The sequence below is a fragment of the Lytechinus variegatus genome, chromosome 1 (genome assembly GCF_018143015.1).
Source record: "Lytechinus variegatus isolate NC3 chromosome 1, Lvar_3.0, whole genome shotgun sequence".
Classification (NCBI taxonomy): domain Eukaryota; kingdom Metazoa; phylum Echinodermata; class Echinoidea; order Temnopleuroida; family Toxopneustidae; genus Lytechinus; species Lytechinus variegatus.
Window position 1 is genome coordinate 68,182,859 of NC_054740.1, and position 69,099 is coordinate 68,251,957.

The following is a 69,099-nucleotide window of genomic DNA, read 5'->3' on the forward strand; positions in this document are numbered from 1 at the left end:
TAATCTCTCCATTGGTTAGATACACCTCAAACTGCTGAAGGGCTAGTACGAGACTCAGGGCCTCTTTTTCAATAGTTGAGTACTTCTTCTGAAATTGATTGAGTTTCTTAGAGAAGTAGCACACTGGTTTTTCGATGCCTTTTTCATCTTCTTGGAGCAATACTGCTCCTACTCCAACATCACATGCATCAATTGCTACTTTGAATGGCTTTGTGAAGTTTGGAGCTGCCAAAATAGGCTCATTCACCAAAATGGCCTTTAATTTCTCAAATGATCTTTGACATTCGTCAGACCAAACATACTTCACTTTTGCCTTCAGCAGGTTTGTCAGAGGACTAACCACTGTACTGTAATTTGGAACAAATTTCCTGTAGAAGCCACTCATACCTAAGAATCTGAGCAATTCTTTCTTAGTTGTGGGAATTGGGAAGTCTAAGATAGCTTGTATCTTGGCTTCTCTTGGTAGCACTTGCCCTTGACCAACCACATGACCAAGATATGTGACTTTTGCCTTGGAAAATTCACTCTTCATCAGATTCACTACTAGATTGGCTTTGTCCAGCCTGTCAAACAGTGCTCGCAAATGATTCAGATGATCATTCCAAGTATCACTGTATACTAGGATGTCGTCAATGTATACGACACAATTGTCAAGTCCGGCAATCACTTCATTTGTCAACCTTTGGAAGGTTGCTGGTGCATTTTTCATTCCAAAAGGCATGACTTTGCATTGAAATAAGCCTTCAGGTGTGACAAAGGCTGATATCTCTTTGGCTCGGTCAGTCAGTGGCACTTGCCAATATCCTTTAAGCAAGTCTATCTTTGTGATATAGGCAGAATTTCCAACTCTATCAATACAATCTTCTAACCTAGGAATTGGATACGAGTCAGTCTTAGTTACTGCATTTACCTTCCGGTAATCAATGCAAAATCTCTGAGAGCCGTCTGGCTTTGGAACCATTACAATGGGAGAACTCCAACTACTCTGACTCGGTTCGATTATGTCATTATCTAACATAAACTGTATTTCATTATTCACCATTTCCAACTTGCTTGGATTGAGCCTATAAGGATTCTGTTTGATAGGTCTTACATCACCTACGTCTACATCATGTACAGTTAAAGGTGTACGACCTGGTTTGTCTTTACATACATTCTCATATTCTCTTAACAGGCCAGATATATCATTTCTCTGATCTTCAGGCAGGTGTTTTAATGCCTCATCCATATTTCTTAACATCTCTGAGTTAGACAACTTTATACCACATGGTTCGTTCTTAGATACATCTGTATAAGACAATTCATTATCTGTCTTTCCATAGCATTCTTCTTCATGTACATCTACATGTTTTTCTTCTTCTTTGACCTGTGTTGTACCTATTGGCTGACTAGCCTCTCGCTCAAAGTATTCTTTGAACATGTTTACATGACAAACTCTTTGAGACTTTCTTCGATCAGGGGTACTGATCACATAGTTGACATCATTCAATTTCTTTTTGACTATGTAGGGACCACTAAACCTAGCTTTCAAGGGCTCACCTTGCAAAGGCAACAACACCAACACTTTGTCTCCAGGCTTGAAACTTCGCTCTTTTGCATTTTTGTCAGCTTGAGCTTTCATTTTTCCCTGCGACTCTTTCAAGTGCTCCTTAGCCACATCACAAGCTTTTGAGAGCCTTTCTCTAAACTTTGACACATAGTCTAGAAGGTTTACATCATCATCCTGAACCATAAACCTCTCTTTGATAAGCTTTAGAGGACCCCTAACCTCATGACCATAGACCAATTCAAATGGACTGAAACCTGTGGACTCATTCGGGGAATCCCTAGTTGCAAACAGTAGGAATGAGATCCCTTTATCCCAGTCATCGGGATAGTCTTCACAATAAGCCCTAATCATGGTCTTCAAAGTCTGATGATAGCGTTCTAACGCTCCTTGGGACTGTGGGTGATAAGCAGAGGACTTGATCTGCTTTATTCCCAACTCCTTCATAACTTGCTGAAATATTCCTGACATGAAATTTGACCCTTGATCAGATTGAATTTCCTTCGGCAGACCGTACCTAGTGAAAAACTGCACTAACGCCTGCACCACTGTCTTTGCAGTGATACTTCTCAAAGGTATCGCCTCTGGAAACCGTGTAGACAAGTCCATAATCGTCAGGAGAAATCTGTGACCCGACCTCGTTCTGGGTAAGGGTCCGACACAATCAACAAGAACCCTAGTAAAAGGTTCATCAAATGCAGGAATGGGTATCAATGGAGCAGGCTTGATAGAAGGCTGTGCCTTACCAATAATCTGACATGTGTGACATGTCTTACAGAAATGCACAACATCTTTGTGCATCTTAGGCCAATAGAAATGCCTCATAATTCTATCTTCTGTCTTCCGAATACCGACATGACCTGCCATAGGTAACTCATGAGCCATTTTCAGAATATCTGTGCGGTAACAAGGAGGAACTACAACCTGGTGAATTATACACCAATCTTCATCAGCTGGTCTCCGGGGAGGTCTCCATTTCCTCATCAAAATGTCATCTTTGACATAAAAGCACTCAGGAACCTTATCAGCCTCAGCCTCAGAACATGCTTTTTGTGACAAGCTTTTTAATTCTGGGTCTGCCTGTTGTGCTTGTACAAGGGAGGATTTACTAAACAAACTATCATTGTTAGCAACAGAGCCTTCAACACTATCCCCATTCAAATCCTTGAAAAAGGTTTCAGCTAACCAGACATCAGTACTCTCCTCTACATCAGCAGATTCCGCATCATCCTTTTCAGCTCTACGAGTCTGAGACCTAGTAACAACACAATCCGGGAAAATCCCTGGAAAATCTTCCTGCAACAATTCAGTTTCAGCTACCTCAACGGGCTTTTCCGAAACCACTGGAGATGCAACAACTTTATCTCCAGCCAAGTCGTTACCTAACAAGAAATCAACACCTTTCATGGGTAATTCTGGAACGACACCAACAGTCACAGGACCACTAACTAGGTCACACTTTAAGTCGACCTTATGCAAAGGAACCGACATGAAATTTGGGCCAATACCTTGAACTAAGACGTTGGCATTCTCTGAACTCTCCGGAGGAAGAGCCGAATACCCTGGCACCATCAGGGACTGTGCAGCCCCTGTATCCCTAAGGATCACCACTGACCTACCAGCAGCACCAGTCGAACAAGGGGATACTTCACCATCATGCAAAAAACTTCTAAAAGTTTCATCAACCTGTTTGACTTTATCAGCAAATACCAGAGAAACACTCTCAACATCTTGATTGGGCTCTGATGGAACAAACTCCATCGAGGGAACACTTGTTTGCTTGACAAAACCCATGTCTTTCTTAGTTTTGGTTGGCATTCCAACCAATTTCCAACATGATTCTTTCAAATGTCCCGATTTATGACAATGAGTACAAATTTTGAAACTACGACTCTCAGACCTTTTGGTTGATTCTGTGCCCCCACTAGCCTGATTCTTGTTAGCGTCTTTATCCTTGCTTGCATATTTTCCCTCACTAGGTTTATTGTGGGATTCAAATGACCCTTTACCTTTCTTTTTCCAATAATTCTTGAAAGGAGGCCTATCTCCACTACCCTTATGTGTGACCTCAAATTCATCAGCTACTATGGCTGCTTTACTGACTTCAGTAACTCTATGGTCATCTAAGTGAGATTTAATGCCAAAAGGAAGACTCTTTTTGAATTCTTCTAGGAGGACAACTTCCCTAAGGTGAACAAAATCTTTGTCAACTTTCAGTGATCTGTACCACTTATCGAACATCATTTCTTGTTCCCTAGCAAATTCAACATACGTCTGGCCTGTTTGTCTTTGCATGTTCCTAAATTTATGTCTGTACGCTTCTGGTACCAACTCATATGCATTGAGAATTGTTTCTTTTACTGTAGCATAGTCACATGATTGCGTTTCAGAGAGCGAAGAATAGACTTTTGCAGCCTTTCCAACAAAAACACTTTGGAGGAGAAGAGTCCAGTATTCCTCGGGCCAATTCAGTCTCTTGGCCACTTTTTCAAATGACACAAAATATGTATCAACTCCCTCTTCATCAAATTTTGGCACAAGGCGAATGTTCTTCGCCACATCAAAGCCTTGGGAGATTTATCTTTAACAGAGTTAGTATTAGTATTTGCATGAGTTAACTCCATTTCTTTCAATTTCAACTGGTACTCCAATCTCATTCTCTCCTTTTCAATGTTTATTTTCTCCATTTCAAGGTTTTCTTTGATTCTTTCCTTCTCAAGGTTTTCTTTAATTCTTTCCTTTTCCAATTCAATGTTTGCCAGTTGGATCTGAGCATCCTCTGACATATTGATAGAAGTTTCAGGCTCCTCTGTAAGCTTCATGTGACTAGCTAACAAGTCAATTATCTCTGCCTTCTTTAAACCTGGGGCTAGAGATACACCCAAATGATCACAAACTGTTATCAAATCATCCTTCTTCAGTGACTTCAAATGATCATATGACAATTCTGTCATTGCAAGAAATTCTTCAACATCAAATGTAGCCATAGTGAATATACACAAATACAACCAAGTAATAACACAGTACAGTATATTCTAGAACTTTCCAAAAATTTCCAGAATGTTTTCAATTCAAATTGAGATTTGTTTCAAACTGACTTTCGTCTCAAATTGGCTTTCGTTTCCTGAAAAACTGGTTTTAATTTCAAATTGGCTTTAAATTTGGTTTTCGTTTCAAATTGCCTTGGCTTGTACAAATTTGGTTTTCGTTTCCCGGACAACTGGTTTTAGTTTCAAACTGGCTTGTACAAATTTGGTTTTCGTTTCCCGGACAAGCCCCCAAAATTATTTGTTACGATACTGCAACAAATAACAAGTAAAAATTTTATTTAAATTTCCTTTTTTTTATTACAGGAAATAATTATACATAAATAAAACAAATAATGATCTTACATAAATCTCTTGAAGTGTCCGATGTAAAATCCCGAAGTGATGATGCTATATCCAAGTAATAATCCAAATGATAAAATCCCAGTTGACTGGCGAAAATTCACAATGATGGCGATGATGAAACTGATGTTGAAGTCCGATGAATAATAAGTCACTGCAACGAGTTGAAATGTCCGTGAAGACGATGTTGATGATGATTAACAGTCAATTTCAGCAATCCATGGGTTGAAGCGTGTTCATTGAACAGGTTGATGATGTTGATGATCTCGATGAGAACTGATAATTTCTCAAAATAACTGCAAACAGTTCATTGATGCATAAACTGCTCTGATCTGATCTGGTGAAGTGATCTCATATGATGTGATGTGATCTCCTGCTCTCATATGATGTGATGGTGTGATGATGTGATGATCATCTTGAAAAATCTGCAGCTTTATACTAATTACAAGTGTTCTAGATCATTCTCAAATTTCGACTAATCTACAAGCTTCTAGAATTGTCTTCCAAAGAACTTTCTCCTTTCAGGAGCAGTCAAAATCCAGAACACTCTTGAATGACCTCATTGAAATCAACAGTGTAAACAAAATACCTAAGCCTATTCATTTCCACTACCAATACAATTCTATTGTTTGGCTTTTCCTTATTCAACAATAAAACTCCTTGGCCTTTAAATAGGCAAGGCCTGCATAATAAAAAGACATCCTGGAATGTTCTTTACAATTCTTGGCTATCCTTAAAGGGAAATAACTAATAGATGAATGTAATCGCTTTTACAATTCTTCTACAATTATTCTTATATGTAACATTTTACACAATAAGTACATAATATTTTTTTTTTCTGATGAAGATTTGGATTGTTGGTTTTTGTTCTTTTTTTAGTCTGGTGTCGCTTGATCTCAACCAATAAATACAGGTATGCGAGATTTTTTATATCTACATGTGCATGTGTCGAATGTTTTTGCCTGAGCAGTAAGAAGATAGGTCAGCACCCACAAGCTACAGTGATTTCTTGTAAGATGTACAAAATGAGACGTTTCAAGCCACATGTCACACCTTTGTCGCACTCGAGTTCCAGGTTGTGAACTGGTTGGCGATACGGTGTTCAGATGCCGTCGATACTGTTCCTGCAACCAGTGTCAAAGTCGTTGATTTACCATTGCTACGATGGCCCTTTCCTTGCTTTGTCAGTTTGTCACCCCGTGTCCTGCAGCACAATACGCTGGCCCAGAGGTGATAGACCCTTTTGTTGGCCATGAACGCAAGAAAAATGTAGACGCCCTGGAGAGAATTTAGGATGATGAAGATGTACCATAGGGCTGGCACTCCTACAAAAGCGGCTACGAACCCGAAAAGCCAGGTGAAACCTAATAGTGTTGATATCTACACGCATAAAAGATGGGAAGAGAGAGAGAGCCATGTAGTAATTTTGAAAAAAAAAACACGAGTTGACCAATAGTCTTATTTCAGCTACATATTTACGTATAAACAAACCTGACCCCATTGCATATTACAACTTTGTCATTACAATGCTTTGGGATTTATTTTAGCGATGAAGTGCAGTCAGTGACTATCATGCGCATTTACCATGGTAAGATTCCAGAACAGAAAATAAAAGTGTTGATACTTACCTTCCAATATATTTGTAGCTCCTTTCCCCTTTCCTTCAAGGTGGTAGAATGCCGGATAGCACGATTTCGAATCTTGGTCACATGCCTTATTCCGCGCACTGTGTGTCCAAATAATATAATGTTTACTAATAAGAAAATCGCGAGTGGCCCACCAAATGCTATTAGATTCACAGTCCTGTCACCAATCCAACATAGAGTTTCACTGCCGTAATGAAAGTCTATCTCTTCCCCTATTGTGAAATGAATCCCAAGACAACTGGCAACGATGGCACCGGCTAGGGAAAGGGCGAATGTCGTGTATTTCAAAAGAGAGACGAGACTATCTGAGGACACGCTGAAGTTGTTCAAGCTGCCGAAAGTTCTATCCAGTTCGATCGCTAGAACTGTTGTCATGGCAAAAACAAAGAGCCACAGGAAATGACCGACGACTGCTACTATCATGCAGGCGTAGTCGTTTCGTGTTGCAAGGCCATTCAATAATTGTAGGAGTTGAGCTGCAAATAGAGCTACACAGAGTATCATGATAAGTTTGTTGCTGACACACTGTCGGAGGACAGGGAAGGCACTGTACGTCAGGAAGGTCGCGATTAGTGCAACAAGTGACAGACACACACCAACATAGCTAAGAATAACCTGCGACCGATCGTACCGGAAAAAGTATTTCACAACGGTTTCGTTCACTGTTGCGTTTTGACCCGATCCCTCTGGCACACATACCTGGATGTTGCCATCTGCTGCCACCATGTATTCATCTGGACCAAGTATTTCCCCGGTCGCTGCATGTCTTAGAAAATTAGCCTTTCCTTCCACTGTGGTGAAATACGATACATTTCGAGATATTAGCGGACAGGAAAGAAAGTGCCCTCGGTCGCAGATGTGAACAACTTCTTGCTTATGGAATGTGCGAATGGTCGAAGGATATTGGCTGTCGTAAGTCGCAATTAGCTCCGTCTCATATGGGTGGTAGAGGTTGCCCGTCTCGTTGTCGTAAACAAATGATGTACCATTATGATTTTGAAACTGATAATAAGAAAGTTCCTTACGACCGCGATCACAATTGGGGAGCCCTTCTATCGCGACACATCTGCGTGAAATTTCTACATCTTTAATATCACAACCCATCGCTGGCTGATAAACGTACAGAAGCGACTTGTCGATGGCGTATTCAAGCTCTTCATAATCAAGGACTGTTGTGTCAAATGTGTATTCCATGGATGTGTAAGCCCGTCCCTCATGCATAACTTCCTTGCAGTTAGTGTTATTATCTACTTGTTTAGTGACATTATCCTGTGGAATCTGATGTCTAATAGTGAATGATTCATTGGGCAAGTTCAGGCTTACAGCTATGCAATTCGAAAGCTGACCCAATTTATGAATTTCCAGTTTCAGGCACGTGTCATTGCTCTCTGTCGCTATTACCACAGTCATGGATAACTCCAAATTGGCATTATTGTTACCACAGGTTAGATTGACCGACGGTGCATCCTTGACACACTTACCATTAGTGAGTGTATATCCATCAGCACATGTTACTGCCACACATCCATCAGATGTCAGATCGTAGACTTCACCAACGTTACACGCCACCTGCCTTTCCACAACCATGTTCTCAGAATAGAAGATGGACACACCACTCTTACCAGAAAAATCAACAATCACGGAGATCGGTGTCAGGGACATGCCGATATCATTGTCGCTGGGTTCCATAGATTCGTCTATAAAGCCAAAACTGCCAATGCTGCTAGACGCGACGACAGGTGTCAAAGACTCCCCCGGAGAGGAGCATAATCTCTCCACGTATTCTTTTTGTTCAACAGTTGTCCAATTCTTACTGATTGCGCCCTCATTGCAAAGTTTGCAGTATGGATTCTTGTATCGACCTGTCGATTCTTCCGTAAAGATGCCAGTAAAGGACATACATCCCTCTAGAAGAGTCCGTGGAGAATCAGGCGGACAACCTGCTACATAATCATAGTTCAGACAGGGGCGAAGACTACTTTGTGGCACACCTGAAGGAGGCGAAAAACGTGGTTCGCAATTTGCATAATTGATCAGTTCGTGAATTGTTATGTTTTCGGACTCGGCAAATGACGCATGCTGCTTCGAGCAACTGAATTCAAACTTCCAACCAGTGAGACCGCCGTTATAGAACTCGACACCATTGCAGACAGCGCAAAATATATTTCTGTACGTAACACCACCATGGACCACTGGCAAGAGCCCCAAATCGATGTTTGTTGAAGGCTCATATGACGTGCACTTCTTGCGCAAAACATCATCATTCCACGTTCCAGGGCATGACTGGATCATCCAAAAAGCATCTGATGAATCTGCGTTTGGAGAGATGCACTCAATGTTCACCTCTCCTATAGCACCCATTGATTCACGGAAACCCCTTGTGCTCTCTGTAGAGTTCGTCCCAGAGCAGACCATTTTGTAGTCTCCGCAGCAGTCGTTGTAGAACTCACACGCCTGGTCACAATGACAAGGAGTTGGATCACCGGGCACGTCTCCACATTTTACCTTGCCACACGATGCCGAGGTGCAGGTCTTAAATGTATTTTCCCTTATTGTGACATTGACAGTCGTTGCTGTGAAAGAAAAAATAAAAATATAGATCTACGTGAAAAGAACCTTTGGTTGATGCGTGTCACTTCTTCCAATCTCGTGTTGTTATTGTGTGTTTGCCATTTTTTATGACATGGTTACTTTATGGCAAATACCAGTGCCTGATCGTCTTTGGCCGTAATTACGAAATACATGAAGGAGAGTGAGCAATAGATAGGGAGATCGAGCTAAAGGAGTGAGGGGAGATGAACATACGGGAGGGTGTACACCCGGGGGGGGGGGCACTTCCATTCACGAGTGGATACCATGCGCGACCACGGGGTCTCGAAAAGCACCCTAAACACGTAATTTCCATATTATGAAAATGCACCCCTTGGCGTGTGAAACCCTAACCTTAACAAGTATTGGAAACAAAACGATACTCTTGACAAATATAATGAACTCCTAAACAAGTACAGGAATGTTTTATTTTTACGGGTCCTTCGGTCGTCGGCTTTACCTTATTTGGTTAAGTACGACCCCACCGTCTACACCTCGCGCAAATCAGACTCTAAACACGAAGTGTTAGGGCAAAAAGGACATCCTTTATAAAACATTTAAATTTTGTTTTATCATCCCCGCAAATTCGACCCTAAACACGTAATTTTCCTAGCGAAATAGATACCCTTTTTTCATTATTTTTGTGTTTTTGACACCCTTATCACGTTACGTACGTAACATGCCCTATCGTGAAAAGGACATCCTTTTTACGTGTTTTTTTGGTCGCGCATGGTATCCACTCGTCAATGTAAGTGGCCCCCCCGGGGGTGTACATAAAGAATCAAGGATGACATGAAATATAATGTTCATATATCTACAGTCAAACATGAATAAATATTGCAGGTCTTATTCATGTTTTCAAGCAATCAATGGGGTTGGTAGAAGATTTGCTTTTCTTTTGATTTCTTTGTCATTCCGTTCGTTTACCAAAATATACAAATAGCCCATTATCCAAAACAGCAGCGAAATCATGATAATATACATAGTCACCGATAAAGGTGGGAAACGTACCTGATGCATATATCGACAGCAGCTGCTGAAGGATAACGATATGCAACAGTAGCGCCATGAAGAGGAAATAAGCGTCGACCTCTAATACACCGTCGTTTTGAAATAACAAATAACTGCGTGAAAAGGAAGAAGAGAATCATAATATAATCGAACTAGCACCCTTGTCCTGTCATACGGTAACCATAAATTGACAACTCCTAACATGCCTAAATCAATTGGTGACCACTTTTCCGAGTGTAAACATCGAAAGTAAAACAAAATATTCAAACCAAGGTAAATTTATCATGTTCAACTGGATGTAAGTGTTCAGTTTCGATTTTCAATAATATACGAAGTGTAATGTTAATAGTATCATTAAGTCACTGTTTGAGTACTGGGGCATTGTTCACATAATAAGATATCTAAGATAGGTTCTATTTCATCACGACAGTACAGAGCACGTAGGACACGAGTACCACAAAAATATCTTTTGATTATGTTGTACATATATATTTCATATATCTATGACTTCATGCCCCGGGTTCATATTCCGCAGGCTTTTCGGCTATAGCAAAAACATCGTATCTAAATGGATTCAAATTAAGAATGCTTAAGTCTTCGTACGAGACGCACGCAGGCTATGGCAAATCGTTTTCTTAATCCAATTTCTTATGTCAAAAATTTCATTTGTTAACAACGCAAATATTCATTTATACAAATAATTTGAATTCTCAATATCTTGTATGTTAACAAAATGCAATCTCGATATTTTAGGAATGAAGTGTTTGATAACAAGAAATTGGTTTAAAGGAGGAAACGACTGGTCATGAGGACAGTCAGTCGGCGTCGCATGCTGGCTAAACTGTCCAGGTGTGATCGCCCTACATCACGACGATTTTCATCATATTTTCATATTGTATTGCTATATTCCGAAATATACATTAGCATTTACCACTACTCCGCTGTACTACCTTCGATAAAAATTGTGCTTTATTTGCCTTGGTCGAGAATGTTAATGTCAAAGTCCCCGTTAGATTACACAAAGGCGTGTTTACATTTACTTTAATAAAAGTGATCAAAGAATAATATTCGCAAATGTTACTGGGTTATATAAATGGATTGTTTATGTCACCAATACAAGCATAACTTATCGCATATGAGCCATGGTTCTCGACGACAACTGTAGGCAAGTCACGTTGCCTTTAAAACAAAACTTAGAATAAAGAAATATAGTACATAGTCCCGACCCCCCCCCCCCCCCCTCCTGCTCCCTCATTGTGAAATCCTTATGAAGTTACCTAGTTTCATTAAGTGTGTAAAAAAACCGTTGATGATCGTAATAGTAACAATTATGATGACAAATGTGATAAAAATGACGATAGGTATTACCAGTGCCTTTGCCCTGTAGATGTTTAGTGACACAATTTTTGTGTTACTACTTTATCATTGTACACAATCATGGATGTTAACGAGGGTGGGATAGGCAAAGGAAGTTGATAAGTAGATAGATTTCCTTGTAGAAATATTTTTGACAAGCTAAAATAACCAATCACCGACTTTTCATCCTCCCTTCAAAAAGAGGGACATCTAGCTCTTTTAATATTCAGAGGGAAGTCTATGAAAAAAATCTGAAGGAGGAGGGGTTTTGGGTCATATTTTGAAATGATACCTATAGCTATACTAATTTATTGAATTTCTGATATTAAAATGATACATACACGTCATATGAGAGTTTTTATTTCATATAAAATGGTTTATAATGATAAAAAAAAGCAATGCTAGGCAGGATGTGGAATCACACAAGTTGCATATCACAATGAACACACACATAAAGCTATATACTCCCAACTCTGTAAATACTTTTAATCATCTGAATTACAGCAATATTACACCCTATTCATACTGCATAGTGAAGAGTTCCATGCTGCAAAACTATGAAAGCGAAAATAAATACACATAACGTACGTCCCGTGCTCGATCAAAGATTTGGAACAATATATTTGGGGGGAAAAATGATGTACTCACCCTGCTTTGTTCTCTCACGGGTATAACAAAACCAGGTTTATGGACAACTACTTCAAAATTTTGCCTGCATGTGAAAATATCAGCAGGAAACAAAATCTGGAACGTGAATTTAGCTTAACGTTGGAGCGGATCACTTGTGATCTTTGGTTGAACAATAGTGAGATAAATACCTCCGTTCCAACGTCCGGTATATACAGTATAGTGCCGGAGGTACATGCCGATATTAATCTTGCTCATAGAGAGTTGCCATTTGCTAAATTACAGGAAACTTGTGTTAATGGCGTACCCACTGGCGTGCAGATGGGGAGGTGGCTTTGAGGCCTTATGAAGCACCCCCATTATTTTCAAGACCAAGATAAAAATATATTAAAAGAAAGAAATGGAAAGGAAAAGAAAAGAAGTAAAATATAATATTATTTTCCGAATATGATGTCGAGACCTATGACAAAATGAGTTTTTTGTATTGATAGGGTCAAAAAAATCTTCACTCGTAGCTTTTTTTAATAGTAATTTTTTGTCCTATATATTCCATACCCGCCCCCTCAAAATGTCGGCTTATCATGACGCTTCTGGGAGCATGGCAAACCTCGTCAGCAGGGGCAAAGAAATGACAACCTCCCCCCAAAAAAATCAACAGTCTTGACAAATTCTGCAAGGGACACCTTACCCTCTATTCCTCTATACCTAATTGTAGGGTGGTATAGGATGGAATGTCGGATCTATGGGGTGATGTCAAATTCATTATGAGCTTTGAATCTTTCGTTCAAAATTCAATGTGCAAGGAATCAGGTTAAAACACGGTCAGCGTATCCAGCTTTAGGATGAAATAAACTGCCGATAACGGTATGTTTGGTGTTGGACGGTGACGACGACGACGACGATGATAAAAAAGACGAATAGCTTTATTTCGAATAGGTTTTTTCCTACCATAGACTTCAAAGGAAGTATGAATGCATGTAAGCAGGAAACCAGAGTACCTGATGCTTACGTTCCTCTCCGAGGGTCTGGCACATCTTCATGTAAACCAAATGAGAATGGAATATTTCAGTTTCCAGGGAGTCTTTATCCTCATCTATACTTTCCCCTTTTTGTGCTCGCTTCAATCGCTTCAATTGCTACTTAACTTACATTTTAGTGACCATTGTTAAATGTATTGTATTGTATAACGAGTTTTATTCTTTAGGTTGCCTCTTTTTCTCTTTCCAGTTTCCACCTCTTGCGTTCGCTTTTCTTTTGAATTATCTCCATTTCTTACCCTTTTCTCACCCCCTTCCTCTCTTCTCTCCTCTTTTTCCCTAATCTTTCACTCCCCCTATTTTCATCTGTATTAATCTGTATTGTATCTGAATATTTATTGATAATAATTTTATATCTGTTATGTTTCTATTTGTACATGTAAACAATCACCCATTTTAGTCTTTGATTGCTGGTAATTGTACTTTGATAGTTTTTATTCCAATAAAATCCAGTATATATATAAATATATAAAATGAATAAATGTTTGGTGAATATGTAAATTGAATAGATTTATGCGCATGACGATATTTTATTGGTTACTCTGGCGATAATCTTATAGCAATGTTATCGCTGCCAATATATATTGAAAGGCATGTTTTGAAATAGCACACCAACCAACAAGAACCAAGACCAGGAAAATTGCTCCAAGTTTGTATTCAGACACACCTTGGCAGTCGCTATTGGCAGAACACCTGTATGTTCTCATTGATATGCACATAACCATGTGGCGGTGACAGTCATTACATCAAAGGAAAGGCTCGCGTTAATCATCCATCTCTTTGTACATGTTGTAGGTCCATGATCAGGGATACGGCATGGAAATACCAACCCTTTCAACCTTGCATTGATTAACATATGAAGACTTTGGTTACATAAGGGGTTAGGTCCACTTTGGACCATTCCAAGAAAAAAATAAGTTTTTTTTAATTCTCATTTATTGCAATATTCTTGTGAGAAACTAAATTGTCACGATGTACTATACTCTATAATGAAGTGTACATAAAATTGGGTCATCATTGTGGCCCTAACCCCTTTTGCAACCAAACTGAAATGGACCTAACCCAATGTGGAAAAAAGGGATTTTTTAATTCACTTTTTAATGGGAATATTGACTTGTCTTTGGTATCATCTTACAGAGCTACTAAAAATCCATACATTGAGACATAACCTAACCCGTTTTGCAACTGAGATCTTCTTATAACCTATACATACCCAAGGACTAATTAAAGTGATTATGCCCAGCGACAAAAGGAAGGACTCATCCCACTTTCATCTCAGTCTTACTCGCAAAAACTTGAAAAAATAAAATTGTGTAAAGGTACAATTATTGATTAGAGGTGTAATAGGTACAATTATTGAAGATATTTTCGTTCATACGCAAGCCTGAGAAAATTAAAGATGTGACGCCTTTGAATATTTGCCCTAAAAATTTTGATTTTTTTTCCATACTCACGTTAGATTCACTTAATTCAGTGAATTTTGGCTTGATTTTGTGGGTGCGCTGAGTACGGCATTGCGTGTATTTGTTTTGGATTCATTATTTGCCTGACATGTCATACGGTGTATTGTGTGTCTAAGTTGGACTGACAAGCAAGATGGTGGTTTCATTACAGAAATTTCATATTTGGTTGTGAAGAAAGATCGACCCTTCTCAAAAATTGCATCATAGAATGAATTGACCTGAAAAGGCGGAATAATGAGAAAAATTGCTACTTGTTTTGTTATATGTTATCATTTTTGTTTACATTATGACAGGAAACATTGTAACTTAAGATATATCATGAGCTTTTCTAAGATTGTGTGAATGCCATGTATACAAACAGTTCTTAAGAAGTGCAGTGAGGTTCAACTTAACAATGTGAATGGGGGGATGCGAATGATACGACGCTGTTTGCATGTTTAAAGGTCAAGTCCACCTCAAAAAAATGTTGATTTGAATCAATAGAGAAAAATCAGACAAGCACAATGCTGAAGATTTCATCACAATCGGATGTATTAAAAATAAGAAAGTTATGACATTTCAAATTTTCGCTTATTTTAACAAAATAGTTATATGAACGAGCCAGTTACATCCAAATGAGAGAGTTGATGATGTCACTCACTCACTATTTCTTTTGTTTTTTATTGTTTGAATTATACAATATTTCAGTTTTTACGAATTTGACGATTAGGACCTCCTTGCCTGAAGCACAAAATGTTGAAATAATGGAATTCCACGTGTTCATGGAGGAATGAAACTTCATTTCACATGACAATGACGAGAAAATCAAAATATTTCATATTTCAAACAATAAAAAACAAAAGAAATAGTGAGTGAATGACATCATCGACTCTCTCATTTGGATGTAGCTGGCTCGTTCATATAACTGTTTTTTGAGATGAAGCGAAACTTTGAAATGTCATAACTTTCTTATTTTACATCCGATTTTGATGAAATTTTCAGTGTTATGCTTGTTGAATTTTTCTCTTTTTATTCAAATCAAGTTTTTGTTGGGGTGGACTTGTCCTTTAAGTATGAAAGGGGAAGTTCTCTCAGAGAAAAAGTTTATATAAAAAAAGGAGAAAAAATGATTAAAAAAACTCTGAAGAAGGTTTAGGGAAAATCGACCAAGGATTAAAGAGCCTAGTTATCATAAGTTTATTCTTATTTGTGACGTCAAATGTAAGCAGCTTTTCTACGTGTTATAAATTTATAAAGATCAGTATGTCATTTTCTAAAAAAAAATGCAAATTGTATATACCTTCGGGAGACTCCGCTCCTGGAAAAAATAAAAAGTCATTAGGAGCCATTAAACATTGATTCATGCATTTTATACGGGATTTTATATTACATGCATGATGAGGCAGCTGCTCGAATATGACGTTACTGATCACAATCTTAAAACTCAAATAATGAAGTGCCCCTTTAACACTCGGTGAAACCATGAGTAAGCAAATCGATCCAGACATGCTTTGACCCACGGGGGGAAAGTCCATCGTGAGCATTGCAAAGTTCGGATGTGTGGTACTGGTACTGATCGGGCTGATCGTCAAACCGTATTATCTGACCATATTAGAAGCTCACTCAAGCTTTGAGAGGACAGGCAAATGGACCGAGTTCGTATACCGGCAAAGCGGTGTACACACAACAGCCAAGATTATCCAAAATGGAGTTAAATGTCGCGGCCAGCATACTTTTCTATGTATTTCTTGTGGTAGCATGTACAGTTGGAACTGCCTTCGTGGTGTTTACGTTGTTTTTGTATCGATTTAACAGGAAATATGGACATATGCCTTGCCCAAGACCGACAGGGTATGATTTAATTGATTATTTCATAGTTATACGTGTGAGTGCGTCGTACCATGGACCTTAGCTTCTATACTATGGTCGTATTAGGCGAACGGTTGTGTTAAATTGTATGATGTAGGGAAGTGTTATAATATTATGACCGTTCTATTAGCGTTGCCATACAGTTTGCACTCATCACCAGTACCATGGTCAACTACGACAAAGAAATGTACAGGCGCATGCAAAAGCCCCCCCGGGGCAAAAGCATACTGGAATGAATATTGTCGTCTTCAGACAATTGGGCCCATGAAAATGTTTGTTAGGATCAAGGAGGTATCTCCTTTGTATGATCTGATGCTGGATACGCGCCTACAAACGACTATAAAATATGTAATATGTATGTAATATATATATATATAGTAAATAGTGGTAGTAAAATACGAGCTGTGATTGGCTGGATTTGTACCACGTGACCTCCCTTCAAAAAGTTATATTGTACATATGTACAATATAACTTTCGATTTTTGGATGGCAAAATCCATTATGGGGGGCTTAGATTGAGGGATCTATTTACTATAATAAATAGTGAACGTTCTATCATACAATATTACTGGACTATATGAACTCCAAATATAAAATTATCCCTCGTGCAAGCCTATTTCACCTCGGCCTTCGGCCTCGGTGAAATAAACCTGCACTCGGGATAATTTTATATTTGTCGTACATATAATCCAGTATATTGTACAACAGATTGTACACTATTTATATAATATATTACATTTGCAATAGGGTTCATACTTGTATTGATATACATATGTGTGAATATGTAATTGTGCTATTGATTAATTTTATATATTACTGATTCAAATAATTGTAACAAATTGTACGTGGACAGTCCCGCGCGTTGCGGAAATCAGTTCTGAAACTGACAATGCTACCCTGTGTATATAAAACTACAAATAAATGAAATGAAATAAAATGAGAAATTTATTACCCATCAGTCTTGAGTTGTAGAACATTTTCAAGGAGTTTATAACATATTGTTGCGAAATCTTTAAGGGTGTTGGAAATTAATAAACCACTGTAATGTAAACTCTCACCGAACTCACTGATTTTACCAACTGTTTACTTTTCCCCTCTCAGTGACTCTGTATAAATGTTCTCACTTCAGTTCTTAATTTCCTTCTCTCAGAATGTAAATTAACTATCAATACATGCGTCTTTATTATCTCACAGGTGCGGAATTGCAAATTGAAATAAGCAGAGCTGACTTTAATGTTAGATTGTCCACAGAATAGATACATTCAAACTACACTCGGCTGAAATTGACTCCAATTGACATGCCCCCAAAAACTATTCTCAAATGCGAATTTCCACCCCTTTTATATACCTTTATACATCTGTTAATAGCTCTATTGCTAAACCGAGCAAAGCATCCTTGAGCTACATGTAGTTTCTACCCTTCTCCCAAGAAAAACCCCGAGAACAACATTGTCCCCCGCATTGTCCTTGGCCTAGATCACTTATTCACTGCAACCATCCTGCCTGTGGGGAATCTACAGGTAGGACTATGGTATGCCAATGCTGTACATAGCACACACTTTAAAAAAATTCCTAAAATCTCACTTTAGTGACCAAAATTACTAATTTTCATACAGTTGCAATTTATTTTTCATTAGTAACTTGGGAATAATTTTTTATTCACTAGAGCGCTCAAAAACTTGAATTTTGGGCATATATTTTTGTACGCCCTTTATTGGTGGAAAGTAATATGGCAAGAAAATTTTCATTTTTCAATCTCTATTTTTAATTCAGAAAAAATAAGTTAAAAATTTAAATTCACATGAGTAGTAGACCGGCCAAAACGATTTTTTATACTTTGGACGGCAAAATTTGTTAAAGCTTGCTAATGCTTGGCATCCCAGCTAATAGTCTTGCAAAAATACCCAGGAATAGCGTACGGGCGGATGCCAAGCGCAATTTTGCGTGAAAGTGTCATTTTTAGCGTAAAATCTGAAGGACTGTCGAAAATCACGCATTTTAAAATTTTGACGGATTATCATCATATTTTTTATTATCTTTGATATAAATTATTTCTATTCAGAATTTCAAATTATAAGTCTACTAAATATGCATTTCAAATTTGAATATTACACACACACATATGGCACAGGGAAACATAAAACCGCGATTTCCTCGAAATAAAAGTTTGTGAAAACTGTCAATAGTTTGAAGTTTTTTTACGCAACATAAATTCATCGATTTAAATGCGTTTATCCATCGGATGTATAGTAAATGTCCTAGTGCCACAAATATTAAAAGAATTTTCAAGTAAGATGGTAGATATCTCATTTTATGTTATCCGAAAGGAGACAATGTGCATTTTACCAGGTGCGCATTTTGAAAGAAAAATTGAAAATACCGTACATTATGTACATAATTACATGTATAAGTACATACTAAATCGAGTTTTTATTTACATGTATAAGTCCATAATAAAGCGAGTTTTTAATTGGATAGCACAATTTGTCAATTCCTTGCATCCCAGCTAAAAGTCTTGCGGAAATACTGAGGAATAGCGTACGGGCGGATGCCAAGTGCACTTTTGCGTGAAAGTATCATTTTTAGCGTAAAATCTGAAAGACTGTTGAAAATCACGCATTTCGATATTTTGACGGATTATCATCATATTTTTTATTATCTTTGATATGAAATTGTTTTTATTCAGAGTTTCAAATTATAAGTCTACTAAATATGCATTTCAAATTTGAATATTACACACACATATATGGCAATATGAAATATAAAATCGTGATTTACTCAAAATAAAGGTTTTTAAAAATTATTAATGGTATAATGTTTGTGTTCCGCATCTCAATTTCGTCAAGATTTAGTGCTATTACCGAATAAATACTTAATAATTGTTGTCATGTCACATATAGTGAAAACAAATACTGAAATAAGATGCAAGATATATATCATTTTATGTTATATATGCGAAATATAACAATGCACATTATTTTATCAGACGCGCATTTCTGATAAAAAAATAAACAGCGCACAATATTACATCGATATTGCACATATCTTATATCAGTGCGATACTCGTCATATTATATAGGATTATGTTTGCTTTTGTAGAGTTCGATCTTCTTGCTATTTCCACGAATGAATTGGTGCTGAACTTAAATTTACCTGTGGCGATATTCAGAAATAGGTCTGATATTTAATTTGCCGTTACCATGGTAGCATTAATTTTACAGGAATATCTACATGTATATCCAAAATCATAGAAAACATACATGTATGAATAAAGCGATTAAATTAGCATTTTTAAACCACTCTGTCAATCTACATTTTACTTCAGTTATTTGATTATCAAAGTATATTAAAAAAAATGGCCGTTGCACGGCAGTACCTATTTTTTTGTCTCGCCGGCATAGCAGAGCAGGACTAAAGGAGCCACTTCTCCGGTGGAGGTGACGGTAGTTTTGATATAACAGCGTCATATCAACCTTGAAATCTTAACCAAAGTTACATTTTTCAAAATTTCATTATAACTTTGAACGTATAGAAAAAAATTAATGACACTTTAATTTTAATGACACTTTAATATTCATGTATTACTGATCGTCTTGCACAAGTTTTAGATCACATGATTAAGGTCAAAGGTCATTTAGAGTCACTGAACTTTGGCCATATGGGGGTATTTTTTTAAATGTCATCATAACTTGATTTTTATTGATCCAGTTAAAGATTACACTTGAACATAAGGGTATTAAAGTATCATCGATCATTTTGCACATATTTCAGTTCACATGATCAAGGTCATACGTTATTTTGGTTCGATGAGCTATGGATGGCGTTTTTTTATTATTAATTTCAGTTGTTTCCAATGTCCTGCTATGTTAAATTATGAATAATAAATGTTATTTGGTCTTTTGCATTGCAAATTATAATTTTCATTCAATTCATTTTACTTCATCAAAGTTTTTGCATTTGCTATTATCACAGGTCCATGTTGTTATATATTCTGGTCTAAGACGGGGGCCGGACAGCCCGACCCTGGGCAGCCCTGGACATACCAATGCCCTTTTGGGAAATGCAGTTGTACGACAATCTATATATTACAATATATGCGCTGGACGCTGGTCATTAGCCTTTAGATTTGTTTGTCATAATGGTCGTGCGACGGCATTTCCCAAAATGGCAATACACTGTGGTGAAATGAGCTTTAAGATTTGAAATGTGAACTTTAAAGGACAAGTCCACCCCAACATAAAATTGATTTGATTGAAAAGAGAAAAAAATCCAATAAGCATTACACTGAAAATTGACAGAGTGGTTTAAAAATGCTAATTCAATCGCTTTATTCATACATGTATGTTTTCTATGATTTTGGATATACATGTAGATATTCCTGTAAAATTAATGCTACCATGGTAACGGCAAATTAAATATCAGACCTATTTCTGAATATCGCCACAGGTAGATTTAAGTTCAGCACCAATTCATTCGTGGAAATATCAAGAAGATCGAACTCTACAAAAGCAAACATAATCCTATATAATATCATGACGAGTATCGCACTGATATAAGATAATGTGCAATATCGATGTAATATTCGCTGTTTATTTTTTTTATCAGAAATGCGCGTCTGATAAAATAATGTGCATTGTTATATTTCACATATATAACATAAAATGATATATATCTTGCATCTTATTTCAGTATTTGTTTTCACTATATGTCAGGGTGACCAGATTTCACAAAATGAAATACGGGACAATCGACAAAAAAGATCAGCAAAGAAGGCTATACACAGTGTTAACCTGTGAAAAATTATATAAAGAATTGAAAGGGTGGGTGAACGAAAGAATGAAGGAGAGAAAGAAAAGATGAAAGAAAAGCGATGAATTGAGAAGAAAGAAAGAAAAAAATAAGGGGAAAATGAAGGATAAAATGAAAAAAAGAATAAAAGAAAGTTAGAATAAAAGAAAGAATAAAAGAGAGAAAAATGTTTCCGTCATTCATTGAATTGAATACAAAAAGAAAGAAAAAGAAAGGAATGGAAGAATACAATGTGTGAAAGACAACATAGAGTATTAGAGAAGAGAAATAAAAAAAAGTAAGAAAATGAGAAGGAAAGAAAGAATGAAGGAAAGAAAAATGTTTCCTTCATTCTTTGAAAGAAAGAAAGAAGCAAAGAAAGAAAGAAGGAAAGCAGTAAGGGAGGAGGGAAGGAATTTAAGGGAGGGAGGGAGATAAAGAATAAGGGAAAGAATTCTGAATGAAAGAAAGGAGGAAAGAGAGGGAGGAAGAATTAAAGTGAGGAGGGAATGAAAACATAATGAAAACATAATGGAAGAGAAAGAATTTAAAGAAAAAGGAGAAGGGAGGGGGGAGAAAAAAGTTTTAAGAAAGAAAGAATATAAAAAAGGAAATTTGATGAAGAAGACGGATAAGAAAAAGGAGGAGAGAAAGAAAAAAGAACAGAGAGAGAGAGAAAGGATCAGGAAAGACAAATAGGAAATAAAGATAGATGGAACAAAAACGGGCAAGCAGGAAGGATAGGATGAAGAAAGAAGAGGAAAAAAAGTTCAAACTTCAAGCAAAAAAATCTAATCATCTAACAAAAATCATAATGATATTTGGTGTTTTTCAAATATATTTTTAAAATAAAAAAAAACTGTTTTAGAAATGAATAAAATTTCAAAGTGTTTTTTTTTACTTAAAAATTAGATGAAACGTCGCGGCATCATACACAAGACTCAAAACGAAAGCTGAAACACTAAGATCTAGTAATGAAAACTCGATAACTTGTTCCTCCGAGATTACATCTCCAAATCAGTAATCTGAGAACCCATAATATAGTCATACAAATTTCCCGCCGATTTTGTGATTATTTTGGCATGTTTGGTGGAGAGAATCTGCAGATCCTACATGCCTGGCTAGTAGCCTGCCACACAATGGCAGGAGGCCAGTTCGTTTGCGATGTATTACTATTGGGTTAGCAAGAAAATCACCGCAGAACTTAAAGTTATTTATCGATTTTATTGTTGTCTCTGCTTCGTCATCTGTTGGTTATTTTGATGAAAATTCGTCACTTTCAAATACATTTTGTTCAATATTCTGAAATACGGGACAAATATGCGTCCCGGGAAGGGTTTTTCGGGACGCCGGGACAAAGAAGCAATATACGGGACAATCCCGGGATATACGGGACGTCTGGTCACCCTGCTATATGTGACATGACAACAATTATTAAGTATTTATTCGGTAATAGCACTAAATCTTGACGAAATTGAGATGCGGAACACAAACATTATACCATTAATAATTTTTAAAAACCTTTATTTTGAGTAAATCACGATTTTATATTTCATATTGCCATATATGTGTGTGTAATATTCAAATTTGAAATGCATATTTAGTAGACTTATAATTTGAAACTCTGAATAAAAACAATTCCATATCAAAGATAATAAAAAATATGATGATAATCCGTCAAAATATCGAAATGCGTGATTTTCAACAGTCTTTCAGATTTTACGCTAAAAATGATACTTTCACGCAAAAGTGCACTTGGCATCCGCCCGCATGCTATTCCTCAGTATTTCCGCAAGACTTTTAGCTGGGATGTAAGGAATTGACAAATTGTGCTATCCAATTAAAAACTCGCTTTATTATGGACTTATACATGTAAATAAAAACTCGATTTAGTATGTACTTATACATGTAATTATGTACATAATGTACGGTATTTTCAATTTTTCTTTCAAAATGCGCACCTGGTAAAATGCACATTGTCTCCTTTCGGATAACATAAAATGAGATATCTACCATCTTACTTGAAAATTCTTTTAATATTTGTGGCACTAGGACATTTACTATACATTCGATGGATAAACGCATTTAAATCGAAGAATTTATGTTGCGTAAAAAAACTTCAAACTATTGATAGTTTTCACAAACTTTTATTTCGAGGAAATCGCGGTTTTATGTTTCCCTGTGCCATATGTGTGTGTGTAATATTCAATTTGAAATGCATATTTAGTAGACTTATAATTTGAAATTCTGAATAAAAATAATTTCATATCAAAGATAATAAAAAATATGATGATATTCCGTCAAAATATCAAAATGCGTGATTTTCGACAGTCTTTCAGATTTTACGCTAAAAATGACATTTTCACGCAAAATTGCGCTTGGCATCCGCCCATACGCTATTCCTGGGTATTTTTGCAAGACTATTAGCTGGGATGCCAAGCATTAACAAATTTTGCCGTCGAATCCTTATCTAGAGCACTTTTTGAGGTTTGGCCGGTCTACTATGAGTGCCAAGTTATATGATGAATAGGTGTAATGGAAACTGATAGTGTAAGAAAATCAAGCATTAGTCCCACAGAAAAAGAGAAAATAAGCCAAACATTGCCACCCTTATTTGCCACACATGGAGATTTAACTGAGAACAAGGTTATATCATAACAAGGTTATATCATAACATTGTTCATTGAATGAGTGGCCAAGTGCAGATTCTGTCGACGAGCGGAGCGAGACCCTGGACTTATGCAAAACAGATCTGTCCTCAGCGTGAGGTCAGGCGAGGTCGCACGCGACTGAGATCTGTCATCGCTGGGCGAGGCCGCACGCGACTGAGAGACTGTCCTTGTCGTTACGTAAGCGAATCTAGGACAGTCCTCTTGAGAACGAGGTCCAGGTATGGTCTGACCTCAGCTGGGAATGCTGGAAGGTCGCTCAGGCAGACCGAGACGTAGGACATCCCGCAAACTATGCCAAGGACAATATACATGTACAAGCTCGATGAGGCTTTGCTCTTACCAGAGAAGTGTTCTCTTGAATACTGAGAATATTAATAGTATACTGCAAATACAAAATAGTGACAATATTAATAAGTTGTATTACCATGTATCCTTATAGTATCATTCTAAGCTAATAGATAGATAGAAAACAAAATGTTGTACATTAAGGTCTTGCCCGCGCCCTATCAAATATCCTTGCGCCGCCATTTGTAATTTTTACGATTAAACTGGTTTCTCTCAAGGAAGATACGACTGATTCGAATATTTTTTTGTTCTGTCTCTAGCTTCTTCACTGGTCACTTGTCTCATTTCAATGCTGTTGCGAAGAAACTGGATTTCCCGCCCCTGTTGCTGATGTACCAATGGTAAGTTTAAAGATAACTTTATTTAATAGCATTAAGGCACTATCCCGACATAAAGATTCGTCAAAGTCACTTAAAACATGTTTCAATCAACACTTAAAATTTTGCATCTCAAGTGAAAATTAAAATCTCTCTTAAAATCTTAATTCAGAAGATGTTCCAGTTTGAATTAGATTTAAGTTTCATACCCATCCATCCAAGCACTACACTAATATGAATTAAAAGAGAAAGAAAATAGAAACAAAACACAAAATTAAACAAAACATTATATGGAAAAAAGTGACATAACCTCGCTTTTTTTAAAGGCATGTTCTTTTCGTTATGGGGACAAAGTAAATAAACAGTTATTTACTTATATTGTTTCTGTTTTAAACAAGGACGAGAGAACTCGGACCAGTCTTCTATCTGCGATTTGTTTTACAACCGATGGTGGTATGCAGCGACTCTAAAGCGGTGAAGGTAAATTATTGACTGACGCTATTTTATCATTTATTATTATGACCATGGGATAGCTGAAAAGAAGGTTTAATTCTTGTACTGGTATGCCCAGGATAGGTTTACAAAGATTTAACACCTATTTCCACTCCGTCATTCATCGTCATTGCTCATAATTTTAGTGAATCAATTAGTCATTAGTCATACATGTATCAACATCATCATCATCAGCTTATTCTGTTTGTGTTTGTGTCTAAATCAAAATATTTTGAGGGGTTTCGATGAGATTTCTCGACAAGCTTTAACTTTGTGGTATCGTTGATCTTCTTTACAACAGGAGGTTTGCCTTGATAGCCGCCATCTTAAGCCACAAAGCATGTACGTAGGATTCTATTCCGTGTTTGGCGAGAGATTCATGGGCAACGGACTGGTCTCACAAACGGATCACGAGAAATGGCACACAAGGCGAGCTCTTCTAAACCCAGCATTCAATCGAAAGTGAGTATATCCCAGAAATCACGGCGTAATTTTAAAATGACAGCCCCCCCTAAAAAAAAAATTAAATGAATAATTAAATAACATTGAAAACCAATACACTTAAAACATAATTAGGCTCAATATTTCTAAATTCATAAAGCTGATTGACGAAATTGTATGCATATTATTCGCCATGTAACACTGGGCGGAAAAAATAGGGTAGTTTTCATGTTTCAGGTGATGGATGAGAATCCGTTATGAGATGTTTCAATGGTTAATTCATTTTCATATTGAGCCAATCAATGTACAGTTTGATGGTCAGATGTGAAATCTCCAACGTATTTTGTGTGTAATGGTAATATAAATTAGACCTATAATTCAATCCTCATTTTACTGCTAGTTAATATACGTGTCTAATCATGGGACATATGTGCAATAGTGACATCCAAATATCGAAGAGGTACTCCATGCTAAACTTCTAAAACCTATATGATTTGAACAGATACATGTACATGTAAGAGTCCGAAAATCATCCAAGCAAAACGCCGCGAAATTTCATCACAAATCTACCAGGGATAGCAAAGTTATAAGTATGACATTTCAAACTTTTGCATTGTTTTTGCGAATCATTTTATTAGCGAGCTGATGATGTCGTTTCTTTATTCTATTCCTTTGTGTTATATGTAGATTACACATTCACTGTTTACGATAATCATTGCTGAAATCGATTTCTATTACAAGGAAAAATGTTTTTGTTATTGAAATATCAAATAATATAAGTGAGAGTGGGGACATGATATAATCGGCATGAGGAAATGCATATACCAATTTTCTCAAAATATCACCAAACTCCAATACCTAGTTACTATAATCCAATACCATATTTTCATCAGGCTTTGATGATTTTTTTTTCTTGTTTTATTCTTTGAATTTAACTCATGATTATTTAATATGTATAGCTGTCTTCAAGACTTGTGTACGCACTTGAAGATCTGTGTCCTTCAACCAGTGAGCATATGCAGCCAGCAGGGTTGATTTTACGATGGGGTAGTGGCTGCGATAGTGTAAAAATATTTTAAGGAAATACTCGGTAGGGTAGTTTTCCTGGGGAGCGTTTCATGAAAGGACTTGTCAGGCGTTTCATCCGACAAGTCCTGTTTTATCAGACAGTTACTATAGTAACAGTGCTTCTAAACCAATCAGAATCCAGGAAAGTTGTCAGATCTGACAACTTGTCGGACGAAAATATTGATGAAACGCCCCCCTGTTTGAATTTAAATGAAGGGTCTGGTGTCACACAAAGAGGTGACCATCGCCTTGTTTAATCTTATATCAGGTATCTCATGCAAATGATGGATCTCTTCAACGACAGTGCGACCCGCTTGCGGGATCACCTTGTCCCTCTAGCAGACGGCAAAACTCTCGTAAAAATGCTAGACCATTTCAACGATGTCACCTTGGATGTCATTGCTAAGGTAACTCCTCCCTCTCTCTTCATTTTGTTGGCATGAGGACTTTCTTTAATGAGAACTATGATGGCAACATTGATTATCCGGAGTGTCTGTTGAGTATTAAAGTCCTGCTGACTTAATTAGATGAGAAATACGTGCCACGCTATTAATGACCCTTTCTAAAGATATCCAAAAACACAGGGCAAGGTTTTCTGGACACACACGGGGAAGCAGTTTTCAAACTCTTCAGTTTAATATTCGTAACCATTTCGTCGCTAAAGTGCAAATAATTATAGGCCTATAGACCCAAATCAGATGGTTGGCCTCAAATGCAGCCAAAATAACCGTACGATATCCAAAGGAACAATACTGAATAGGCCTACCTCCGTCACATTAACCACTGTCTTTAATGGTAAATTTTGTCGACTTATCAGCAATTCATTAAAAAAAATGTTCACTATACTTCTCCATATTCTGCAACGAAGGTAGGATTTGACATGGATATAAACGCTGTTGAGAGACCTGACTGCCCGTTCCCGTCGGCGGTGGCGCTCGCTCTTGAAGGAATGGATGTTATATTCAAGCAACCTATGATGATGGTTAGTGTGCTGAATTTCAACGTTTCTTTACAAAATGTGTGGGGACGTCGTGGCTAGTGGTTAAGACTCTCGTCCTTCAATCAAAACTAGTTTAGCCGGGGTAATGTAGGAGCACCTCGAGCACCTAGCAAGGTGGATACGTGCGCTAAGCGAATCCTATATCATTATTATTATGAAAATAAAAATTCACCTTCTTTACATCAGTTCATAATGTTTATCCACACGAAATTCTCTCTTTGCGAAGTGATAGATTGGGAAGAGTGCACATCAAAATCTGTCGCGTTGACTTTGTGCACCGTCATTTTATTTCAGTGTTATTTTTTTTCTAGTAGTTCAGCTCTTGTGGGAATTATTTCAGCACTTTTGATTTGTACTTTTACATTATTTTGTGTCGATTGCAATCCTAATACCCTCGGGTTTCATTTTAATACAAACATGGTTTGATCCTCTCGGGACACCAAGGCCCTAGTCTGCTGGGCAAACCCTTCACTCAAGTTAAGGGTCTGAATGTGCAGCCTACTCATGCCTTGTGTACTGAAGGCCCTTTCGCTCAGGTATTGGCACAGCAAGTTTTGTATGTGCTAGTCTTTGCGTGGAGGCACACTCGTTGATCAAAGTTCCAATCAGGGTCTGTGCCTGCAGACTACCAAGACCCCGGCTTATAGGGTGTCTCAGCTTAATCATGTTGACATATCTGAAGAAAATAGAAATATGATATTGGCCCTTTTCCATTTTTGAAACATTATGTTTATCTTTTCAGTAAAATAAGATCTCTATCTTCGTCTAGCTAAAAAAAGAATTATTTCTTCCAGGTGGATCCTCGCAGTAAGGCTCGTAAATACCGCCGATCGGTGCGCGACGCCATTAAACTGGTACGAAAATTTGGCAAGGATTGCATTGAACAGAGAAGAGCGGCAAAGAAGAGAGGTGAAGAGTTGCCTAAGGACATCCTGACATGTATCCTGGAAGTCGAAGACGATCTCTGCAATGGACAAAACATCGACACAGCAGACATGATTGATGAGTTTGGGACATTCTTCGTAGCAGGTTAGCTCGTACAACTTTTGTCTCCTTGTAAGATATTTTCTCTCAGAAACATGAAGGAATAATAAATTTTCGGTTTTCTCCTTTTCAGTATCCTCATCGTCTTGGAATACTTTTTTTTATATCTGTTATCTTTAATAATTTCAATTAATATTAGTATTGTTTTTTTGTCGTTAATATTATCATTACTCAAATTTCAAGACCTTGTTTAAGATCAATATTTTCATAATTCTTAAGTAGTTGTAATATAGTATGAATAATTATTTTATTGGTGACCAACTCACGCGAGAGGTTCTTTCCATGATCAAATGGTGAGTACTACTGTAATATGTAGGCATATATGCCTATTTCTTTGTTATATAATGAAATGCGCTACTGTACTATAATTTATTATTATCATTATTGTATTAATATTATTAGTATTATTATTATAATTACCGGTATAGTTATCATCAGCTTTGTTGTAAACTTATCATTATCATCACCATCATTACCATCACATTGTCATCATCATCACCATCATCACCATCTCATCACCACCACCACCACCATCACCACCACCATTATCATCATCATCATCATCATCATCATCATCATCATTATCATCATCATCATTATCATCATCATCATTATCACCATCATCATCACCATCATAATTATCACCTTCTTTATCATCACCATCACCATCATCATCATCATCATCACCACCATCATCAACATCACATCATCATCATCATATCATCATTAGCCTCAGAAGCAGCATCATCATCGTCGTTATTACTGTTGATATTATTATAAGTATCATTATCGATATCATTATTATTATGGGCATGATCATTATCCATCCACCATTACTGTTGTACCTATGCCATAATTCAGCACGGTCATATATCATATTGATCTTTATGATTACTCTGAAGGTCAAGAAACCACGAGCAACCTCCTCGCCTTTACCTTACTCGAATCTGGAAGACATGAAGACGTGGCAAAGAGGTAAGTTTTAGTTCAAGATCGGCAACCTATTTCTTTTAAGAATATTATTAAAATGTAATTGTGAAATCAAAAGTATACGCTGCGGTGTTGATTCAAAATGAATGATAACACAGTCATAAACTACTCAATACATTTATAGCACAATAACTATGTCACCAAGTAGATAAACGAGTACTTTAATTTCCTCTCAAACCATTCTCTGTGCAAAGTTAGCTATTTATAACATACGGTGAATCGGAGACCACAGTTCGCTTTAACAGTTCCTTTTAACACACAACATATTATAGGAAGGTAGCAACTTAGCTTATAGTAGCCATAATGATTGTTTCACAATTCGATGACCTTGGTTAAATTGCCACTTGGACAGACCATGGTCCATGAACAGACTCGGTATGTTACCAGGTCCCTCGGATAGGACCTTGATCCTTCGGTCCCCTGGTTGCTTATATACAAGCAATCACGCTTATAAACAAATTACCAACACCCTCTCGAGTTCTGAAGCAAACCACCAATCACTCTCGTTCGAAGAAAGCCTTTAAGTAAGATAGTCAGAACATGTAGTTTGAAAGTACATTGCAATTATTTAATTCCTGATACTCATTCTTCCATTTTTCATTAAGCCATAAATAGTTTGGCTCTCGGACTAAAAGAAGGAAACCATAATATCAAGTATGACGACTGTTAAAGCAAGTTTATTATTAAACTGTTGTTTCTACTAAAGTGCGCAATTCATACAGTACATCATTTTCCTTTTAATTTTTTTTGTATTAAAGTTTTTTGCAACATATACCTCACATTGGCACTGAATAAGTATGTATGTGTGTGTTTGTGTGTGTGGGTGCCGTGGCCGAGCGGTCTAAAGGCCTGGTCACACCGCCCGAGCGTTGTTGGAACGGTCGTGGAGCGGTTGGGAAAGAGGGTCGAATTTCGCTCACAAAATTGGGGAAAAAATCGAAAATGGTGAACGGTAGCGAGCGGTGATGATTTTTTTCTCTCCGCTTTACGACCGCTCCAGCAACGCTCGGGCGGTGTGACCAGGCCTTAAGGCGCCTCACAGGACATTTGGAAATCAGGGATTCGATCCCCTGCTACGTCACCTATGCCATAAGCAAGGCATTTCTTCGACAGTGCTCATTTATCCTGTATTTAGATAAATGTAAATGCTATGTACATTCTTAAAATAGGTATGTGCTAGTTATTTATTTTTACTTTTATTTTTTTTAATGAGAGAGTGTGTGTGTGTTGTGGTGGTGTGTGCACTCATTTGGGAGGGTTTATGTGAAATAAAGAGTATGATTAAATTTAATTTAGTGCGTGTTTAAGCCTTCTTTAGTCTTTTCTATACATATTTATCAAATGTGTTTTTTTTTCAAATAAAACTGGACATGTAATCATTATGCAAGGGGGGAAAACATGTCTTTATTCTCACATAATTTTAGAATGCTTAATTATTACTTGGTAACATCAGTGGCATTACCATATCCGTTTGCATACATCCATGTTTTTCTGTGAAATAAAATATTGAAACGTAAACTTGAATTTCAGCTTTGTAAGTCAGGTGCATTCCAGTTGCTTCTAACGCTAACAGGTGAATTGTGTATATATTTGTTTCCTAATATATACATAATTAAACTTCCAAACGAACTATGCTACTCGTTTGGGAGTATATCATTTGTCCTTAAATTAATGGTCAGATATTTGGTTAGTTTATTCCAGAAATATTCTTGCCCCCTCACATCCTCGGTCCAGTGAATGTAAGGTCTACCGTCTCGGAGATACAATCTAACCAAGAAGGGCATTTCATCATCATGGATGTCTTCAAGGAAGACAACCATCACGAATTCTGTCAGAGTATCGCTCACGTGATCCATGGCCGTACGAAACTTGAGAACAAACCAGCGGTCCTTCACAGCAGCTTTACTGAGTACGATAATGGTCTTGTAACTGTGGGTCACCACGTAATCGACCGCATCTAAGTAATGCATGCCTAGTACGAGATCCTCATCACCGAAGACGTTCCTCCGAAACTGTGGAAGGTGTTCTACCAGAGCAGGTCGGAAGTGCTCGCGAACCCATACTTCGTCGTCGTCGTAAAATATGATGTTCAGATCAAACTCATAGTCGTCGTGTTCTCTGGCATCTTGCATCTCTCTGTATCCAACAGCGGCTAATTTTAGCAGAAATATTTTGTATTTCAAGTACCATCGGTTGTGATAAGTGATTATGGAAATAACGATAAAGCAAACAATAGTCAGTGAAATCAAGGAAATGAGCCCAATATTGCCTGTACAAAATTGATTCGGATCAAAATCAAGCAGATGTTTCAGACGCAGAGGTTCAATGGATGCTATCGTGCAGATGGTGTTGTCTTTGTTGTCCAAGTCAATGTTCTCATTTAACAAATCTATAAGCCATTGAATGTCACAGTTACAAGCTATTGGGTTATTTGATAGATCCAGTAGTGAAATAGAGGACGCAATTGGCTTGAAAGCGCTTTGATTCAGACTTGTTAACTTGTTGTCAGCCAGTGAAAGTTTGGTGAGTTTTGCGTTTTTCAAGAATATCAATCTTTCCAAGTAGGAAATTTGGTTTCCCCCCAAGTTTATTGATCCCAATTGAGGCAAAATCCATAAGAGTCTTCCATCAAGACTTTTGATGTTGTTTCCTTTCAAACTTAATGTCTGGAGAGATTCCAAACCAGTGAAGAAGTGAGGGTGTACATTTTCAATTTTGCAGTCATCTATGATGAGCTCCTGTAAAGCAAAGAGTTGACGAAATATTCCAGGTGGTAGAGTATTATCGAAGAACTTAGTTCCGTCGAAATAATTTCCGCTGAGGTCAAGACGATGGAGATTCAACAATCCATCGAAAAGAGAGGCATTCGTCGCGTTGCTAAACAGGTGAACAACGAAAATGCTAGACTTCCTTAAGCTGAAATCAACAAGAGATTGTAGATACCGAAACGGTGATCTTGATGGTGTCCAATTTGGTGACTCTAGAATAAAATTCAGGGATAGTATTCTTAGCGTTGGGATGTTAAGTTGTAAATCATAAACGTTGGTTCCTGACAGATCAATATACTGAATACTGCTGAGACCTGAAAATGCATTCAACTCTAAGAAAGAGAGTTCTTTGTTTGAATTCATGTCTAAGGAGATCAAGCTCTCTAAACCACGAAAAGTAGATGAGAGTATTTTGGTTAAACTGTTTTCTCGTAAGTTCAGTTGTGTTAAGTTAACTAATGTCCAGGTCTGGTTGTCAGGATTTATTTCTGTTATATCGTTGTTGCTGATATTCAATACGTCCAGTGATTCCATGCCATTAAAAATTTCTGGAGGAATTATATCAATGGGAAGGCTGTTATAACTGAAAGTAAACTGTTTGAGTTTTGTCAAATTCGCAAAGACTAAAGGAGGGAGGTACGTAAGTTCATTCCCGTAGAAGTTCAAGACAGAGAGGGATGAATTACACAACGGGTCAAACAGACCTTCAGGAAACGCACCAGAGTACCCTCTCACGATCGTGAGCTCCTGGAGGTTTGATTTTGAGATGCCGAGTGTGGTGTTAATTAATACCTCCTCACTCAAGGGATAGAAACCCAGCTTTAGTGAGCGAATGTTCAACGATGCAAAGTCGTCAGGATCTACAAATTGGATTGGGTTATCTGTAAGATCTAGGAAGTCACTGTGGCAAACAAACGTGAACCATCCCTTTGCAATACGCTGTATTTGATTTCCATCCATGTATACTTTGTCGACCTTACCACAAGAACTTATATTAATAAAGGAAAGTTTGTCTTTGATAGAAGTAAGCGGTGGAGATTTTGACTGGACTGTAGGGTGTCATTAGGGAGTGTCATTAAGTTTGCTTCCTCCAAATACAGAGTGATCAGTTGTGGAGACATCTTGAAGACATCTTTTACTGGAAGCACAAGACGAGGGTTGCAGGACAGGTTCAGGATCTTTAAGCCATGGAGGGGATGAAAAGAGGTAGATTCTATGACTCCTAGATCATTGTTAGAAATATACAAACTGGTGATCAGAGGGTATACATCGAACGAAGAGTTCAAAAGCATTTTGATTCGGTTATTTGACAAATCCAGCAAAACGATGTCCTTAGAAAGATCCTGAGGAACTTCTTTCAAGTCTCTATGTGAGCAATCTACCATCCTGAAGTCCATATCATGATTGCACCCATGGGTGGATTTGCTTGTGAGCAGTGTTGAAGATGTCGTTGCTTCAAATCCAACATGTGCATCGACATGTCTAACGAATAAAGAGGAAAATCCTAGAAGCAGGAAGTGTAGGATATGACTGACTTCCATAATGTCAAGATACCATGCAACTCCTGAATCTTGATAAAGTAGTACCCCTTTTCGGATCGCACGTAACCTTCCTCACAAATACAAAGTAGCAGCAGAAGATCTAAGTAAAGCTGTAATAGCAATAGCTACACATCGATTTGCGAAACAGTTATTGATGGAACCGTGCGTGACTATTCTAATACTTTCCTTTTGATAAATAAGCCCAATTAGTTTCAGTATACAACGTACTACAGATTTATGGTAATTTATTTTACAAATACTGTACAAATGGCAGCGGTGATGAGAAATAATGTCCCAGCCACTGCCCGGAGCTAGTGTATGGAGAGGGAGTGGATCAATCGACTGGGAAACGGGGAGGCGTTTTCTGTAAAATATCCGTGCTTGCAAATGCGATATTCTGCAAACTAAATACGAAGGTACGATTAGATGACTGTGTCGTCTAGTGTACAGTGACACCCTACATCGTGGTGCATGAGAAGAAATTCTCATGAATGAACGATTGTATGTGTGGGAGAGGATTTAGCTACTGGTGAAGGAAAAGTGTTTTCTTTTTCACTATTATAATGAAACTTAGGATTTTCAACCAACAAAACGGTAACCTAGGATTTTCAACCAACAAAACGGTATGAAATCTGACCCTGAAATGTGATGATGTTCAGCGCCAATGTTTGCATTGCAAATTGATACCAATTTAAATCTAATAAGATACGCTGAAAATCCATAAACGATTAAGAATGACATGTTTCTACCATTTTCTTTTTGGACAGGCTAAAAGCTGAAGTTGATGAAGTCCTGGGGAATAAACCGAATATTGAGTACTCAGACCTCCCCAAGCTGGAGTATATGTCTCGGGTAGGTTTACATTAATTTATCTAAAATAAGACATGTATCTAAAACTAGTCAAATATCTGGTGAATAGTCATTAGACCCTAGCATCAGCTTACATACCAAACACTGTAGCAGTCACTGCATGCGTTTTGGCCTTTCGAATTAAAATTTGGCATCTTTTCAGCCGATTAAGTGTTTTCTATTAATTTTGGATCTCTAGTCCTCTATCGGCTATGTTTTCACTTCTATTTAAAACGGTTCCTTTTCCTTTTTCCCAGATCTAGTGATATGATATTATATTGCTACTGACAAAGATCCTGACATTTTTAGCCCATTTTAAGTATTCAAAGATAACTTCAAAACGGTTTTCTTTAAAAAAAATTCATAAATATATATGTAGATATTTTTATCGGCACCCCTCTTGAAGGATGTAAAATCGGGTTAATTTATCCAATAAAACATCCTTCAGTCATGTCAGTGTTCATATCATACCTATTTTGGGCACAGACGATTTCATTAAAAGCACACTATGAATTATAGTAACATCCAAGCTGTCAGAACATATGACTTTCATTTACCAATTTGTTTTGGGTGATTTTTAAATTATTGCTTTAATATTTTATGTGAAATTATAATGAGTTTTTGTCTGATTTTTAATAAAATTGTATGAAAAAGTGAATATATGTATATGTATATATAAATTATATGTATATATAGCCTATATAAGGCCTATATATATTTTTCATTACTTATAGGTGTTTAAAGAAACGATGCGACTTAACCCTCCTGTGAGTGGAGTAATACGTGGTCTAGCTTGTGACGTCAATTCTTCGGGTTACGTCATACCAAAAGGATCAAATATATTTGTAAGTAAGGGCGTTTTGTTTTTATTTTTCTTCGCCCGTCGGTTACGCACCGTATGCAGTATTGTCTATGGGCGGTGAAAGGGAAGGGCGGGGCAGAAAGTTCCTCGAGTTTATGAGGAAATGTTTTCAGAAAAAAAAAAAATGATTAAATAAAAATCATTTATTTCTTTTAATTGTTCAATGACTGAGTATTATTTCATTCGCACTACTTAGAGAGGGATCTTATTATAAGGTAGTGGGATAATTCAATTATTACCACTAAGGAAGGTGGGTGCAGGAAGCACCCATTGTTACGCGCCTGTGTGTATTAAATCAAGTGTAGGAAATAAGGTCTTAATACTAAGGTTATTCCTTTTTTTTATGGCATTCTTACTTAATTGATTGGCCTATGGAATACGGGGCCTATATTAGTATTATTTGTACCCCAGTATCGTGATTTGTCCATTTGTATATGCACTGAGCTAGATTGAAAATATATAGACGATGACAGGATAGAAGTCAAAATTAATAAATACTGTATACTTAGATAAAATAGAAGTGTTAGTGCATGTTTTTTTTTAAATGTAGTTTAAATCATTGTTGTTGTTTTTGTTATCGTTATTTTTATTGATATTATGCAATATATTATTGCCATCCTCCGGAAATATTTCAAATACTTCATCATCAAGCTTTACCTCATTGTTATTTTGTTTGTTTACAAACTTTAAAAGCAGCATTTATTGATTGGTTTGAAAATGTTTGATATTTTTCCTCTGTTTTTATGGATGATGTTGTTTTCAGCCTGGTGTACCCCTATTATTCTTCGCTCGGATTCATCGTATGTCAGGTTGAAAACAACATCCATTATACAGAGGAATAATATCAAACTCTGGCGAATTTGGTCTTTGACATGTTTGAAGTCGCGCGAGACTTGAAGAAGAAGAAGATCGCGGTGCGAACTTGTCGCGATTTATTGTTAATGGTGTAGAGAGGGGGGGGGGGGGGGGGCAGACCCGGACTGGATGAGGTTAACTCGTATGTTTGAATACCATTTTTCAAGTCCTAATAATAATTTGTATTATTTATCAATTTCATAAAAAAAAACATAATCCCCACGCACTATATTTTAATAATAGTTTCGATTTTTTTTAACCAGACCATGTCTTACATTATCCCTGTCTTTTGTGATACAGTTTCCACATACATTCAGCCGTTTTAAGTTTATAAATTTGTAATCTTTTTATTTCTATGAATTGAATTATTCAGGTAAACAGAGGTGAAATGAACGATTTTTTTCACCATTTATACAGTTCCCTCTCATTCGTTATCTCGTCAATTATTTATTTTACACTTTTTAACTGATGCAGTTTGGAACATATCTAACCTCACGGCAGGAAGAATACTTTGACGACCCACTTCTATTCAACCCGGATCGATTTATTCCCACTGATGACCTGTAAGTATTTCGAAAGACTTAGAAGCAACTATGCAGCATTTTTATAGTGCTCCTAAGTGATCGTCTGATGCCTTATTGTCTGTCTGACTTTGGAATATTTTGACGTTGTCAAGTGTGCTTATTTGACCCAACGTACCTACAAGATTCGATGTTATTCGTAAAAATAGATATGTGATGGATAATTGTCGTTTGCTAAACTAAACGTAAGTTTAGACACTCTATATCATCTTCATCTCCATCATCATCATCATCATTACCATTATTATCACCATCAACATCATTACCATCATCGTTATCATCATTATCATCATCATGATCATGATGATCATCATCATCACCCTCATCATCCTCATCATTATCATCATCATCATCAGCATCATTTATTACGTTACCGGTATCAACGTCATGACTCAATGTAATTTATTTCTTCTCCCCCCCCCCCTCTTTTTTTTGCAGCCCACGGCACCTTTATGCATATTTCCCTTTCGCCATTGGTCAACGGAATTGTATTGGACAGCAGTTAGCTCTGGTATGCTATTTCTGCACAGTATCTCTTATAAAATCTGAATGCATATACATGTATGTCTGTATATGAAATTAAACCAGAAAACAGCGTTTCTTTGCATGCATTGTATATGTATTTTCCCGGGGTATTTTCACCAATATTAAGGATTAATATAAAATGTGGCTAAAATAATGCTAAGAAATATATAAAAATGCTGATACTGCAGCTAAAACCACTTCTGAAAAATACAATGGTCTCTGTTTAATAAGAAGTTTACTAATCAACCACATCATATGAAAAAAAATGATACACACCTTTGTACATAACAGACTCCCTAAAATGCACGAAAACTATTGATATCATTCTTCCTCCTCTTTCTTCTCTTTTGAAACTTATACCAGCAAAAGTTTTTTTTTTCGCTGATGCTATTTTTTTTTTCTTATATTGATTGCCTTTTATATCGTCTAGATCGAATCCAAGGTGATCTTGGCGAAACTGCTGCAGAGCTTCGATTTCAGATTGGAGCAGTCCCAACGTCACGTCCTTCTTTCGAACGTCACCAATAAACCGTTTGACAGATGTAAGAACTACATTAGCCTCCGAGCCTGACAAACTGCATTTATCAACGTTTATAGCACCAAGTGACGCGTTAATGTTCTGATCATATATTTTTTTTCCTTATTCTATTTTTGTATTTCTTTTTATTTTTATTCATGTCATTTTTTTTATTTTTAGGTGTATTCAATTATTTCTTTTCATTTAATCATTTTATAATGTATTATTCATATCATTGTATATATTTATATTTAAAATCCAGGCTTATTCTTTATACTTAAACCGCCCTCACGCGACGAACCACGAATACCCCAGTAAAGATCCAAACTACTTCTTAAAAGCTAATCATATTCTGCAATAATATCTACAAGATTACTACGGATATAGATAAGCATATTATGATCTTTAGTACAACACAAATGGAAAACTCGTTAATAACACATAGCGATAACGGCCTTGTTGGGGTTGGCTTGAAGTGACCGAGTCACAATTGTTTGACCACTGTATTTTACCGATTATAAATATCTTCATTTATTTTTACCGTTAACTTCATGACCTGGAAACTGGGCGTTGTGGCGTGCGCCTGTAATCCAAGCTGTGGGGAAGTAACAAATTGGTGCAGAGGTTCGAGCCCTGATCACGTCTTTCGGATGGTGACGTTAAAGGTCGGTCCCAGACGTAAATAATCATACCTGATTGATACACGTTTGTCAAAAACTCAAAATACACAATATCATGACCTGGATGGAGTTGGGGAGGTTTGGGGAGGAAGACCTGTGGGTTATGATTATTAATTTAGCCTTTTCCATACACAGGCAGCCTCTCCAACTCTCATCCAGGGCCCCGTCTTACAAAGAGTTACGATTGATCCCCGGGATTGTTCCAATCAATCGTAACTCTGGAAATCCATCAGTGTCATCATTTTTTTTCTACAGAAAAATAGCAAAATGTCCTTTGTGAAAAAAGACACCAAATTGTCAAGAAATTAATGATTTTATGGCTATACATTCATATATATATATTTTTTTTAACAAACATGCAATTTATTTGTTGACTTTGCTAGCTTTCCATAGTTGCGATTGATTGGATCAATCGCAACTGTTTGTAAGACGGGCCCTAGGTCTTATTTTTTTCTATCATGTAAAATTGTGAATGATCTTCTCTCCGATTTGTTTGCATCCTCTATGTTTTTGAAATGCCAAATAAAATAATAATAATTATCATGATTATTAAATTTGTTTATACTATTTATTATATGATGATAATCATAATGTCGTCTTCTTATCTGGGAGGTGCCGTGGCCGAGTGGTCTAAGGCGTTTGGCTATACATGGAAAGTCCGCGGTTCGATCCCCGGCCGCGACACCTATATGCCCGTGAGCAAGGCATTTAATCTACAATGCTCTTTTATCCTGCTTTCAAATAAATGGAAATGCTATATGCATTATTGGTAACTAGGTGTGCACTTTAAAAAAAAAATCTACATTCCTGAGCCCCGTCTTACAAAGAGTTGCGATTGATCCAATCATCGTCAGCTATATGGAAATCCATCTATGTCATATTTATTTCTTCAGAAAATTTGCACTTTGTACTTTGTGAGCAAAGAGAAGCACACTGAATTGTCAAGAAATCGATGAATGTATGAATATACATCTTATCTAATTAATATTTTGAATAAACATGCGTTTTAGATGTTGACGTTGCTGGCTTTCCATAGTTGTTGTTGATCGGATCAATCGCAACTCCTCGTAAGACGGGGCCCCGGTGAAGGCCGATATGGCCAAAAGCTTGCTTGTTAAAAGCAACATCAATGTCGAGCTACGTCTCGCTCATTATTCTTCCATGTATAAGTAAATTATATATTGTATTTGCATTTATTGTTATATCACTGTAATTAGTATTGATTTGTTTATTTTATATGAAATTGGAAGTAACCTGTGTGACATCAATCGGAAGAAAATAAATGTTCGATTGAATTGGATCGAATGTATGATTCATGAATGAATTATGTATATTTAATCAATTAATTTCTTGGAGGGGGTCAAACGATTATTAACGGGCAACAAGTTTGCCCCCGTAACCTTGATATGACCAGAAATCATTTGAAATATGAGTAATGGATAGTCATTTTCTAATCCAAGCCCATCCAAGCCGAGCTTACAAACACGTCTACACCACAGAAACAACATGTATAATTTAAACTAAAAGCATCGTTGATTGGACCATGGACCTATTAGGTCCATGATTGGACCAATCATAAAGCTTTATCTATCAACTGGATAACAACCATATCTCTTTTTTCCTAGAATAATTCGAAAAATGGTGAAACCAAACTGGTGACGCAATCAGGTGATGAACGTTTTCGAAATGTCTTTCTATTTTTAGTCATAAATCATTGAAGAATGATTTATAATTGCTTTTTAATAAATTGTTTGGCATGCAATCATGTCAGTTATAAGGTGGTACCTCAATTGATGTTTTATTGCAGTGTATATATTTCCTCGAAAAAATAAATAATTTGAAATTATGACGTCGGTGAAGTGCACTTTACATTGAAATGAACCTGGAATGAACCTTTTTATTTCCAAAGAACAATCAATTAGACTTGTCACGATCGTTAATTCAATAAGCATACCTTCGTGTCTATGCATGCTCAGCCTATATAACGAGCGGTGGGAGGGGTAGGGTTAAACAAAGAACGAAAATTGATAAAATTGCTTTCATGACTGTCATCGACTTGTCAAAGCACTCGACACCATAGACCATTTTAGAACAGAAACTTTATCACTGTGGTAAATCGGGAACACCCATTCAGTGGATTGAGAGCTATTCTAACTATAAAATTTGTCTTTCTTGATTCAATAATTCAGTAGTACGTGTTACCATTAAAGGGGTACTAGGGGCTTAAAATATTTATATCTTAAATACATAGAATACATTTCACACAGCAAGGTGCTGAAAATTTCATCAAAATCTGATAGTGAAGTTATTGAATTTTAAAGCACGTGGTTAAGCACGTCGTCATGAATATTCTTGAGGTGGGCTGATGATGTCGATCCCCTATTTTCTTTACTTATGTTATTACATAAAATCCTAATCATGATAATTGTTTCATTTTTTTTCATACATGTATAAATCGTATGTCTCCCTTATAATGAAATAAGTTGCAGCAATGAATATCGTATACAAAATCAGTTGTCAATCCAATATTCAGTTCTTGGAGGAAAGTTTTAATAAACCAAATTTCATATAATAAAATACTATGTGTGGATATGACATCATCAGTTTGACCATTGAATATTCATGAAGACATAACTAGAACTGTTGTAGCGGAATAATGCAAATCTTTAAAATTCCATAATTTTGTTATTCCTTGTCCGATTTCGATCAAATTTTCAGTGTTTTGCTCGTCTGATTTTTCTTATCTGCTCAAATCATATTGGAGTACCCCTTTAACCAAAAGATGAAAAATAGGAGTTATAAAACCCCCAAATATGAAATAAACGAGATATAATGGATATACTAAAGAAATTAGAAACATATTTACCCAAAATACTCACAGGGGGGAAAACAAACAAAAACCATAATTTACTGTAAAAAAAAATAATAAAATCAAACATAAAAGTTTAAAAGTTTGTTCAAGCTGATTGAATACTCGTTTACACTTCTTGTAAATACTCTGTAATTCGCTATAGAAGTCATATTATTTAGTAAATAATTCTTTATTGTTAGTATTTTATGAGTCAATAATCTTTGATATTGACTGGCTATGCGGTGGTCATCAATTATATTGCATGCAACAAAATCATGTTGGCCCGAGTCTTTAAGACGAAGGCAATATGGTTCTTGGTTCTTTTCATGGCAATATATTTGATGTTCCCCAATAAAAGAGCCAGTCAATATTTTCATCTTCATACAAATCTGGAGAAAAATCATGAAAATTGATATATTTATCTGAAGAATATGGTTCAATCGCGTCTCGTCCGCCAGGATATAACGTTGTCTTTATCATGACGTATATTGTTGTTGTGTAGTTCATTATGAAGCGCATCTCTTCCAACCTCAAACTCCCGGATGTTCCGGAAGTGAGACTAAGGAAAATAAAAAGGTACATTTTGTGTCGTCAATAAATAAGGAAAATATAAATGATGCACCGATCCCTTCCCGATATTCAGAAAATATAGGGCAACTTTTGTAATTGACCAACTTTAGATATCTGATACGTGTGATGACAAATATAACTGAACAATTGAGTATAATAGTAAGACTCAAAAAATGATAAGGGAAAGTAATTACTGAAAGGGAGTGGAATATGTTATCATATGTATAATTATCAAATAATACAAGGAGAATCTAAAAAATGAAGCGCGAATTTAGTTCTTACAGAGCTTGTATATTGACTGCACTTCGGAGTGTTGATTCACTAATTCAAATATAGGACTTTCCTGATCAATAGTGATGTCACCACAAATCCCAGTTCCATAATTGTACCAATATGAGAGAGGGATTAACCAACATGGTACTCAAATCCAGATAGGCCCAATATTTGTTGCAAAATGTGATCGTATATGATTCATAATTTGTCTAGAATTAATATCAGAAATCATTAATAAAATTATAACACCCGCACACAATGGTACATGGCATTTTTCTTGTATTTAAGGAATAATGATGAAGGAGTTTTGCAGATGTATACCATTCTAAAAAATATTGGGTGAAATGCTCCATGAGGTAATTATTTGTCCATCCAACATTGGGCATTTCTTTTGGGCGTTTTTATTCATGAAGAATGATGAAAAATTTGCCCAATATAATTGCTGCTAATTTTTTAAATCTTACTGGGCAATATGTTTCCCCATTAGGTAAAATACTGCCCCGAACTATCTCGAGGGTAATTATTAATTAAATCAAATTTTACCCAATATTTTTCTTAGTGTATGGGTAAAATCATTTCAAAATCCTATTTGCTATTATGCATGACCATGTATTTAGGATATGAGGATCAGGGGGCAAAAAGACGGATTAATTGTGTAAGTGGTTACCTTTGGAACAAGTAGGCTTGTGTCGAAACAGACAAATCGAGACACTGGTATGGTTGTTCTAGGGTCAATCGAAGGCAGTGGCGTAACTACGGGGTGCTCGTGCCCCCCCCCTCGACTGGCCAACATTCCGATCTAAAGAATTGACATTTTTAAAGGGGAAGTTCACCCTGACAAAAAGTTCATTGTAAAAATAGCAGAAAAAATAATAAAATATATTGCCGAAGGTTTGAGAAAAATTCATCATATAATTAAAAAGTTATTAGAATTTCTATTATTTGATTTGTGACGTCATATGCGAGCAGCATTCCTACATAGCAAATGGTAAAAAATCAATGAAATGTCATTTTCTCAGAAAATTGAAAATGGTTTTCACTTAACCTTTTGTATACCAATAGACAAATCATTTCACACCCGATCTTGAATAGAAAACAATAGTAAGTCATCAGGAACCATCAAAAATTTGAAATTCATGCATTTTATATTACATTACAAATGGGGCAGCTGCTCGTTTATGACGTCACAAATCCAAAACTTTGAACTCTAATAACTTTCTTACTCTTTGACGGATTTCCCTCAAACCTTCACCAATATTTTTTACTCTTTTTTCTGCTATTTTTACAACAAAGTTTTCTTCAGGGTGAACTTCCCCTTTAAGCGCTTTTTTAATTAAAGGAGAATGAAACCTTTGGATCAAGATACCCTGTGTGAAAACAGAATATCAAAGAAACAGATCAACGAAAGTTTGAGAAAAATCTGACAAATAATGAGAAAATTATGAGCATACGAATATTGCGTTCACTAATGCTATGGAGATCCTCCCATTGGCAATGCGACAAGGATGTGTGATGTCACATGTGGACAACTTTCCCTTTGATGGACTATGAAATACCCCCAAAATGTCTCTTTTTGCTTTTTCTAATGTTGATACAGACTCTTTATTCATGATGTATTCTTCAAAAATCTGTCATGCCATCCTATAGAAAGAACACATGATCTATTGATAGATATGATAAAAGAGGCAGTTTGGGTGAAATAAATACTATGGTAATGGGGAATTTTGTGCACAAGTGACATCACACATCTTTGTCACATTGCCAATATGAGGATCTCCATAGCATTAGTGAACGCAATATTCGTATGCTCATAATTTCTCATTATTTGTCCGATTTTTCTCAAACTTTCGTTGATCTGTTTCTTTGGTTTTCTGTTTTCACACAGGGTATCTTGATCCAAAGGTTTCATTCTCCTTTGATTAAAAAAGCGCTTAGAAATGTCAATTCTTCAGATCGGAATGTTGGCCAGTCGAGGGGGGGGGGGGGCACGAGCACCCCGTAGTTACGCCACTGCCCTCGATTGACCCTAGAACAACCATACCAGTGCCTCGATGAATATTTCACCTGTAGCGTGCGAAATAATGCACGATTGTATTTAAACCGCGCGTTACAAACGAAATCGACACTGCATCTCTGATTTTACGCAACGCCAAAACTATAACCCAACAGGTTAAAAAAAAGAAATCCTAGAAATTCTTGACATATGAATGCCATTGTTATTTTTTCTCTAACAAAACTATTTGAGCGGAAAGGTTGATTGTTGTTTTTACACTTGTATTACAGCACGCAAGCGGGTAAGTGTACGGAGATCTTTCTTCGCATTGACCTGTTTGGCCTAACTTGTCGAATACAAATTTCCAAGCTGCTGGATTGATCCAAAATGGAGCTCCATGCCGTATTGAGAATAAGTTTCTATACACTCTTCGTCGTAATCTCTACAGTTGGTACTGCCTTCGTTGTGTTTGCGGGACTCTTGTACCGCTTCAACAGGAAATATGGACATTTGCCTTGCCCAAGACCGTCAAGGTAAGGGCCCTGATTCAATCATATTATTGAACAAAAGTGATTGATTATAATCATCAAATTCATAGTTTTAGTGCATATGCAATTACTTGGCCGGGCTTACTTTAAAGTGACTCATAACTCTTAAATACTCGAGTCATATATGATCATGGAGCTAACCGCAGCTCCATTGTCCATGCATTCTCTGTTAGCTCCATGGTCCATGCTATGATCTGACAGACATATGAATATGTAAATATGTCAAGACCAATAGGAATATAATATATAGTCGTATCTCACCGCCATTGTATGTACACAACACTCATAAATACATCAACCTCTAGCATGTCTAGGCTAGACTCTAGGGCCTGTAATCCGTTCAGTAGTCGCACTGTTTGTTTTGAAATATGACATGCAAAAATGTATGTAGGATCGTACTAACACGAGAAGAATCGCTGTAAACTTCATTAAATTCGATGTAAAGTCAGAAAGTGATATTGTAAAATTCACTTTAAAAACGGTAATCGCTTCCTGCCCGGTATGCAAATGAAGACATTGGTCTCCCACTCACTTATGTAGGCCTATTTTATCATGTGATAAATAATATAAGATAATTTCCTCACCATTTTAATTCATTGTATAATGCGAGTGAAATGATTGACTCATTTGCAGATACATGCTTATAACCGTTTTGTGAAAACAAGCGATATTTGAACAGGCCATTTGTCGCTCTCTTTTATATCCAGTTTTGGTTAAGTTGTGCGTTTTCTTTCTTTAAAATCTTTTTATTCAATCATATTTTCGTTGGGATGAGTTCCCCTTTGAAAATAAGTACTTTTAAAAACATAGCCTGTTTTCATTATTTTGTAAGCTCCTCCTTCGTTTACTCATCCACCTTCCTTTATTTCCCGTTCTCTTCGCCATTTATTTTATCGTCTCTCTCCGTCTTCCCCACATTCTGTAACTTCTCCTTCTTTGTATCATTCTTATGAACATTATTATTAAATTATTCTGATTTTGCATTTACCATCATTATTCATAGCAATCAAAACTTCCATTATTGTTGTTTTTGTTAATATTACAGTCATTTATATCATAATATTTTCACAACACGCTTTACGCGTGACGCTTATATGCATAATTAGCATTGACAGTACTATACAAATTATAGGTAGTATCAATGTCAAATGCTAATAATGCATATCTTGTATTTTATTTCATATATTGAAATATTTCAAAATTTCCCTGCATTGTTCTATGTTAGATTAGGGAAAAGTGTCCGGAGGTGTCTCATCAATGATTTCTAAGTAGATGTAATAAGCTACTGAAATTAATTCATCTGATTGGCCGAGACAATTCTTTTGGATAGAAATTATACTGACATACACACCCTGGATTTCCTGGGCTTCTTAGTTATACGCAATAATCATGCTAAACTACATAACTCGTCTCTTTACCTCTTTATCATATTGAAATCAGATCAAATATTGGAAAAGTTATAGCTCTTTTCTGTACATTCTTTCCCATTTATAGTTTCGTCACTGGTAATTTGTCTCACGTTAACGCTATTAGAAAGAAATTGGAATTTTCTCTGCTGGCACTCTTGTACCAATGGTAAGTTGATATTTGAAATCTCAATCTCAATAATGGTACATGATGAATCGAAATTGCAATCCTGACCTGGTAATAAAGTGTTTCTTTGATAAATTTCAGTCTTTATTTGGAACCTGTCAGAACATTTGATTATTTACATAGTATAGCCTGTTAATAGTCTAGTATTGTTAAATCCCACGTCATAATAATAATATACATCCTTATCTTTTTACTTCGTGACTATGATGAGTCTTCGGACTTTTTTCGTGTATCCATTTCTCAAAATAAAGCCATTACTGAATTGAATAAAATTCAATTGAATTGGATAATGACAGGTGATGGCATAAAGGCTGCCCTCTGTTGATTATTCGGGTGATTTGGCTGGTACCATAGATTCTAAGATGGCAAATTCAAAGATGATTATAAGAGATGGTAAAATCCTTATATGATGCATTAATGTGTGGTTTAATTTAGTTGGTCATTTAGATGACGTTGGATATACAAGGTTAGAGAAAGGATAATAGTGAGTGACCTCCCCAAAATAGTGAACAATGAAAAAAGTTTCATTAAAATTTGATGTAAATAAGTAAAGTTAGGCTCGTGACATTTAAAATTTCGTTTATTTCTCTAGAAATACAAAAGAAAACAGTAAAATGCACATAAGTTTCGTTTTGATAAATACCCCGTGGAAGAACAGTTCTATTTTTGTATTTATCACTTAAATGGGCTATCCTGCATTGTAAATATTGTTATGATTTTCATGTATTTTATTATGACTTTTTATATTGAAAAAAAAAATCAGTATGCAAGTGAACGTGCCGATGATGTCTTCGCTGTGACTTTTATTCTTACAGAAAACAAGGCAAATGGAAAGAAGAAATAAGGACACGCAAAAAGGGAAGGAAGAAAGAAAGGCATTTATAATAATAATTCAATAAGAAGAAAAGAAAGAGAGAACAAGATGAACATTAGTGTACTTTATTTTCACTATCAACATTTTCATTTTTTTCTAAGGTCGAGGGAACTTGGACCAGTCTATTGTATCCGATTTATCTTACGACCATTGGTAATATGCTCCAGTCCTAAAACGGTGAAGGTAAGTGAGGCAGATATGTCTTTTATAATCATTTTATTTTCCATGTTTATACCCCTCACTCTCGAGTTAAGACTGCGCGCAATATACATTTTTCTTTGCAGGGTTTTAGTTTTGAACAAAATCGACAACAATTATTTTCAAATTTACTACATTTGTGGGAAGTCATTATTACATTTCTGGGTGATTCAAAATCATTACATTTTTTAGGGGGGGGGGATAAAGAGCGCTATTACGTTTGTGGGTCAAATTATTCCACTTGTTGGTGTTGGGGGTAAAGTATTTATTTGTATCATTTTAAAAATACATTTATGAGCGTTTTGTACATTTGATGGTGTAACAGGGCAACATGAGGATTACATCAGTTCCCTATCTTTCATAATAAACATGAATGAAGTAAATGTTATGACAGCGATGCAGATTCTATTTTGCAGGGGTGGGAGAGCAAACGAGCTAGGACGAGAACACATTCCCTGGCAGGTAATTTGAAAATTGACTATGGAGTCGAGTCTCTTTTAAATTTTTTATGATGTGACTTGTCTATTTCCTTTCTTATCAGGAGGTTTGCCTTGACAGCCGGCATCTCAAACCTCATCTTACCTATGATTTCTTCTACTCTGTCTTTGGCGAGAGATTTATGGGCAACGGACTGGTTTCACAAACTGATCACGAGAAATGGCATAGTCGTCGAGCTTTGCTGAACCCCGCCTTTAATCGCAAGTGAGTATATCAAACATTCAAGCGATTGTTTACATTACAAACCAGTCTTGAACTTGTTAACCACCCCTGGTTGTCATTGCAAAGTAATTGGACTCTCGCTCTCTGACTGCGCTCAACACTTAGGCACTTCTAACACTTCTATTGTGTTAGAATTTAGAGTCGTTGCGCGTGTAACTTGCCATAGATCGCATTATGAGTTTGATCTGTGAGAAATTGACTAAAATGATCTTACATCAGCTGTGGCAGTATAGTATCCCGCTACCCTCCTTGTCAAACAGCCACAAAAACGAGCCATAAAATGGCGTATGCGAAAAGACGCTAACAATGAAATCCACTCATTCTATCAAAAGGGGAAAAATCACCTTTGCAATAAGTTGGCCCTATTGAGCAGCTCTCCATATATAATATAAAATAATTTAAAACACGATTTTTTTTAAATAAAGAAGGGGTACGAAATGATGTTGATGTACTTATCTCGCAAAAGAAATCTCTTTCATTTTTAGAAAAAGAAACTAGGCCTACATATACCAAACGTATGTAGATGAAAAACATATCTGGGTTAAAATATGTAAGGATACATCTTAATCTCTGAGAATTAACAACTTATTCATTGTAGCTGTTCGACTCCTTGATGGTGGAAATCAGATCAGGTGCAGGCATAGATGATGCAGCTATAGCTGCAATAAATTTTTACCTCATGGCTCCCCATATAAATTTACCCGAAACATACGCGCCACTTACACGGTCTGTTATAGGTCGTCATTATGGTTGGCCGATCCCGCCAAAACGAATGCCAAAACCATACGCGTGCAGGTCAGAACGTACGCATGGTTTTTTCATAACGTACGCGTGGATCTGTCATAACGTACGTATGGTCTTGTACGTATGGACATTTTCTATTATACTTCTATGACATTCTTAACGTACGTATAGTTTTGGCATAACGTACGCGTGGTTCTGTCATTACATACGCGTGGTTCCCGGAAAAATAATTAACTCATAGACCAAACCACGCGTACGTAATGACAGAACTACGCGTACGTTATGCCAAAACTATACGTACGTTAAGAATGTCATAGAAATGTCCATACGTACGTTCTTTCAAGACCATACGTACGTTATGACAGATCCACGCGTACGTTATGAAAGAACCATGCGTATACGCGTGTGGTTTTGGCATGCATTTTGGCGGAAACGGCAAACCATACGTCATCGACGTGTGGGATGTGTGAGTGTGTGCGTTGGGGTGAGTGGGTGAGGCATGTGTGTGGCGTGTTTTATGACACCCAGATTGATTCTTGTCATTTGATTGGTTTGACATCGACCATTCAGCACATTTTGCGATGACGTAATTCATTGTGCAATTGTCGATCCATTCGATTTTGTCCATTGCACGCGCGCGCCGAGACTGCAGGCACCGTAAGTAAAACCACTTGTGTTTGCAACTCGCATGTTGCATGTAATGACGCGACATTAAAAGACCGAGCTCGCACTGCATGAGCATATTTTACATCAAAATTCATAAATTTTATATGAAAAAAAAAATATTTGTAGGTGTCACTAAATATTGAATGTTCTTTTCATTCGTGCAATGGACAGAATAATTCATTTGGTGAAAGATGGCATGAATGATCCATTTACTCGGCTACGCCTCGTTGAATGGATCATTTCATCTTTCACCTCATGAAGTATTCTGTCCATTGCACTCATAAACATTCATTATTTGTGTAATATTTCATGCTTAAGGACGTCCGTCAGTTATGATCGTGCGCATCTCTATCTGCACATAACGCTGTTATCTCGTGGGGTATATATATATATATATATATATATATATATATAATATCTTTATATGCATATTTCTCGAGACCTTATATTGGGTGTACTTCAAAGCCCGATAACAAAAATCAAGCACATGAACCAATGATAATTTTGAAGTAAGTAAAGTGTCTCTGCGTCAAATTTGGTGAAAATGACATTGATTTCATTTTAACTGTGGAACGTCCTTAGGTAGTAATAAAGCGTGTTGTGGCGTTTGTTAAAGAATAATTGCTCCGTATTTTATTGTCTAAATCAGGTATCTGATGCAAATGATGGATCTTTTCAACGACAGTGCGACACGTTTGCGTGATCACCTAGTCCCCCTTGCTGACGGCAAAACTCTAATTAGAATGCTAGATCATTTCAACAATGTCACCTTGGATGTTATTGCTAAGGTAGCACTCCGCTCTTTTTCACCCTCTCCCTTTTTTTTCACAAACCTCTCTTATAGCAACACTTCTTGATCCCATTTCATCAACAATTGATTCAAATATCTTTCATCGTATTATCAAAATCGTTAACTTGGCACATTTGAATTATTGGCATTGTACAAGCTTGATGATTATAAATGAATATATATATATATATGATTTTCAATAGGCATATTGTTTATCATGGGGTAAAGCGAATGAAGGAAAAAAATTAACGAAAACAGATTGTTGTTAAAAAACCCAAACAAATAGTTAAAAAATCAGGGTGGAAGTTTGAGGAAAATTCATCAAAGATTGAAAAATGTAGTTAACAGTATTTGATTTTTTTCAATCTGTGATGTCTCATATCACAAGTAATATAAAATTAACAAATTTTCATATTTCAATGGTTCATGGTGACTGTAATTGTTTTTCTTTCAAGAGAGGGTGTATAAGGAACTGCAATGAAAACCATTTTATTTATTTTTGTAATGGGGGGGGGGGAGGATGACATTTCACTGATTTTAATCGCACAATAAATAGGGAAACTACTCGCATACGACGTCATAAATTAAAACAAAATAATCTAACAACTTTCAATATTGGACGAATATTTATCAATATTTTCTCAATATGTTTAATTACTGTCCCTGCTTTTATTACAATAAACTTTTTGTCAAGGTGAACTTCCCCTTTAATTCAGGGCACTCCGCTATGAACATGATGAACTGCCATCCAAACCGGTGATCTAGTACGTTCCCTATCAAATTATGTACCACTCAGGTCGGATTTAACATGGATACAAACGCAGTGGAGACGCCAGATTGCCCATTTCCATCGGCCGTGTCACTCGCTCTTGAAGCGATGGATGTTATATTTAAAAACCCACTGATCATGGTTGGTAATAAATTTCACAATTTTATTCATTTGTAGTATTTTTATGTGAAGCGTGTTTATTTGTTATGTACGTTCACTTCATTTGTTTTCTTTTAAAGAGAATCAGGACCTCTCAGAAGAACATCCTAGTTGTCTCGCCTGCATAGCACAGCGAGACTATAGGCGCCGCTTTTCCGACAGCGACAGCGGCGTCGTCAAAATTGAAATCTTAACCAAGAATAAATTTTTGAAATGTCATAACTTAGAAAGTATATGGTCCTACTTCATGAAACTTGGACATTAGGGTATTCAACATCTTGCCTGAGTTTCAAGTCACATGATCAAGGTCAAAGGTCATTAAGGGTCAATGAACTTAGACCATGTTGGGGAATCAATATCTTAAACAAGGTTAACTTTTTGAAATGTCATCATAACTTAGAAAGTATATAGACCTAGTTAATGAAACTCGGGCATTAGGGTAATCAAGTATCTCTGAAAATCATGTTCAAGTTTAAGTCACATGACTAAGGTCAAAGGTCATTTAGGGTCAACGAACTTTGGTAATGTTGGGGGTGTTTGTTGGATTGTCATCATAACTTATATAGTTGGATATAGTTCATGAAATATAGACATGAGAGCAATCAAGTATGAGTGATTTTTTTGCACACGTCTTAGGTCACATGATCATGGTAAAAAGCCATAATGGGTCAATTGACATATTATTTTATTGTCATATGAATGTTTTCTTTTATGAATAATTATTCAATAGCTGTTTTCAAAGCCAGCACAGCTGCTATATCAAATCGCATAATGCCGGCGAGACTACCAGAGGCGTTCCACTTGTTTTAATTTAAGGAGGGCCTATAACTATCTAAATACAGATAACTAATAAATAGTACTAATAATAACAAAAAATAATCTATTCCTTTAATGGACAAGTCGAATTTGTTTTAGAATGGATGGGCATTGTCATTTCCTCTGGGTTTTTTTTTTCAGAGATAAAAATCTCTGAACGAGAGTGGGTACATGCAGATTCACTCCTAGGTTTATGAGCCAAACTTTTCTGACAAAGGTTTGCCTAACCTTTGACTGTTTTTAATCTTTTGAGTGGCTTTATTAAACGGCCCATCATGGTTCGTCTTGGCATACTTATTGTCCCAGTGCAGGTATTTCCCCAATTATAATCTTTATATACATTTACTGTTCATTGAAAACAATCATAAAAAAAATCAAACTTTAATTTTTAGGTGGATGCTCGCAGCAAGGCTCGTGATTATCGCCGCTCGGTGCGCAGCGCCATTAAACTGGTACGAAGATATGGCCAGGAATGTATTGAAAAGAGAAGAGAGGCAAAGAAGAGAGGCGAAGAGTTGCCGAAGGACATCCTGACATGTATTCTGAAATTGGAAGATGATCTTGGGAATGGTCAGAATATTGAAATTGCAGAACTGCTCGACGAGCTTGGAACGTTTTTTGTGGCAGGTTAGCTTTAAGCCTTCCCCTCAAATTATTTTTCTTTACATTTTTCCTGAAAACCCGTCTCGAGACGTTGATAAGTGCATTATAATCAAGACTGAATCCCCCTCAATCTGGGTGATCCAATTCATTGTCTTGATGCAATAGATTAAAAAATGTCATATTACCAGAAGACCAGAAGAATCACTTTATGTTTACCGCGTTCTAAAATACCAAAAGTTACATTAATGTACATCAAAGGGTGGAAAAAAGCACCGTTCTTTCTGAAATAATGATAATTATTATTACTATTATTATCATCATTTATTTTATCTGTGTTGTTGCTGTGTTGTTACCATAATATTCATCATTTGTATGGTTGATATTTGTTTATTTTTTTTTCACAAATCAAGGTCAAGAAACAACGAGCAATCTTCTAGCATTTACCATACTTGAGCTCGGGAGACATGAAGGAGTGGCTAAGAGGTTAAACATCTGCTTTTATTTTTTGTCGTATTTGAAACATGCATGTGCCTAATTTTCAATGTTACTCGAATGTCTTAGAAATGAAATGATAATTTATGTTTGGGTGTAAAAAAAAAGACTTTTTAAAAAGATCTTATGCTGTTCTTTTTTTATATCATGCAAATCTGGTCTAATATCTTTCAAGTATTGATAAATGGTCATCATCAAATGTGACTGAAACGTCTGAGAGAAAATCGGCAGGTCATCACTCGTTGACGTTATCTAGTAGAAAGTCCTTCTATTCGTACACTCAGTTCTGTTGCATTATAATGGAATTTTGAAAGGATGAAAATATTCATGTTTTATTTTCAGTTGAATTGACATTGCCATTTTGATTTATCCTATTTATTTTTCTTTGACTTGGAACAGGTTAAAAGAAGAAGTGGATGAAGTCATTGGGAATAAACCAGTTATTGACTACTCAGACCTCCCCAAATTGGAATATATGTCTCGGGTATGTAACAACGGTATCATTCATGCAGGCTAGGCCTTCAGTATTCAGAGTGAAGGTCATTTTTGTCCCGATAAATTTGACAAGCAAAATACAAAAAAATGGTGGAGGCGGTTTCACAACGAAATAAGGTCATTTGGGTTCCATTTCTTCATTTCGTCACTCCTACAAGAATTTCAGGGGTGCTGCCTATGGAGAATATTACGCGCAGTGCCCCAGCACCCCTGCGCTTTCCAGGGGCATGGTTCAATCTCAGCTTTCTTCCAACACACATGTTAGATGGTGGTCCAGTGGTTAAAGCATTGGACTCATAACCGCAAGGTTGTGAGTTCGAATCCCACTTTACCATTGTTTTCACATTGATAAAATTTGCCCGAGAGTAATACCCGTCGTCTATAAGGTCAGCCGCTATATGATTAACCTAGACGTTAAAATGTTTCCGAGATAATTGATTATAATACTATAGGCCTATTGGTGCTTACCAGTAAGAATGCTGTCCAGCCGGGTTCCTACGGGAGTTACCATGAATAGAAAACCGATGTCCTTGGAATTTATTTACACCTCATCTGTGGATAACGTAAATAACATAACATAGATTTAGGGAACTATGCTTGATATGGAGTTGAGCGTACTTTTTTTTCAACGCCTTTAATGTTTAAGACTCCAATCTGATTAACATCATGGGGCCAGTCTAATGGTTTCTTCATGTTATGTGTCGTATCATGGTGGTAGGGTCCATGGTCGTATCAACTTTATAGCTTCGTTGTTTTGTTGTGAAACCATATGTGTGCTTCATTAATCCCTCGTTCCCACTGTTGCGCGATCCGTTACGAACTCCAAGTTGGCCCTTCATTACCGATCATACAGATTTTTGAATCTTTTTTTTTAAATGATCAATGCGATTGCCATTACTGATTGATACGATCCGATACGATCAGTATAATTACTTCACGAGTAAGGCTACTTTTCAATCGTGGTGTGATTCGTGACAGGGAGTTAGCTGTAAACTGTCCTTCTTCCAATTAATGCTTTCCTAAAGACCAAATATTGCAAGCTTGATTGAACACTGCCCTTTTTCTACTTCAGCTTCAGCTATTGTACAGATAAGTGTAGTTCGATGAAAATGAAGATAACTCGAGATAACATTTCATTCGATAGTGTCCATGGCGCTACTGTCATATCCGTTAGGCGCATTACGCGCATCTTCTAATAGTACTATAATACAACTATTCAATATATATTTTTTTTCTTTTTCCCCCTTTTTTATACAAATATTGTGCATGTAACTGTTAATTGTCTATGGTAAATTCAGCGAAAATAGTTTGAATAGTGTGACGCATTAAAATTGTTAAAATGATCTGAATGACTTGTCCTGTACGTTGGAAATGCTCGATTAAAGAACTTACAAATTAAGATAATTTGATTCCATTTGTAGGTCATTAAAGAAACACTGCGCCTTAACCCTCCTGTTACTGGAACAATGCGGGCTCTAGCTTGTGACGTCAATAGTTGTGGTTATGTCATTCCAAAAGGATCACCTACAGTTGTAAGTATATATTTAGTTGAAATCAATTTTTGGCGTATTTGTTTTTGTTCATGTACCCGTAGATTGGAATGCGCGAAAAATGCACCGGTGAAGTAGACATACTCTGACAAATGCCTGTAAAGTTATTGTTAGTTGAATTCATAATCCAGAGTAAAAAAAAATGAAAGGTGATTTGCAAAAAATTGTTCTAGAGCTAATAATCAAATCGCAACTAGCACATATTTTTTTTTTTCCTCGAATGATCATTAGGATAAGCACTAACACTTTCGAACATGTTCGCATGAAGATGTGTAACGTTTGCTGACATAGCATAATGTAATAATTTAATTATAAAAAGAAAGACATAGCATACATCAGGTGACTAAAATAGTACGCCACTGATCAAATTTGGAAATAGTTTATCAACATCCGCTTTCGGCACACTATTATTTGCGCCACAGACAAATGCCAATGATTATGAAAACTTTGTTTCCCTTCAGAGGATACACTTATGACGAATAAACGAAATTATTATCATATCAGAAATGTTTTCACCCCTTCAATTTCCTCCAGATTTAAGATTTAGGCTTTTACAATCTTGTGTTTAACGACTCAAAAGATCTAGTACCGGGTAATCTGAGTCAAATATAGCCACTTTAGTTTAAGGTTTGTTAAGCATTTCAAATAATACGAGCAGATTTGTGTTGTAGTTTGGTGAATTTGGAACCGTGTTTCTTTCACTAATGTAGTTCAGTACTTATCTGACATCACGAATGGAAGAATATTTTGATGACCCTCTCCTCTTCAACCCCGATAGATTTATTCCAAGTGATGAACTGTGAGTATTGTCCGTCATGTTATCGTTAAGATCTTGGGACAGGGACAGAGCCATAAAGTATAAAACAACTGATTCATTTTTGGGGGGAGGAAATAGTCAATACCACACTCAACGAAATAATGAGCCAATTTGGTCCTGGAGTTTCCGATGGTTTCATATCTTCATCATTATTTTCTCGAAGACTTACAAAATGTACACTTGAAATATTTTCACATTGAAGATATCTTAAAGTTGAATAAGCACGTGAGATTATTTTGGAAGAGTGGTTTGAATGATTTTGAGAAGTGAAATTCAACGATAAAGTAGAAACAGCGCTAAAACGTTGAATGCCAACATGTACTTATGCAAATTAAATTAAATACACAGAACGATAAACTGATCAGTCAAATTGAAACTTTTTCGATCCCGTAATCCAACTCTGAATTTAAGTAGAAAACAAATATATAGTTACTTGAATGTATCCTATTCATACCATTTCTTGCTTTTACACATCGAAAGGTTTATCTGAAGTGAATGGCCTATTCTAACCAATCTTATGCAGATTATGGATTAGCCTTAAAATTGATAAGATGTTGAGAAGTGAATGTTTTACACACGCTGTGAGATTATCAGTGAAACTGGTGCAATCATATGTATCTTGTTTTAAATTTATGTTGAATTGTATAGTAAATATATAAAAATGTATAACTTGAAATGTCAGTGACATTTCAGTATTCCCATATTCCACATACATTTACTGCTACAGTACAGTGTCACATCGGACATTCGTATTAATTACTCGCAAAAACCGGAAGATATCCATCCTCTTCCAAATCATGTTTTCAAACGAGGAAAAGACGCCAAATAAAAATTCACATGGGGAAAATACAATCACATCACCATCATCACCATTGTCATTCTTATTTATATTCAAGACAAAATCACTCAGAAATCATTTATTATGTATTCTTTCAGTCCACGACACCTCTTTGCCTACTTTCCTTTCTCTATTGGTCAACGCAATTGTATCGGACAGCAATTAGCTCTGGTAAGATATTTTGATTCTATTCTTACATTTTACAAAATAATTTGGCTACTTATATCTTGTTAAATTTAACGAAGAATTAGTGCCCTTTTGCTGCAGTGCGTCATCAGAAGTTACTTCTGCTACTGAATCTGACGCTGCTTGCTGCTGCTGCTGCTACCACCACCTCATAAGTGTGAGAAATGTACATCAGCTTTGACAACTCTTTTTTTAAAATTTATATTCGTTGTGAAAAATAGGGATATAGATATTGTTGGCCGTAGCTTAAATCAAAGTATCCCGGACTTTTCCTTCCTTTTGAATAAATATTACAAGCTTCCAGCAAATAACCTGATGACAAATCTTCTTTAGCTGTCTGAATATTTAACAAGACGAAATGACTGTACACTATATACAGATGTAATCGATGATCACATTGCCAAATATCTATCAAAGATACTTTAAAATTGTCGAAATCAATTATTACGCTATATTCATGTCTTTGAAACATAAATGTTTATGGATACGTAAACGAATACGTAAACACGATTGTTACTGATAATTTTACAAGCCTTCAAAATAATTTGTTGTTGTTCATATTCACTAATATTGTAAACAAATTCAAATTACTAATGACTCCTGCTGCTGACACAACATTCTAATAATTGCTGATTCTTTCCGACTTGATTTTCTCCAAAACGAAATATTATGGATTTTCCCTCGTACAGATCGAATCAAAAGTGATCATGGCAAAGCTGCTGCAAAGCTTCGATTTTAGATTGGAACAGTCCCAACGCCACATCATCCTGGCGAATGTCTCCAACAAACCTTTGGACAGATGTATGACCTACATCAGCCTCCGAGACTAAACTCGGCGTTTAGATTTCTTTACGCAATCTCCCAAACCTGGGAGCCGTTTCCTGTTAAAAAGTGTTAGTAAGTTACGAGCGACTTCAAGAACCACTGGTGACCCTTCCTTGTGGTAAATGATGTACACCAAAATGCTAATTGGCAATGGTTTAGCGCTTGAGAAAGGATCACCAATCGTTCTTGAAGTCACTCTGAACTTGCGAACAGCTTAATGAAACGGCTTCTTGGTGGGTGATTCGTGAAGTTGTTCTTAAAGTTACACACTACTTGACGCACGACTGGAACATGTTCTTAGAGACAAGGTTATACCGGTAGGAAGAAATTCCTTGAATGCTTTGAGCGCCTAGGCAGCCCAGCTAAAGCCGGGGTAATAATAATAGCAGGGCCCGCTGGGAGAACAGTTTTCGGAACTGAAGCGGCTTCCCTGGGTAAATATACCTATATTATTATTATTATTATTATTATATTGGTGCTAAGTCAGCTCTATTATCATCTACCACAAGAATGGGTCAGTAGTCATTTGTAAAGTCATCGTAACTTACGAACATCTTTATCGAACACTCGGCAGACACGTCTCAAAGCCATCACTTAGAGAACTATACAAGTATTATACTTGTATCCCCTAGCCATATCTAAGGTAACGGAAAGATTGAAGCACTAAGCATATTGCAGAGTAAAACCATTTTCATGCTCCCTATTACAGACCGGATGGCAATGAAAATCACATATCGTAATTTGGGTTGTTTTTTTCTTATTCTTTTTTTAATACAATGAATTTTCAAAATAGAAATGAAGCACCTGATGTAGACACTTAAAAAAATGATGAGGTTTTAATTCAATATACTTCCGAAGCCTAGTCATAAATCCCTAATTGAATTTTTAATGATCAATTTGATATGGCTACATCCTTGCAATAAATAATTTGGAAACTATGGTGTCGTGGAATTATTTTTCATATCAACACTCGATTGCACTTATTCCACTTGACACTGGAATGACCTGTGTGTTGTGTTATAAATTCACGGAATGGTCTCCAAATTTGAAATCAACTTGTAATTAAATCGATAAACATGCCTTTGTGGCTATCATTTGAGGCCATATCGTGAAATAAACAGTGATCCAGGTGTTGTTTCACAGACAGAGACGGCTTTGATGGGAAGAATTATCATTGGCTATACCAGCAATTGCAGGAGATGATAGCAAATTTCCTCTTGACTATTGGTTAGACTTACAATGTGATTTACAATTCGAATATTTCAAACAAGGCTATGGTAATCAATACATATCATGTGCGCGCATTTTACTTTGACTATCGGGGTTTATTTAATTACTCTCTTATTGTTTCTTATTCAGATTCGAATGTTTTCAACCTGATTGACTTCTTGAATATTATGTATTAATTTCTCTTTCATAATTACTAAGAATATTGCCCCTCTATAATGAATTCGAGTTCCCTTGCGCCAACATATCTGTGTGTTTTTATTATTGTTTATACGCCTTTTCAGTTCATGTAAATACGGAACATTTTGTAATCGGAACAAGTTTCGTTTGGGCCATCGACTCTGGTCAGTAATAATGGAACTTCAATGACCAATATGGCATATTTTCTTTCCCTAAATCAAACAAATGAATAAACAACTATTTTTTTCACTATTCATTCAAATACATCATTATTCTATCGCAATTCAAATACTGTTCGAAAGAAAATAAATCCAACATGTTTTGAATTATATGACTAGCATTTAGAAAAAGAGACAATTAGTGAACGCAATCATATGGCTTGCCGAAGTTGCCGGAGTTAACGAAATACCTTCATTTTGGTTTTCTGAATGGGAATCCAGGTTTGATCAAAGTTAGTCTAAAATTGATGAAATAACTAATCATTACCAAAGAGGTAGGCACTTATTATCCAAGGATCGCTTGCAATAATTGTGTGTTGGTATGTTTTTGTATTGTTAATCCAAGTCTTCAGCGAGGGGTGTAGAGCGAGGTTTCATAAGTTATGGAACAAGAATGTAAAGTCTTAGTAATCTCTTTACGTATTTTTAAAACCTTTTTAATCTTGGCAGTAGGCTTGTATATATTGCGACTGATTGACTTCATATATGAAAAATACATACTCTCTTATTTCATCCTTTCCTTTCCTGTTATTTCCTTTTCATTAATTCTTTTTATTTCTCCCTTGGCGGTGGAACTCCTCCCTCTTCTACGCCAGTGACGCCATAGCTAAATCTGTTTTAATCTTTACTATTTTCATATTTTTATAGAGCACTCTGCCGCAGAGTTCCGATATTTTCACTCAATGAATTACTCACGCATAATGGAATTCAATTTTAAAACACATTTGTAAATAGAAACAAAAATGATTCTGTCGAAAGTTTTCTTTAAGTCGACTCGTACTAGATTTGCTTTCATTCATTTAGCATGTGTTTTCATGTGTTATTTATTTCATTGCATGCCATTGATGACATCATCGTACAGCATCGTACATCATATAAGATTCTCAAAGTGTAGTAGAAAACCACGAATACTTTAGATTAAGTCACTTTGTCAATGCGTGTAAAGCCAAAATATGCTTTAACAGTACTTGGATATGAAAGCAGTATTTTTTAATATAATGAATGTATATAAAGAAGATTAAAACTTTTCTGTAATATACATTTCGAAAGGCATGGGGTTTATAACTTTTAATAACTTAAATGGGAAGGAGAACAATCTTTACCCTTTAAAAATAGACACTTTATTTACACGTGTAAAGAAAGAAAATGCGATATTAAAACATATTCCATCTAGCAATAATTCTGTAAGTCACCATGACAAATGGTTTTCGGAGAAATTAGAGGACAGCGTACTTCGTCGATTGAATAATATATAGACTAGGTGTGGGATTAGTGCATTTTCAATGTGAGATTCAATTCCACAGAAGAAACTTTATGTAATCTAAGTGAAAATATATGTGCCTAAAAGTGTGTACGGATGATGATAACCAACTTGTATATTGTTTTGAAAAATGATCGTACGCCCACCTCGTTATTACGCAAAGCTCTTCATCAGGTAATTGAAATGAGAAAAAAAATCTTATTAAGTGACTGTCTTGGAATAAAATCATACTTGTATATTTCTGTATCCATTTCTGTCTGTGTTTTATTTGCATTCTGCATGGAAACAAATTGAATCGAATTTGCTTGTTATATATGTTTTTGTTTCTGTTTATGGCAACTCCCGTATGGAACTCGACATGACAGCGTTATGTTGGTAAGCACCAAGCTGGTATGTAACCAATTACTTAGGAAACATTTTACATCTAATCAGTAATTGTGGCTGACCTTATAGACGTCAGATCTAAAGGCCTGGTCACACCGCCCGAGCGTTGTTGGAGCGGTAGGGAGAGAGGGTCGAATTTCACTCACAAAATTTGGGAAATCTAAAATGGTGAACGGTAGCGAGCGGTGATGATTTTTGTCTCACCTGCGAAGCAGAGTGAGACTATAGGCGCCGCTTTTCCGACGGCGGCGGCGTCAACATCAAATCTTAACCTGAGGTTAAGTTTTTGAAATGACGTCATAACTTAGAAAGTATATGGACCTAGTTAATAAAACTTGGCCATAAGGTTAATCAAGTATCACCAAACATCCTGCATGAGTTTCACGTCACATGACCAAGGTCAAAGGTCATTTAGGGTCAATGAACTTTGGCCGAATTGGGGATATCTGTTGAATTCCCATCATAACTTTGAAAGTTTATGGATCTGATTCATGAAACTTGGACATAATAGTAATCAAGCATCACTGAACATTTTGTGCAAGTTTCAGGTCTAATGATTAAGGTCAAAGGTCATTTAGGGTCAATGAACTTTGGCCGAATCGGGGGTGTCTGTTGAATTACCATCATAACTTTGAAAGTTTATTGGTCTAGTTCATTAAACTTGGACATTAGAGTAATCAAGTATCACTGAACATCCTGTGCGCGTTTCAGGTCACATGACCAATGTCAAAGGTCAATGAACTTTCTCCGAATTGGATGTATCTGTTGAATTACCATCATAACTTTGAAAGTTTATGGATCTGATTCATGAAACTTGTACATAAGAGTAATCAAGTATCACTGAACATCCTGTGCGAGTTTCAGGTCACATGATCAAGGTCAAAGGTCATGTAAGGTCAGTGAACTTTGGCCATGTTGGGTTTTTTGTTGAATAACCATCATATCTCTGTAAGTTTATTGGTCTAGTTCATAAAAAGTGGACATAAGAGTAACCATGTATCACTGAACATCTTGTGCGAGTTAGAGTAGTATTCAAAGTCAGCACTGCTGCTATATTGAACCGCGTGATGCAGGTGAGACGGCCAGAGGCATTCCACTTGTTTATTTTTTCTCTCCGCTCCACGACCGCTCCAACAACGCTCGGGCGGTGTGACCTAGACTTTAATCTCGGGCCGTTATATCAAAGTGGAGACAAAGGTAGAGTAGGGATTCGAACTCACAACCTTGCGATTATGAGTCCAATGCTCTTAACCGCTGGACCAGGGCTGGTGTGTGGGGGCGCGCGCGTGTGTGTGAGTATATAAAGATAAGCAAGGTTACCTTGAGTTCGATATCACTTAAATATTCAAGCCTCCTGCAGTTACTCTTGATTCAAAACTTTATTCATCGAGAATTGATTTCTGATCGATGCTAAAGCAAGATCTGTACCATTCTACCATTCTGTACCAAGATCATCACTAGTATGGGGGGGGGGGGGCAAAAAAAGGCCCGCTTTGCTCTAGCCTATAATCTAGGCGGAGGCTGCAGTTATTGCTTTGCTGTTTTTAATATGCTGAACGCAAGCGATACGTCTGATGTGGCAAAGACTACCGTGTCACCCCTTGTACACACTCCCGTCTGCTAATCAATATTCATGTTTATTCAAAATGGCGGATTTATGGATAATTTAACAACCGCGCCAAGTACGGAATACCGAAGTTACGTTCGACCAATCAGATATAAGAAGTCGCAAAGAAAAAAAAATCCGCTCGTCCATTATAATGGGGGTAAACAAAATCAGGAGATAGGGATACATAAACTTAATGGCCCGTATTCTGAAGTCGGGTTTACAGTGGTGGTTTAACTATAGAGAGTCAATTCGGGCACAAATCCCTATCAGTACACATTCAATTCCTTAACTCGTATGACACCCATATTATTCATAATTTTCTAGGAATTATATTTGAAGTATGTTTGTTCATTTAAAAAAACAAAAGGAACAAGATAGTAGACATTAGAAATATACAATTTTTTTGGCTCCCCATAATTTTAGTACAGAGTTAGACCTTGGTCTAAGTTAAACCTGATTTAACTTTGGTCTAAGTTAAACCTGATTTCCGTAGACAGGCCAATTCTACAAAAACAGTGTTTTTATCTTTTTAGACAACCGTTATATATCAAAATTTAGATAAAATGTGTTTTGAGAGACCTGACGTCAAATTAACGATTTTTAATTCGTATTTCCCCATGATCTCGTCGTTTGACATGTTGTGGTACTGGGACTGGTACCTGCATTGCTGGTCGTGTGCAAACGACTTGAGACATCTACATCATAAAAACCGTGATCGCGAAGATAACCGTGACACATAGGGATTGCCTGGCTTTTTCCATATCCTGTTGGTAAAGCAACATATCCTTCCCGTCGTCAATAACTCTACGAATGGCAGATTCTTGAAGGTCTCAGAATTTGCCACTAGGAATGCCGAGTTATCGGCAGCAGAATCCAAACACTGGATCCAAACTTTCTCGCGTGTACTCATACTCGCCATTTGGATGAAGAAAGTGACGTAATTTCACATTACTTATATATTAAAGGTCAAGTCCACCTCAGAGAAATGTTGATTTGAATCAATAGAGAAAAAATCAGACAAGCACAATGCTGAAGATTTCATCAAAATCGGATTTAAAATAAGAAAGTTATGACATTTCAAAGTTTCGCTTATTTTTAACAAAATAGTTATATGAACGAGCCAGTTACATCCAAATGAGAGAGTCGATGATGTCACTCACTCACTATTTCTTTTGTTTTTTATTGTTTGAATTATACAATATTTCAATTTTTACGAATTTAATGATTAGGACCTCCTTGCCTGATGCACAAAATGTTAAAATAATGGAATTCCATGTGTTCAGGGAGGAATGAAACTTCATTTCACATGACAATGACGAGAAAATAAAAATATTTCATATTTCAAACAATAAAAAACAAAAGAAATAGTGAGTGAGTGACATCATCATCTCTCTCATTTGCATGTAACTGGCTCGTTCATATCACTGTTTTGTTAAAAATAAGCGAAACTTTAAAATGTCATAATTTTCTTATTTTACATCCGATTTTGATGAAATTTTGAGTGTTATGCTTGTTGAACTTTTCTCTTTTTATTCAAATCAAGTTTTTGTTGGGGTAGACTTGTCCTTTAAATATGCAATACCTTCCTCTTTCCAACTTATTTTTGATTGGCCCTATGTATTATTCGTACATACGCATGAGAAAGTTTTGTACGAAAAACTGTCATTTCATTGTTAATAATAATAAAAAACGTCCAAAGCAAGACGCAGTTCGGAGTCTTTGCCACATCAGAAGTATCGCTTGCGTTCAGCGTAACAACAAATACAATAACCGCAGCCTCCGCTGTAGATTATAGGCTCGCTATGCTCCTGTATGGTCTAAAAACATTTTTTCTATGTTCTCAACGAATCATCTAATGTTAAGATGATCATGAAAAAAAGGAAACGTAGCAAACTGTGTTACTAAATAACTATCTCCTCTCCTCCGCTCATTCTTCGTCTCGTTTTAAATCATCCACTTCGTTGATGCGAGGGCAGATGATGCAATTCGATGAATGTATAAACAATTGCAAACCGCCACCGTCATATTTCAATCTTTACTTTAATTGAACTGTAGGGCATAGAAAGCCTTACTTTGAAACCCGGTCCTCAGAGATTCGAGAACATGTCTCTGTGTAATTAAATGTAAGCAGCATGAATGCCATCTTTCCCCTGGTGCCATATCAGGTTGCTGTTTCCATGGAGGTTCAATTCTGGTGTTTAGAAAGATGATTGTCGCAGAATTAACCCATATAAATTGAGTGGAAGAGATTTACCTTACGGTTAGAGCGTACGGTAAATATAATGATGGTCTCATTAATTTATAGGTTTTTCCTTTCTTCATCATTGGTCGTGCAGATACCTAGCAACCTTCAAAACGTGAAATTCACAGTAATAAAATAGCACATTGTTTAAGCCTATCACTCTAACAACAAATGGTTTAATTTTTTTTAATTGCTAAAACTTTTTAACAACTTGTTTAAACAGTTGTTTATAAAATTTATACAGTTGTTTAAAAGGTTTAAACAGTTGTTTATAAAGTTTATACAGTTGTTTAAAAGTTTAAGACGGCCTTAAACAACGTACTTAAAATTGTAAACTGTGTTTTTACGGTGAAGTGTTCTTAAAATTCACCTTACCTCTTACCTTGTTAAGGTTTTGTTTTTAATTCATTTTATTGGCATTCTCAATGACTGGTCGTCATTGTTAAAATAGTCTATTTCAAGTTATTAAAGATAAACGATGAAAGCATGTCATGAAGTTTATTTTTCAATCAGTTCAATCAGCAGGTAAAAATATGGTTATCAAAATACAATAATACAAAGATATAGATAAAATCACATGATCAAAAATGAAAAATGGCTTTTGTATAAAACCCTAGAGGGATTGTCTTGATAGCCGCCACAACATGAAATGAATTAGTAAAGAAACAGAATAACTCAGAAGGAACGAAACATCACAATAGTTTGATCGCATTAAAAAACACCAAAATAACCTTGATCAAGATATATATGACTCTTTCCACGAATTAAGAACCCATCCAAACTGGCAAATGTTTTATGTTCATTTTGAGATATCAAAAGAAATCTAGACCATGTAGACAGATGACAAGAATATACTGCGCACAAATGACGAATGCACTTCAGGTCGTTGATATATTTAAAGGGGAATCCAACCCAAATAAAAACTTGTTTTCATAAGGAAAAGAAAAATCAGACAAGTTGATAGGTGAAAATTTGAACAATATTCGACAAACAACAAGAAAGTTATGAATTTTTAAAAGTTGTAAATATTGGTAATCACTATACCCATGGAGACTTCAAATTGGCCGCATATGGGATGTCATAGTGATGTAAGGCAAGGACTACTCTTCCATGTACTCCAATACATATTGTGGCTAAAATGTCATTTTTCCCAAAAGTTTTATTTCAAATTATATTTTTCTTTCATGAGGACATACTACAATATACTACCTGGGTTATATTTAGATTACTGCCCCAGGGGAATGGGTACTTAGGAGAAAACCACAAATCCCTGATAATAAAGTACATGGCCTATGGGATAGTTGTCCTTGCCCCTTGTCATAATTTACTTACACAGTTGCCAATTTGAAATCTACATAGTATTAGTGATCTCAATTTTAAAGCAGCTATAACTTTCTCATTGCTTGTCCGATTTCTTTCAAACTTTCACCGTTCTGTTTAATTTATTTTTCTCCTTCCCAACATAACATTTTATGGCCAAGGCTGGATTCCCCTTTAAGTTGAACATTTCAGCCTCCTATTGGTCATCAAGCTTACCCTCGCTGCTTCGTTTCCCTGCTTATGCATACATTTAGTTAACATATCAATATTTATACTTCAAATAATTTGGAAGTTCACAAGGCTGATGCATCTCAATGAAAGTAATCATAGCAGGCGGAACGACACGTCGCGGCGCTGCCATGTCGGCAGTTGATTTACAACGTTTGCCTCAGAAGCTCGATCCGATGCTTATTTAAATGCGGTTTGTTGATGATGGCCTGCATTAAACTTCGAAAGCAGTTATAGCGACCGACATACAGTGGAGCCTCTCAGGGTTTTCTCTTAAAAGAATTGGAGAATCCATTCTTAGAAATTTCTTACACATACAAGATTACCCTTCTTGTCATTCGATGATACCTTGTACCGTTGCAGATTTTCCTGGTGTTTAATTATAAATTATAAACTTGCTCAGTTGTCTGTCAGTTAAACTTCTTCATCGATTTGAATGCAGGGAATGTAGAAGAGCACCGCTTTTTGAAGGTATGTTTCACTCAGTGTAATATAGTATTGTCATCATCATCAAAACGGGAGGGGTATTTCATTTAAGAATAAAAATATTGTTTTTATTGACTTATGTATTAAACATAAGTATTCCAGTCACAGAATCCCGTATGAAGGAAAGACAGTTGGCCCGTTTTCAGGTGAACGCCCCTTAGTTCCCACTTTGTTAAGACTGAAGATGATGTCGAGATCCAACTTCAAAGCGTACCGTTTTACAAACTCACATGATATCCAAGATCGGACAGTATTTCTGTTTTTGCTGTTAAGTACTTGAATAGTGTAAGGAACTACCCAATACTGCTAATTTAATGCTGCGGTGATTATGATGACAAAAAAAATCGTTATCAGGATAGTTTCAGTCACATTTCTTCAGTATATGCAAATTATTCGTTAATTCTACAAAAAATTCAGAGTGATAATGGCCTGGAGTAATCATCTATCTACCATCCGGAATGTGATCGTCCTGTTATTGATGACGAGGACTCTCATCGCGTCAACGATGTTGACTCCTGTATCCCAAGAGACCACGGAATCATCTCTGTCCTCAACCGGGCTGGACATGAATAGTCGAGAGATAGATTGTGAAGAACAATCACATCAGGAACCTCAAAGTACGTAGAATCCTTTTTTTTCTCGAATAAATAAATTAGCATCGACAGTTCTCTTTTTCTTAAAAAACACAATGAAATCAGTTTTATTTTTGTAATCAATAAACAATATAATAGGTTATGGGTTTAAGCTCTCACACTTGATAACTTGGCAGCTGCAGCAAAGTCCTTTGGACGCAGCGTATGGAGACGTTATATCATGTCATCTAATACAAGAACAGCTGTTTTTTTATCATTAGTAGTTATATTAGTGGCAGCATGACATGGCCATGGGAAGTGGGTGTGCTGGGGTTACTGAAGTACCCCTAAACTTTTCATTGGGGATGCAGCGTGTATTATTTTAAAAAGGCAACACCCCTATTATTTCTGGACGGCATGACAAAATGGAGAAATGTAACCAAATTGACCAAAAAAAATTTCAGAAACCAATTTTTTCTTGCTCGTCAAATTTCTCGGGACGAAATTACCTCCATTTTAGCGTTAAATCTTCTTCTTTTTTCTTGTCAAATTGACATCGCATCCCCAGTCAAAAAATCGTTTCCAGGGCCCTGCAGCATGATCAGTGGAAGAAGAAGTGGTGGTAGTAATTTCTAGTAGTAGTAGTAGTAGTATAGTAGTAGTAGAACTAGCAGTATGAAGCAGAACTAGTAGGAGGAGGATGAGGAGTCTTTTCTCTCGAAATGATCATGATCATGTAGTAAATAAAAGCCTTGGAAGTGCATGACTGTCCGCAGACGACGGGGAGGATAGTGGCTGTAGTGATCATAATGATAATGATTATGCTAATACAGGATTCACGAGGGTGACTCGTTCAACAAATGTTAACAAACAAACAACTGGACCTTAACAATCACTTCACTTCAACAATTCTGCGTTCATTTTCTCCAACTGCAGGTTTATCCGAGGGTCCATCGAATGTCACGATAGGAAATTTGACGATTCCGATTTGCCCCGACCGGCACAGCTGCCCAGAAAAATCTTGTATGGTAAATGAGGATGGTAATCGAGGATGTTCTTGTGATGAATTTTGTCAGTTCTTCGGTGACTGCTGCCCTAAGACTGCGTCCAAAGATCACCAAAGAGAATCCAGCAACAACGACACTTTGTACGGAT

At 36.4% G+C, this 69,099-nt stretch overlaps 3 protein-coding genes and 1 pseudogene across 3 annotated transcripts; 2 read left to right on the forward strand and 2 right to left on the reverse strand.

Annotated features, from left to right (window-relative positions):
• Positions 1 to 5,746: 5,746 nt before the first annotated feature.
• LOC121420826 lies at positions 5,747 to 12,519 on the reverse strand. Its single transcript, XM_041615459.1, has 4 exons — positions 12,186 to 12,519; positions 10,182 to 10,294; positions 6,564 to 9,154; positions 5,747 to 6,315 (listed from the first exon to the last, which is right to left on the reverse strand). The coding sequence occupies exons 2-4, from the start codon at positions 10,237 to 10,239 to the stop codon at positions 5,983 to 5,985; spliced, it is 2,982 nt and encodes a 993-aa protein (XP_041471393.1). The 5' UTR covers positions 10,240 to 10,294; positions 12,186 to 12,519; the 3' UTR covers positions 5,747 to 5,982.
• A 3,670-nt stretch (positions 12,520 to 16,189) lies between these two features.
• On the forward strand, positions 16,190 to 38,316 carry LOC121420851 (cholesterol 24-hydroxylase-like). Its single transcript, XM_041615472.1, has 13 exons — positions 16,190 to 16,494; positions 24,578 to 24,658; positions 25,033 to 25,114; positions 25,428 to 25,588; positions 26,904 to 27,042; positions 27,504 to 27,617; positions 28,430 to 28,664; positions 29,582 to 29,654; positions 34,746 to 34,830; positions 35,562 to 35,672; positions 37,019 to 37,107; positions 37,564 to 37,636; positions 38,081 to 38,316. The coding sequence occupies exons 1-13, from the start codon at positions 16,349 to 16,351 to the stop codon at positions 38,219 to 38,221; spliced, it is 1,530 nt and encodes a 509-aa protein (XP_041471406.1). The 5' UTR covers positions 16,190 to 16,348; the 3' UTR covers positions 38,222 to 38,316.
• Positions 30,707 to 33,811, reverse strand: LOC121420839 (annotated as a pseudogene).
• A 6,374-nt stretch (positions 38,317 to 44,690) lies between the features above and the next one.
• On the forward strand, positions 44,691 to 58,526 carry LOC121420862 (cholesterol 24-hydroxylase-like). The gene is made up of 14 exons (XM_041615482.1): positions 44,691 to 44,710; positions 44,825 to 45,067; positions 46,577 to 46,657; positions 47,651 to 47,732; positions 48,289 to 48,449; positions 50,527 to 50,665; positions 51,464 to 51,577; positions 52,804 to 53,038; positions 53,425 to 53,497; positions 53,906 to 53,990; positions 55,423 to 55,533; positions 56,262 to 56,350; positions 57,305 to 57,377; positions 58,082 to 58,526. The coding sequence occupies exons 2-14, from the start codon at positions 44,922 to 44,924 to the stop codon at positions 58,220 to 58,222; spliced, it is 1,530 nt and encodes a 509-aa protein (XP_041471416.1). The 5' UTR covers positions 44,691 to 44,710; positions 44,825 to 44,921; the 3' UTR covers positions 58,223 to 58,526.
• Positions 58,527 to 69,099: the final 10,573 nt, after the last annotated feature.

Coding starts and splice junctions, on each gene's coding strand:
- LOC121420826 (XM_041615459.1), bottom strand. CDS start 10,239: ATGGCGCTACTGTTGCATATCGTTATCCTTCAGCAGCTGCTGTCGATA. Junction 9,155..10,181: donor GCTGTCGATATATGCATCAG/GTACGTTTCCCA, acceptor TTTCTTTCACAG/CAACGACTGTCAATGTCACA. Junction 6,316..6,563: donor AGCTACAAATATATTGGAAG/GTAAGTATCAAC, acceptor TTATGCGTGTAG/ATATCAACACTATTAGGTTT.
- LOC121420851 (XM_041615472.1), top strand. CDS start 16,349: ATGGAGTTAAATGTCGCGGCCAGCATACTTTTCTATGTATTTCTTGTG. Junction 25,115..25,427: donor GCGACTCTAAAGCGGTGAAG/GTAAATTATTGA, acceptor TCTTTACAACAG/GAGGTTTGCCTTGATAGCCG. Junction 28,665..29,581: donor TGGGACATTCTTCGTAGCAG/GTTAGCTCGTAC, acceptor ATTACTCTGAAG/GTCAAGAAACCACGAGCAAC.
- LOC121420862 (XM_041615482.1), top strand. CDS start 44,922: ATGGAGCTCCATGCCGTATTGAGAATAAGTTTCTATACACTCTTCGTC. Junction 46,658..47,650: donor CTGGCACTCTTGTACCAATG/GTAAGTTGATAT, acceptor TTTTTTTCTAAG/GTCGAGGGAACTTGGACCAG. Junction 47,733..48,288: donor CCAGTCCTAAAACGGTGAAG/GTAAGTGAGGCA, acceptor CTTTCTTATCAG/GAGGTTTGCCTTGACAGCCG.